Here is a 72089-nt window from a genome sequence, read left to right as displayed (position 1 = left end):
CTATACTACATCACTTTGCAATGGTATCACCAAGAGCAATATCGAAGCTTCTTTGAAGGTAAGAAAGAGAAATTCATACACATGAACAGTGTCCTGATCCACTTGAGCTTCTATAACAAAATGCCACAGCCTAGTGGCTAGCAAACAACAGAAAGTTATTTCTCAATATCCTGGAGGATGGAAATCCAAGACCAGGGTGCTAGCAGAGTGAGAGACCTCGTCTGAGTCTAAGGCTTCTTCTTGTTGTTGTATCCTTAGATGGCAAACGGGGAGGAGGGATCTTTTTGGAACCTCTTATATAAGGGCACCAATTCCATTCAAGAGGGTTCTGCCCTCATGACCTAATCACCCTCAAAGGCTCTGTTTCCTAATACTATCACCATGGGGGGTTAGGATTTCAACTTAGTAATTTGGGAGGGACTAGGAGTGGTGATGGACAGAGAGGCCTGGCATGCTGTGATTCATGGGGTTGCAAAGAGTCAAACATGACTGAGCTTCTGAGCTGAAATTAACTGAGGAGGCACAAACATTCAGACCATAGCAAAGAGGAAATTTACTGAATAGACATGGGAGAAAAGCACAAGGAGCCTTGTGGAAGTGAGTAATGCATTGTGAAGTTGTCAAGGCCTGAAGGACCCACTCTTTCCATGTCTCCAGAGTCACATTATTTCTCATGGCTCCTTTCCTGGTATGTCTCCTACTTCTTACTTCAAACTGGTCTAGCATTTCTCACAAAATTTCACATGGCTTACAACAGCCATTGTAGCTGTAAATCATGTAGCTCTGTTTGCCTTCTTTCAAATTGGTATGGAAAATTCTGACGGATTACTGGTCATTCATTGCCATGTTGTTCTTGGATTCTCATCCTTTCTGGTCACATGTTTCTTACAAAGCTGACTGGGCTCCACTGTACATCAGAGGATGTTGGCATAGGGAGTTCCCAACAAAGGTGAGGATGTAGGGAATAGTCTCCTAAAGTGGTTGACAATTTTTTTTTATTAATCATAACAATGAATAGGCTGTAAAGGTTATTTTAGTTTTGATCTAGCTGAGTGCCAGACTCGGCTATGCTCAAGATTAATAAATGTAACTTTGAACTGGTCACAATTTCTTCCTTCCCTAGTTCCAAAGCCAAGCAGAGAGGCTGAAATCAAGAGGATGGGAGTCACTGATAGGATAAGTCATCCAATTTAAAAGTTCTAATAAGTTTTAACTTGGAGTTATATAAATTCCTATCTCATTATTTTGAATAACTACTTTGTCAAATAACAGTAATTTAAATTTACAAAATTGTTATAAAATGTGATAAATATGATAAATTTATAAAGAAATGAGGTTACTTGAAAGAGCAAAAACAGACATCACCATGGTACCACATTTTTACACACTCACTAATAGTGTTTCTGTGTGGGAAAGAATCATGTTTTGAATAAGAGAAGTAACTCCAGTTGTTGTGTTCAAAGCCACTAAAAGGAAAAACCCAACACAATAGTCACCCACACAAAAATATTTTTCTCTCCTTTCTCTCCTTTGATTCATGTTCATTTAAATAACTGGATATGTGAAGAAGGAAAACACTGTCATAACAAAGGAAAATAACAAGATTCTGCATGCTTTATTGACAACTATTTCTTTTTCACCTCATAGGGAAAAAGTAAGCATGAAAAAAATATAAATGAGAAATTCTTAACGGAGTTAGGTTGCCTTTTAAATAAGATAGAATTTTGCTCCAGGTTGTTCCAGACAAGATGCCAAATACTTTACATCCGTGATCATGGTTCATTTTTGGGAGTTGTTCTTGTATTCATCTCACATTCTACAAATGAGGAAACTGAGGCCCATAGAGATGAATTAGCAAATAATAAATTGTGGAACCTGGAAAAGGGAGTGAAGAAAGAAGAATATTGTCAAGGGGGCTTAGAGGAGACCATTCTGAAGGCAGTGGTTGCACAGAGATAGTAAATCCTTGGCTAGGTGACCGTTTGTAAATAAGTGGAATTCTTAAGTCAAGTGTTGGCACAGTAGAGATTTCCTACACTTAGTCTGGAGTAACAACCTATAGGAAGTGTTAGTAACAAAGTTCACCACTCAGCCTCCTAAATGTTGAAATACACTTCAGTTATGTAGTTGTTTATTGTCACACAAATTGTTGAAGCCTCAAGACAATCCCTTAGAATCTTCTACTTGTATAATTTTGGGCAAATTACTTATACTATCTAGTTATCAGTTTATTTATCTGAAAGCTAGTTTTTTAAGGGAAATACAAACTCTAACATTCTATAATTTTGTGGGGATTTGTTGGTTTGCCTCAATGCCATTTCATCTCATTTATTTTCCTAAGAAGTCTGTTCATAAGTCTGTTTACTCAATCAAGCATTTAGCTTTGTACCAATATTGAAGGAATTCACTTCTATTCATATTTAAATAATTGAGTTGGAGAGTGCAAGTGTTGTGAAACTAAAACTCATGCAACACTATTTACATTTTCTCTACCTTAAAAAGTAAATACATCAATCTAAATTTTTTTCTTTTACCACAGACTCTCATAAGCAGCTGTGGAAACCTAGAAAAACCATTTCATCAGTATAGTATTCTTTCCCAAGAAAATGAAGGTCACTTTGAACAAACAAATGATACTTTCTGGCAGGTGGGAGTGATCTGAGTCTTTACAACAACAGTAAATTTGAGGCAGTTTAAATTTAAAAGGTTGAGGAAACAAATACAACAAGAGCAAAATCCACAGGATTTGAATTACCACAGATCTTCATAAATAGCTCATTAAATAATGATCTAAGAAAATGGGAATGCAGCTTGCTGTTCCTAGTCATATTAAGGTATACTAGAACACTGTCTCACAGGTTGTTGGTTTTGGTTGTGAAATAAATTTGTATATATGTTTTGCATCTCCATTTACCATAAAACCACCATCATTGTGACTTTAGTCATGACAGGCTTTTGTGGAGATGATCTACAAAATGCTTACCAGTAAAACCTTAATTTGTTGTAAAAGTTCAGACTGGAAGTAGAAGATCCTTCTAACGTTGGTTTCCCCTTGTCCTAAAATGTAGCTAATGAATTTAATTTGGTAAGACTGAAGTGACTGAGTTAGCAGATCTAACTAAAGCAGAAATGCTACTATTGTCTCCCTGATATTTTATACTCTTAGTCACAATTAAGCAAAATCCTACAGTCAGTCAAAAATTACTAAGGTATTTTGGGTTATCGAAGATGGCAAAGAAGTAAGTGGACGTGGAGTACATCTCTCTCCATGGATACATCAGGAACACACCTTCAGACATTAAAATGCATGCAGAACACCAGCTGAGAGCAGACAGGAGCATCTGACCAGAGGAAAAGAATATATAAACCCATGTAAAACTTGGTAGGACGAAGGAACTAGGGGGAAAAGCAGGAGTGTGAGTAGGACTGGACCTGCCCCCAGGGGTGGGGGAGCTGAAGCAGGGGTCTGATCCCCACATCGCAGCTATTGTCTGAGTCAGAGGAGAAGCATTTAAGGCTGAGACTGAAACAGGTGATCTATGGCAGCCTAAATGGAACAAGAATCAGACAGTCCTTACCGCAGCCATACATACCCCAGACACAGATGCAGGTCCCCTGGAAGCGGCAGCGGCTGGGAGCTGGAGTTTAGGGATTGTGGGGCAATCCCAGGGCAATCCCATGGCTGCTGTTGACTGTGGAGAAATGGATCCAGGCCATGTGAGGGAGGAGACTGTGGTGGGAAATGCCAGGGGAGGAAAGCCAGGCAGCCATGAAGCAAGGTGATACTGCGGAGTCACGCAAAGGGGCTGGAGCCCTCACCACAGCCTCTCTCTCCCCACATGCCAGCTTCCGCAGCTGAACAAAAGACAGGCTGGCCCATCAAACGCCTGATGCCCTTACCTACAGAGTAGGACTCCACCCAGGGTACCCCTTCAAGTGCCTGACACGCTGAGCTACAGAGTAGGACCCCAGCCAGGGTGGCCCCTCTATGTGCTTGAGCGCCAAACAACAGAGAAGGACCCCAGGCAAGAGAGCACTCTAAGTGCCTGAACAGGCAGAGCTACAGAGAAAGACTGGCCAAAGAGGCCTTCTGATCACCAGCTACAAGAGGCTCGAAAAAAAGACTCTGATAGGGCCATAACTCCTACGGCAGAGGCAGTCCATGTCCCTGCACACTTGGTGCCACCAGGGTCCCCACAAGCCAAGCAGCTGCACCACCTTCACGCTCAACTCTCACTGGGGCAGATCTGCCACAGGCAAAAAAAGTTTGTGTCTATGTGTGCAGGGTTGCTTTGGTCATGTTTGACTTTTTGCGACCCTGTAGACTGTGGCCTCCCAAGCTTCTCTGTCAGGAGGGGGTTCTCCAGGCAAGAATACTGGAGTGCATTGGCCAATACTGGCTTCCATACCCTTCTAGAGCACTGTATTTCCTGCTGCCCTAGCCGCTGAGTATCTGGTGCTGCCAGAACCCCTGCAACCCAAACCTGCACCACCTGCACACCTGGCCCTCACAGGGGCACACCCAAGTCCTCCAGGGCAGCCTCAGGAGCAAAACCCAGTGGAGGACCCACATGCAGAGGTGGAGATAAAACCACAATTGAAACCCAGGGGCAGTGTGGCTAAGGAAGAAGACCCAAAACCTTACCATCACCATAAAGCTGCATATTAAATCCACACTATCAACTAGGCAGCCTCTGTGTCTATGGAATATATAAAAGGTCATTGAGAGTTCCCACAAAAGAAAACACACTAGTTCTGATAGCTGTGGATATTGGAGTCAAGAGTACAGAGGAGTCAGACCAGATTAGAATCTGAGCTGCCCCCACAGCAGGTCCAGAGATCAGCACAGGGTTAGAGGGCCTCCTAGGGAGGTGAGGTGGACGGTGATTCCCAGTGAAGGAAAGGACTCTGACAGCAGTGATCAAGAAAAATATTTATTATTCTTATGTTTTGACTTGTTCTGTTGATTCTTTTGGATTTTTTTCTTTTTCATCCCTCCCCCCCTTGCCCACATTTCCTGGTTGTACTTGCCAATTTTATTGGCACTATGAAATCCAATTAAGCTTTTGAGCCTTTTTTTTTTCCTCAGTCACATTTTTTATTGTTATTATAACCCTTTGCTTCTACATTGGGCTTTTGAAGTTCGGTGGAGTTTTCCTTTTTTTGCTTTTTTATTTTTTTTAACTTTTTAAACCTATTATTATTTTTTCTATATTTATTCCTTTGTTTGCTTTTCCTACTGTTCTTTTCCCCTTGCAGTTAATCTTTTACATATACAAATTTTCTTTATCTACTTCTATCTAACTTTACATATCTATTCTTTCTTTCTTGTCTTTCTCTCCTTCCCTCCCAACATATCTGTTAGTTTTATTTTCATTGCTTTATTCCCCAATTGGCACCTTGCTTTATATTTGTTTTCCAGTTTATGCTTTAGTTAGTTTTTCTCTGGTAGATATAATTTTTGGTCTCCTTTGTTCGCTGAGTCAAACAATTGGACTTTATTTTTGCTTGACTGTTTTAATTTTGCTTATGGGTGTATATGTCTATGTGTCTATTCAGTCACACTTTTTATTGTTGCTGCAAACCTCTATCTCTACATTGGGCTTTTGCAGTTCTGTGGAGATTTCCTTTTTTCCTTCTTCCTCCATTTTTTTCTTTTCTATTTTTTAAAGCTATTATATTTTTTCTATATTTATTACTTTATTTGCCTTTCCTACTGCTATTTTCCCCTTGCAGTTAATCTTTAATGTATATAAATCTTCTTCATTTACCTCTATTTGAATTTGCATACCTGTCTTTTTCTTTTCTTTTCTCTCAACATATTTGTTAGCTTTGTTTTCATTGCTTTATTTCCCACTTGGCATCTTGCTTTAGTTTTGCCTTCCAGTTTGTGCTTTAGCTAGTTTTGTTCTTAACTGGTAAACATAATTTTTTATTTCCTTTGTTCACTGGGTCAATCTGCTGTACTTTATTTTTGTTGAACTGTTTTGACTTTGCTCATGGGTATAGATGTATATGTGTATATTCCAGTATTTTAATTATTATTTGCCTGATTTTGTAACTGCCATTTGTCTGAGTTTCATCTTTGGTTTCTCATTTTTGGATGTTTGTTTTAATCTCACTTAATGCCATAACAAACCACTTGTGGAATCTTCATTCCTGACCAGAGATCAAGCTCTGAGCCTTTGGAGTGGGAGCACTGACTCCAAGACCCTAGACTACCAGAGAAATAATCCTAAGGAGTATCAGATAGTGAGAACTCACACAAAGGATACCACTTGAACAGAAGACCTAGCATCACCCAATCACCAGTAGCACCCTATGCAGGAAGCCTCATCTAAACAACAAACAAAACAAAAATACAAACTCACAGAATTACCACCTCACTCAGCCTTGCCCATCAGAGGAAAAACAAACAAACAAAAACTCAGTACAAATCTCACCTGATAAGATGCTTGCACAAACCACTGGACCAACTTTAGGAGGGCAGAAACCAAAAAGAAGAAAGAATTCAACCTTCTTCAAGGAAAGAATTTAAATTTCCTTTAAGCCTGGGAAAAGGAGACCTCAAACATGATAAGTTAAAAATTAATGAAAAGGCAGAGAAATACCACACAAATGAGGGATAACTAGAAACACATAAGTCCAAATAAATGAAGAGGAAATAGGCAAACTTCCTGGAAAATAATTCAGAGTAATGATAGTAGACATGATCAAAAACCTTGAAAACAAAATGGAGAAAATGCAAGAATCAATTAGCAAAGACCTAGGAGAATTGAAGAATAAACATACAGAGACAAAAAACACAATTACTAAAATAAAAAATACTCTAGAAGGAATCAATAGCAGAACATCTGAAGCAGAAAAAGGAATCAGTGAGCTGGAAGATAAAATGGTGGAAATAACTTCTGAAGAGCACAATAAAGTTAAAAGAATGTAAAGAAGTGAGGAGACTCTCACTTCTTTTGACCTCTGGAACAAAATCAAACACACCAACATTTAAATTATAGGGGACCCAGAAGAAGAAGAAGAGAACAAGAAAAGGTATGAAAACATTTTTGAAGAAATTATAGTTGAAAATTTCCCCTACATGGGGAAGGAAATAGTCAAACAAGTCCAAGAGGCACAAAGAGTCCCATACAGGATAAACCTAAGGAGACACCAAGACCTCAGGAGACACACCAAGACACATACTAATCACTATAAAAGACTAAACACAAAGAAAGACTGTTAAAAGCAGCCAGGTAACATAGAAGGGAAACCCCATACACTTAACAGCTGATCTTTCAGCAGAAACTCTGTAGGCTAGAAGAAATGGCAGGATATATTTAAAGTACTGAAAGGGAAAAATCTACAACCAAGATTACGATACTCAGCAAGGATCTCATTTAAAACGGGTGGAGAAATGAAAAGATTTTCATGGCAAGCAAAAGTTAAGAGAATTCAGTACCACCAAAGCAGATTTACAACAAATTAACATAAGTCCCTATATAAAGGACTTATATAGTCAAGAAATACAAAAGAAGAAAAATGGTCTAAAAAATCAACCCCAAACAATTAAGAAAATGGCAAGAGGAACATACATATCAATAATTACTTTAAATGTAAATGGATTAAATGCTCCAACCAAAAGATGCAGACTGGCTGAATGGATACAAAAACAAGACCCATATATATGCTGTCTTCAAGAAACCCATGTCAGACCTAAAGATACATGTAGACTGAAAGTGAGAGGATAGAGAAATATATTCCATGCAGATGGGAAGCAAAAGAAAGCTGGAGTAGCAATCCTCATATCAGACAAAACAGACCTTAAAATAAGGAAGGTAACAAGAGATAAGGAAGGACACTACATAATAATCAAGGGATCAATCCAAGAGGAAGACATAACATTTGTAAACATCTATGCACCAAACAAAGGAGCACCTCAATACATAAGACAAACACTAACAGACATAAAGGGTGAAATTGACAGTAGCACGAAATGGTAGGAGACGTTAGCACCCCAATCACACCAATGTACAGATCATCAAAATAGAAAATTAATAAGGAAACGCAGTCTTATATGATACTTGAGATGAGATGGATCTCATTGATATCTACATGATATTCCATCCAAATGCAGAATACAGCTTCTTCTCAGGTGCACATGAAATATTCTCCAGGATAGACCACATATTAGGTCACAAATCAAACCTCAGTAAATTTAAGAAAATTGAAATCATATCAATCAATTGTATCTTCTCCAACCACAATGCTACAAAATGAGATATCAGCTACAAGAATAAAACTGTAAGAAACACAAACACATAGAGATTAAACAACATGTTTCTAAATAACCAACATGTTGCTGAGGAAATCAAAAGGAAAATAAAAAAATTTCTAGAAACAAATAACAATGAAAACAGCACAACTCAAAACCTATGGGATGCAGCAAAAGCAGTTCTAAGAGGGAAGTTTATAGCAATACAATCCTACCTCAAGAAACAAGAAAAACATCGAATAGACAGCCTAACTTTACACTTAAACAACTGGAAAAAGAAGTACAAAAAAAAAAAAATACAAAATTAGTAGAAGAAAAAAAATCATAAAGATCTCAGCAGAAATAAATGTAAAAGAAATGAAAGAAACAATAGTAAAGATTAATAAAACTAAAAGCTGGTTCTCCAAGAAAATAAACAAAAGTGACAAACTTTTAGGCAGACTGATCAAGAAAAAAAGAGAAAAGAAGCAAATCAACAAAATTAGAAATGAAAAAGGAGACAATGCAGAGACAAAACACACAATGCAGAAATACAAAAGATTATGAGAGACTATTATGAACAACTATATGGCAATAAAAGGGACAACCTGGAACAAATGGACAGATTCTTAGAAAGTTCCATCTTCCAAGACTGAACCAGGAAGAAATAGAAATTATGAACACCCCAATTACAAGCACTGAAATTGAAGCTGTGCTCAAAAATCTCCCCAAAAACAAAAGCCCAGCACCAGATGGCTTCACAGGAGAATTCTGTCAAACATTTAGAGAAGAGCTAATGCCTATCCTTCTAAAACTCTTTCAAAAAATTGCAGAGGAAGGAATACTTCCAAACTCATTCTATAAGGCCACCATCACTCTGATACCAAAACTGGTCAAAGACAACACACACACACACACATACACACACATTACAGGCCAATATCACTGATGAGCATAGATGCAAAAATCCTCAACAAAATTTTTAGTAGACAAAATTCAGCAACATATCAAAAAGCTCATACACCATGATCAACTTGGGTTTATTCCAGGGATGCAAGGATTCTTCAATATACGCAAGTCAATCAATGTGATACACCATATTAACTAATTGAAAGGTCAAAAACCATATGATAATCTCAACAGATGCAGAAAAAGCCTTTGACAAAAGTCAGCTCCCATTTATGATGAAAACACTTCCAAAAAATGGGCTTAGAAGGAACCTACCTCAATATAGTAAAGGCCATATATGATAAGCCTACAGCAAACATTATTCTCAATGGTGAACAACTGAAAGCATTCCCCCTAAGATCAGGAACAAGACAAGGGTGTCCACTTTCCCCACTGTTATTCAACATAGTTCTGGGAGTCTTAGCTACAGCAATCAGAGGATAAAAAGAAATAAAAGGAATCCAGATCAGAAAGGAAGAATTAAAGCTCTCAATGTTTGCAGATGACATGATACTGTATATAGAAAACTCTAAAGATCCTTCTCCAGGGGATCTTCCTGATCCAAGGATCAAACCCAGGTTTCCTGCATTGCAGGCAGACGCTTTACCTTCTGAGCCACTAGGGAAGCCCAAATCAGAACATTACTAGAGCTAATTAATGAATTTAGCAAAATTCCAGGATATAAAATCAATGCACAGAAATCACTTTCATTTGTATCTACTAACAACAAAAAATCAGAAAGAGAAATTAAGGAATCAATCCCATTCACCATTGCAACAAAAAGAATAAACATCTAGGAATAAACTTACCTAAGGAGACAAAAGAACTGTATACAGAAAATAATAAGACCATGATGAAAGAAATCAAAGATCACATAATCGATGCAGAGCTATTCCATGTTCTTGGGTAGGAAGAATCAATATTGTGAAAATGACTATACCAGTAAATGCAATCTACAGATTCAATATGATCCCTATCAAATTACCAATGCAATTTTTCACAGAACTAGAACAAAAAATTTCACAATTCATGTGGAAACACAAAAGACCCCAAATAGCCAAAGCAGTCTTGAGGAAGAAGAATGGAGCAGGAGGAATCAACCTTCCTGACTTCAGATTATACTACAAAGCTACAGTCATCAAGACAGTATGGTCCTGAGACAAAAACAGAAATATAGAACAATGGAATAAGATAGAAAGCCAAGAAATAAACCCATGCACCTATAGGTACCTTATTTTTCACTAAGGAGGCAAGAATATACAATGGGGTAAAGATAGCCTTTTCACTAAATGGTGCTGGAAAAACTGTGCAGCTACATGTAAAATAATGAAATTAGAACACTTCATAACACCATACACAAAGATAAACTCTAAATGGATTAAAGACCTAAATGTAAGACCAGAAACTATAAAACTTTTAGAGGAAAACACAGGCAGAACACTTCATGACATAAATCAAAACAAAATAGAGTATTACTCAGCCATTAAAAAGAATACATTTGAATCAGTTCTAATGAGGTGGATGAAACTGGAGCCTATTATACAGAGTGAAGTAATCCAGAAGGAAAAACACCAATACAGTATACTAACACATATATATGGAATTTAGAAAGATGGTAACAATAACCCTGTGTACGAGACAGCAAAAGAGACACTGATGTATAGAACAGTCTTATGGACTCTGTGGGAGAGGGAGAGGGTGGGAAGATTTTGGAGAATGGCATTGAAATATGTAAAATATCATGTATGAAATGACTTGCCAGTCCAGGTTCGATGCACTATACTGGATGCTTGGGGCTAGTGCACTGGGACGACCCAGAGGGATGGTATGGGGAGGGAGGAGGGAGGAGGGCTCAGGATGGGGAACACATGTATACCTGTGGTGGATTCATTTTGATATTTGGCAAAACTAATACAATTATGCAAAGTTTAAAAATAAAAATTAAAAAAAAAAAAAGATCCTCTATGACCCACCTCCTAGAGTAATGGAAATAAAAACAAAAGTAAGCAAGTGGGACCTGATTAAACTTAATAGCTTTTGCATAGCTTAAGTATGGTGAAAAGACAACCCTCAGAATGGCAGAAAATAATAGCAAATGAAACAACAGACGAAGGATTAATTTCCAAAATATACAAGCAGTTCATACATCTCAATACCAGAAAAACAAACACCCCAATCAAAAAGACCCACCTGATCTGCCTCTTGAGAAATCTGTATGCAGGTCAGGAAGCAATAGTTAGAACTGGACATGGAACAACAGACTGGTTCCAAATAGGAAAAGGAGTACGTCAAGGCTGTATATTGTCACCCTGCTTATTTAACTTCTATGCAGAGTACATCATGAGAAACGCTGGACTGGAAGAAGCACAAGCTGGAATCAAGATTGCTGGGAGAAATATCAATAACCTCAGATATGCAGATGACACCACCCTTATGGCAGAAAGTGAAGAGGAACTCAAAAGCCTCTTGATGAAAGTGAAAGTGGAGAGTGAAAAAGTTGGCTTAAAGCTCAACATTCAGAAAACGAAGATCATGGCATCTGGTCCCATCACTTCATGGCAAATAGATGGGGAAACAGTGGAAACAGTGTCAGACTTTATTTTTGGGGGCTCCAAAATCACTGCAGATGATGACTGCAGCCATGAAATTAAAATACACTTACTCTTTGGAAGGAAAGTTATGACCAACCTAGATAGCATATTCAAAAGCAGAGACATTACTTTGCCAACAAATGTCTGTCTAGTCAAGGCTATGGTTTTTCCTGTGGTCATGTATGGATGTGAGAGTTGGACTGTGAAGAAGGCTGAGCAGTGACGAACTGATGCTTTTGAACTGCGGTGTTGGAGAAGACTCTTGAGAGTCCCTTGGACTGCAAGGAGATCCAACTAGTCCATTCTGAAGGAGATCAGCCCTGGGTGTTCATTGGAAGGAACGATGCTGAAGCTGAAACTCCAGTACTTTGGCTGCCTCATGGGAAGAGTTGACTCATTGGAAAAGACTCTGATGCTGGGAGGGATTGGGGGCAGGAGGAGAAGGGTACGACAGAGGATGAGATGGCTGGATGGCATCACTGACTTGATGAACCTGAGTCTGGGTGAACTCTGGAAGTTGGTGATGGACAGGGAGGCCTGGCGTGCTGCAATTCATGGGGTTGCAAAGAGTCGGACACGACTGAGCAACTGAACTGAATCAAAAAGTGGGAAAAAGACCTAAACAAACATTTCTCCAAAGAATACATACAGATGGCTAACAAACTCATGGAAAGATTCTCAACATCATTCATTATTTGAGAAATACAAATCAAAACTACAATGAGATATCACTTCACACCAGTCAGAATGGCTATCATCACAAACTCTACAAAGAATAAATGCTGGAGAGGGTGTGGACAAAAGGGAATGCTCTTGCACTGCTAGTGGGAATGTAAATTGATACAGCCAGTATGGAAGACAGTATGGAGATTCCTTAAAATACTAGGCATTAAACCACCATATGACCCAGCAATCCCACTCCTAGGCAATTACCCTGAGAAAACCAAAATTGAAAAAGACACATGTATCCCACTTTTCATTGCAGCACTATTTACAATAGCTAGAATATGGAAGCAAACTAGATGTCCATCAACAGCTGAATGGATAAAGAATTGTGGTACATATACACAATGGAATATTACTCAGCCATAAAAATGAAAGCATTTGAGTCAGTTCTAATGAGGTGGATAAACCTAGAAACTATTATTCAGAGTGAAGTAAGTCAGAAAATGAAATATCAATATCGTATTCTAACACATATATATGGAATCTAGAAAAATGATACTGAAGAATTTACTTACAGGGCAACAGTGGAGAAACAGACATAAAGAATAGACTTATGGACATGGGGAGAGGTGAAGAGAGGGTGAGATGTGTGGAGAGAGTAACATGGAAACTTCCATTACCATATGTAAAATAGATAGCCAATGGGAATTTACTGTATGACTTAGGAAACTCAAACAGAGGCTCTGTATCAACCTGGAGGGGTGGGAGGGGGAGGGAGATGGGAGGCAGGTTCAAAGGGAAGAATTTATGTATCCCCATGGCTGATTCATGTTGAGGTTTGACAGAAAACAACAAAATTCTGTAAAGCAATTATGCTTCAATAAAAAATAAATTTAAAAATTACTAAGATATTTCAAATGATTAATTTGCTTAGTTAAACATGAAATGTTTAACTCTATCCTTTGATTAGATCAGTGTAATTCAAATATGTTTTGGAGGAAAATATTGTGTTAGTCAAAAAGTTTGAACTAACTTTTGGCCTGAACTAACTTTTTGGTCAACCCAATATATTTCCTTCCTGCATTTTTCAGATATTATCAGTGAACATATAAGGTCCAAATGGATTAATTCAATTGTTTGATTTTAGGTAATTTGGTGAAAGTTCATTGCACATTATTTACGGTGTTTGGTATATATTTTTCCTGAAACAAGAAAAGTATTTGGTTTACCCAAAACAAAAACAGACTCATAGGTACAAAGAAATGAGCAGTTGCCACAGGTTGGGGGGGGGGGGGGTGGAGTAAGGGTGAGTGAAATAGGTGAAGGGGATTAATGGGCATAAGATAAATAAACAATGGGGATGTAATATATAGCCCAAGAAAATATGTTCAGTAATATAATAATAACTTTGTATGGGGACAGATGGTTACTAGACTTATGGTGATCATCTCATAATGTATGCAAATGTCAAATCATTATGTAGTACATCTGATACTAACATAATATTGTACATCAACCACATTTCAATAAAAAATAAATAAAAACAATGGAAGTAACAATCACACCAACAAAACTATTTGGTTTATAGTAATTACAGTATTTTCTAAAGCTCCTATTTTCAAGAGAAAAGTTTGTCGCATTCTATAGAACTCAGTTTTTAGGATCATACTTTGGCAGGTGCTGAACAAGAGTTACAAGATTATAAGATCTTTAATACACTACACGAGGTCCACCATTGACATATCTCCATCTCTTTCCATGCTCTTAGAATGCTCTACATTAGTAGCAACATAGGAGATGTGCCTTTCTATATTAATAGATATGAAGAGCTGATCTGGGGTCATTCTTTATTTCTCTCTTCATGCCTATATTATTTTGCTAGAGTGGCCATAACAAAATACCACAGACTGGACCACTTAAATACAAGTAATTTATTTTTCACAGTTCTGGCAATTAGACATCCACAATCAGTGTGTAGGCACGTTGGTTTCTTTTCAGGACTTTCTTGGTTTGCAGATAGCCACCTTCTCACCATGTCCTTGCCTGGTCTTTCCTCTGTGTCTTCACATCCCTGATGTCTATTTGTGTGTCCAAGTTTCCTCCTCTTGTAGAGACACCAACCAAATTGCATTAGGGCCCATCAGTTTGACCCCATTTAACTTTAATTACTCCCTTAAATGCCCTAACTTCTTATACAATCACATTTTAAGGCTCTGGGGGTTAGAACTATAAAATGAATTTGAAGAGGACATATTCAGGCCATAGCAATGTGTAATATGTCCCTTGCCCCACTCCACACTCTGACTGCTTTTATATTTTCTCCTTGTCACTAGTTTTCAGAATTTTGCATGATGGACTTTAGTGTGGTTTTCTTGGTGTTTATCCTACTTGAGCTTTATTGTGTTTCTTGCACCTATGGCTTGATAATTTCTATTAAATTCAGAAAAAAAATTTTTCTTTAAATATATTTTAGGTCCTCTCTTTACTTCTGGATATTTATTTATACATATTCTTTTGTACAGAATTTCTGTGAATGATCTCTTTGAGTCTTATGCTCCCTTTTCCAATGTTTCTACTTAGCCTTTTTAGCATCAATTCTTAAAAGCTTATTTGCTAACATTATTAGTTATTTTTCCATGATATATATTGTGCTTATTTCCTCCCAGTTTATCTTTTGTCTTCAGAATGTATTTGGTGTAGCTTTCGTTGGGAGTTTGGAGGGGCCTGCAGAAGTGTATTTTAAAGGTAACTGAATTTACCCCACTTTCTTTTTTCTGATTCTGAGGTTGGATAATAGTTAGAAAGACAATTCCCTATGTCCAGAATATAAAGTAATTTGCATGTTGTTTTCTAGTTCTTCTGTAGTTTTTCTTAATGTTTAATTTTTTTTGAACTATGACTTCAAGTTTAATTTTTTTCCCACTATTGTTTGTTCCAACATCTTTTATTAAAATTCTACATTTTTGTGGGACTTCCCTGGTGGTCCAGTGGCCAGATTCTGTGTTCCCACTACAGGAGCAATGGTTTGGGGAACTAAGATCCCACATACCTTGCAGGGCAACCAGAAAAATAAAATTCTACCTTTTTGCGATTGCCTAAACATTCCACATTTATCATGTACTAAATTTCCATGTGGATGTGAGGCTACTTCTGACACACGATAAGTACAGAAGCTTTGGAGAATATTTTAATAACTATTAAACCAGCCACTTGCAATTAATCTTCTGCTTCAAGATTTTTAAAAGCAAATATTGTATCTTTATTATTCAATACAAACTTTAGAGTCAAGTTGTCTAATCCAGAAAAAAATAACTTAGTGGTATTTTAAATACAAGTACATTAAATTCATATATTATCTAAAAAGATAAAATTATGCATGACAACTTTATAATGTTAAAACAGATGTCTTCATTTAATGAACCCTACTTTTGTGGTTTTCATGAGTGTTTTAAAGTTTTCCTCTTGTGGGTTTTGCATATTTCTTAGGTTTATTCAAAAGTAATGTATCTCATATTATGGTGGCATGGCACTAGTGGAAAAGACCCTGCCTGCCAATGCAGGAGATATAAGAGATGCAGGTTCAATCCCTAGTTTGGGAAGATCCCTTAGAGAAGGAAAAGGCACCCCATTCCAGTATTCTGACCTGGCGAATCCCATGGACAGAGGAGCCTGGCGGTACAGTCCATAGTGTCGCAAAGAGTCAGACATGACTGAAGCGACTTAGCACGCGTGCATGCACAGCCATTGTAGGTGTGGTTTTCTTTTCCATTATATCATCTCACTATTGTTTGTGTAATTATAGATTACTGATTTTCTATGTTAACTTCATTTCCATTATCGACAGTTACTATGCCTCTCTCTTCCAAAGTGTCAAATATTCTCTGGCTACAATGAGGGACATTTCTGGAAGTAGTCATATTGTCTTGCCTTGTCAGGGTCATTACCTTTCTAAAGATCCAGAGTTCTCTAGTATTCACCAAATTCTAATGAGAACTCATGTGTACTCACTCCAGTCTTCAGGGAATGAGGACACCTTGGATAGAGCCTTTATCTAGAAATGCATATAACTCTAAGGAAGATGCAGGTAAATATTAATATACGCAACATGATCAAGTAAGCAATGAATCAAAAATTGGTAGCCAAAAGATAAGAAATGCTTCCAGGACAATGCTTCGCGGCAACCACACTTCAGTTCAGTTCAGAGTGGGTAGTGGGGAAGGGTAGGGGTGGACAAGGAAGGAATATCTTTTCTTATTCTTTTTTTGAAACATCTAAGTGCAATGGAGAAGGCTTATCTCAGTGCAAGGCAATTGTGCTGTTCCAGGTGCCTCTCCACCCTCTGACTGCTGGGTCACTAAACTGCAGCTGAGAGAATATGATCCCTTGGTGGTGGTTATCTTCAGAGCATGCACAGAACTGGGCAAGCAGTCAACTCCACCTGCCAGTGAGTGATGATTCATTCTGGCTGGTAAACAGTATTTGTTTCCACTTTTCTATTGTTTCATTGGTTAGCAGGTAGAATAACAGCAAATCTCATGTGACATATTTCCTACTGATATAGGTTCAGTGATGACTACTGGCAGGAGACTAACTCTTGGAAAAGTAAACAAGATGGCAGCCAACATCAAGATGACATAGTTCCTCTGTCTTATTTTCCATTCTCAGTTTTGAATGCTTTCCCCTGCCAAATAATACAAATGGAAAGGGGCAAAGGTAGGAAAAATGAGAAGGAAAGAGTGAAACAAGACCAAGTCAGTGGCAAAATCTTGGAACTGACATCCCTGACTATCTACCCCACTATTGAGTACTCAATTTCATTCTTAAATAACACTGCTGCTGCTAAGTCACTTCAGTCGTGTCCGACTCTGTGTGACCCCATAGATGGCAGCCCACCAGGCTCCACCATCCCTGGGAGTCTCCAGGCAAGAACACTGGAGTGGGTTGCCATTTCCTTCTCCAATGCATGAAAGTGAAAAGTGAAAAGTGAAAGTGAAGTCGCTCAGTCGTGTCCGACCCTCAGCGACCCCATGGACTGCAGCCCACCAGGCTCCTCCATCCATGGGATTTTCCAGGCAAGAGTACTGGAGTGGGTGCCATTGCCTTCTTCATAAATAACACTAGTGAATAAATTAAATACATGAACAAATGGATAAGGAGTTCAATGTGCAGGTTACAGATACAAAGTTAAAATGATGTGTTGTATTCAAGGAAATAAGATATTAATGGAATATTTCTCAACTTTGTAGTCTTCTCAACACATTCTTATTTATCCCAGAAACAGAAGATCCCATAGTGTAAGTTTCTTTGAACCAATATTTAATACTCAAGATGATGATGTTTAAAGTATAGTATTTATTATAAAAGTATAATTCAAACTTAACATTCCTTATTTTCTGCATACATCTTTTTGAAAATGAGTAACAGCCCAGGAATTTCAGAAACATGATTCTGAGTCAGGGAGTTCCTCTAAATCTGTGCAGCTTTAATATATATTCATAAATATTTATACATATAGCTTAAGTCAGATATTTCCTGATTACATTGCTCTTGCCTTAAATAGGTTGGTTTTGTGCTGGTTATACAAGCACATTTTAAAATAAATACTTCTAAAACTCCAAAATGCAATTCTAATTAATGATTGGCTACATGTGGTTTGGTACAAATTTCAGTCTATTTTCTGCCTAAGTTCTTCTAATAAATATCAATTTAAGAGTGAAATCATTTCCTGACACATCCTACTACAAAACAATTTCTTCCAGTGATAAATAGCATGTAACCCCAGGAAAACGTTTTGTACAATGCTGTGGAAAGAACTTCCCCTAAGGTCATTCAGAAACAAGGCTAGCCATGATGATTCCCAGTACAAGCCTTCTCTTAAGGCAGTGTAAATTCTCCTTAGATTGCACTCAGTACTTGGTAAAATGTCAGAAGCGGATGTAAGGAGAAGGTAAATACTCAGTAATCAAGATAAAAAATATTCAGTGCAATATTTTTAAACATTCAAATTATTTTTTAAAACACGATGATCAAAACAAGAAGACGAGATCTGACCACACTTACAGGACCCTATCTCACTCACCACACTCTACTCCAAGCTCTGGTCCCAATAAAACTTTATTTACAAAAGTATGTGGATTGCACACAAGTATAGCATGTCGATTTTTAACTTTTAAAAAATAATATTTATCTTAATAACTGTGTTTTTGTTCTCCCTTAAATAATGCACCTGAGATGAGTCACACACTCAGCTCACTCTGGTTTCCACCCTGGTGTACACACATATCAAGCCATGTTAAACTGTATACTTTAAAAATCTTCAATTGACTTTACATGAATTGTATCTCAATGAAGTTGGTAAAAATTAAAATGAAAAAAACCTTCAGGTATAAAGCTATAGATACCCTTATTTACTTTTATTCTCACAACTCACTATTCACAGGGCATAAATTTTACTGGTTGATATTTGTTGTTCTTTAGTCACTCAGTCATGTCTGACTCTTTTGTGACCCCATGGACTCCTTTGCAGCCCTATGGAGCCCCCCAGACTCCTCTGTCCATGGGATTTCCCAGGCAAGAATACTGGAGAGGGTTGCCATTTACTACTCCAGGGGATCTTTCTGACCCAGGGATTGAACTTGCATCTCCTGCGTTGCACGTGGATTCTTTACCACTGAGCCAGCTGAGCTACCCACAGTTTGCACTTGAGGACAGATTCTCTCTTTTATGTCCATGTTCTCGACTGTAAAAATGTAGATTGTGGTAGGGTACAAGGAGAAGAGATTGATGTTTATTTCCCGATAGTGTACCTGTGTGCTAGTTGGAATTAGGTTTATCTGTGAGTGAAAGAAAAATAGCACCAGTTTAAGCAAAGTAAAGTTTATTTCCCTTTGTCTTCTCTTTCTGGGCTACAATCTTCATTCTTTTTGCCTAAATGGGTGACCTCCAAGTTCCTACTTCAAAAAGGAAAAAATTAAGAAGAGGGCAAAGGTAAAAGAAACATTCCAGCTGTCCCTTGGGGAAGATTTCTAGAAGCTACCAAAATACAGTTCTGTTTTCATTCCATTCACAGATTTTAGTTGAAGGATACATAGCTTAGATACATGGAGCTTAGCTTCAAGGAGACTGAGACATTATTCTGGGTAGACATATGCATATGTAAACTCTTTATCATCATGGAATTAGGACTTAGTTTCCTCATTTCTCAAAGAGGGGATTTACTTCATGACCTTGATGTTTTCATGGCATTTAATATTCTGCATTTTTAATCAAAACCAATAGTGGACCTAATCTGGAGGGCCACGGGGAGTAAAATGCAGTGATAGTAACAAACTTCAATTCAGTTCAGTTCAGTGGCTCAGTCATGTCCGACTCTTTGCAACCCCATGGACTGCAGCATGCCAGGCCTCCCTGTCCATTACCAATGACCAGAGTTTACCAAAAATCATGTCCGTTGAGTCGGTGATGCCATCCAACCATCTCATCCTCTGTCATCCCCTTCTACTCCTGCCCTCAATCTTTCCCAGTATCAGGGTCTTTTCAAATGAGTTAGGTCTTCGCATCAGGTGACCAAAGTATTGGAGTTTCAGCTTCAACATCAGTCCTTCCAAAGAACAGTCAGGACTGATTTCCTTTAGAATGGACTGGTTGGATCTCCTTGCAGTCCAAGGGACTTTCAAAAGTCTGCTCCAACACCACAGTTCAAAAGCACCAATTCTTCAGTGCTCAGCTTTCTTTATAGTCCAACTCTCACGTCCATACATGACTACTGGAAAAAAAAAAAAAAAAAACCTTGACTAGAAAGACCTTTGTTGGCAAATTAATGTCTCTACTTTTTAATATGCTGTCTAGGTTGGTCATAACTTTCCTTCCAAGGAGTAAGTGTATTTTAATTTCATGGCTGCAGTCACCATCTGGACTGATTTTGGAGCCCCCAAAAATAAAGTCTGACACTTTTCCCCCATCTATGTGCCATGAGTGATGGGACAGGATGCCATGATCTTAGTTTTCTGAATGCTGAGCTTTAAGCCAACTTTTTCACTCTCCTCTTTCACTTTCATCAAGAGGCTCTTTAGTTCTTCTTCACTTTCTGCCATAAGAGTGATGTTATCTGCATATCTGAGGTTATTGATATTTCTCCTGGCACTCTTGATTCCAGCTTATGCTTCATCCAGCCCAGCGTTTCTCATGATGCACTCTGCATATAAGTTAGATAAGCAGGGTGACAATATACAGCCTTGACATACTCCTTTTGCTATTTGGAACCAGTCTGTTGTTCCATGTCCAGTTCAAACTGTTGCTTCTAAATGTAACTTCCTGCATACAAGTTTCTCAAGAGGCAGGTCAAGTGGCCTGGTATTCCCATCTCTTTCAGAATTTTCCACAGTTGATTGTGATCCACACAGTCAAAGGCTTTGGCATAGTCAATAAAGCAGAAATAGATGCTCTTCTGGAACTCTCTTGCCTTTTCCATGATCCAGTGGATGTTGGCAATTTGATCTCTGGTTCCTCTGCCTTCTCTAAAAAAAAGCTTGAATATCTGGAAGTTAACGGTTCACATATTGTTGAAGCCTGGCTTGGAAAATTTTGAGCATTACTTTGCTAGCATGTGAGATGAGTGCAATAATGTGGTAGTTTGAGCATTCTTTGGCATTGCTTTTCTTTGGGATTGGAATGAAAATTGACCTATTCCAGTCCTGTGGCCACTGGTGAGTTTTCCAAATTTGCTGGCATATTGAGTGCAGCCCTTTCACAGCATCATCTTTTAGGATTTGAAATAGTTCAACTGGAATTCTGTCACCTCCACTAGCTTTGTTCACAGTGATGCTTCGTAAGGCCCACTTGACTTTGCATTCCAGGATGTCTGGCTCTAGGTGAGTGATCACACAGTCATTGTTATCAGGGTCATGAAAATCTTTTTTGTACAGTTCTTCTGTGTATTCTTGCCACCTCTTCTTATTATCTTCTGCTTCTGTCAGGTCCATATCATTTCTCTCCTTTATTGAGCCCATCTTTGCATGAAATGTTCTCTTGGTATCTCTAGTTTTCTTGAAGAGATCTCTAGTCTTTCCCATTCTATTGTATTCCTCCATTTCTTTGCACTGATAACAAAATTATATGTGGCTAAAAATGAACCCTTTGCTTTGAATGCAATAATGCACAAGAACATTTATTTCAGAGAAATAGTTACACTGGATGGGTAAAATATTTGCTTTAAGTTCCAGTTGCAAACTGTATGTAAAATCTGAAGGAGCTATTTTAATAATACTTGTCATTTACATTTGAAAACCTGTTTATTTCTCCCATGAATAAAGTCATATTTTTCTGTTCTTTCTCTCCTGATTACAAACTCTTTCAAGCTGACAAAAATTTGCACATTCAATCTGACTTTTTTGTCTTCTGGGAAAGTTTTTGTGACAATGACTAATCTGTTCAAATGTCATATTGTAAGACAACAATCATTATTTAAGAAGATAATTAGGGAGATCAAAATGGTGGAGTAGGAGGGAGGTCCACTCACCTCCCCCCAGGAACACATCAGAAATGCATCTACGACCTAATCAAAAAATGGGCCAAAGAACTAAACAGACATTTCTCCAAAGAAGACATACAGATGGCTAACAAACACATGAAAAGATGCTCAACATCACTCATTATCAGAGAAATGCAAATCAAAACCACAATGAGGTACCATTTCACGCCAGTCAGAATGGCTGCTATTCAAAAGTCTTCAAGCAATAAACACTGGAGAGGGCGTGGAGAAAAGGGAAGCCTCTTACACTGTTGGTGGGAATGCAAACTAGTACAGCCACTATGGAGAACAGTGTGGAGATTCCTTAAAAAACTGGAAATAGAACTGCCTTATGATCCAGCAATCCCACTGCTGGGCATAGACAGCAAGGAAACCAGAATTGAAAGAGACACGTGTATCCCAATGTTCATCGCAGCACTGTTTATAATAGCCAGGACATGAAAGCAACCTAGATGTCCATCAGCAGATGAATGGATAAGAAAGCTGTGGTACATATACACAATGGAGTATTACTCAGCCATTAAAAAGAATACATTTGAATCAGTTCTAATGAGATGGATGAAACTGGAGCCTATTATACAGAGTGAAGTAAGCCAGAAAGAAAAACACCAACACAGTATACTAACACATATATATGGAATTTAGAAAGATGGTAATGATAACCCTGTATGCAAGATAGCAAAAGAGACACAGATGTATAGAACAGTCTTTTGGACTCTGTTGAGGGGGATGAAATGGGAGAATGGCATTAAAACATGTATAATATTATATAAGAAACGAGTTGCCAGTCCAGGTTCGATGCAGGATGCAGGAAGCTTGGGGCTGGTGCACTGGGATGACCCAGAGAGGTGGTATGGGGAGGGAGGTGGAGGGGGGTTCAGGATGGGGAACACATGTACACCCGTGGCAGATTCATGTTGATGTATGGCAAAACCAATACAATATTGTAAAGTAAAAAAAATAAAAATTAAATTAAAAAAATGCATCTACAGGTGGAGCAGTTCTCTTTGAAAACAAACTGGAGACTGGAAGGAAGACTATTACACAACGAAGACTGTAAGAAAGACCCACATGGATTTGGCCAGGAAGGAAAGAGAAACAATCGGGTCAGGACCTGTAACAGAGACTTAGAATCCTCCCTGGGGAATGAGTGGCTCAAGCCACATATTGGGCACCTCAGCCCTCAGTTTGGACACTGGGAGGGTAAGTGCCCTTGGCTGGTTTGAAAATTAGTGGGACTGGCAGTGGGGCTATGAGAAATGTGAACTCCACTTATGAAAAGTGCACACACAGGCTTGCTTGTTCTCAAAACAAAGGAGAGGAAGAAGACTGAGACTGCCTAAGATTCCGGATGGTTTCCTGCAACTGCTCCTACATCTGCCCCAACCCAGGCCACGTACTCTGGTACCACTTATCTGCAGCACAACCGCCGACTTGGATGAAAGCTGCCACTGATGAGGAGAGCGTGCAGTTGTGGGGAACAGAACTGGCCAGATGCAGCACTACATCTGAATGGGTCTCGCTAGCTACTGCTGGTACTCTTGGAAGTAGCACACTGGCAGTGGTCCGGACTCTGGTGTGCCTAGAGGACACAACGGTATTCTGGGTTCATGGATTGGAAGAACGTTACAGTGTCCATACTACCCAGAGCAATGTACAGATTTAATGCAGTCCTTATCAAAATACCCATGACATTTTCCAAAAAACTAGAAGAACCAATTCTAAAATTTATTTGGAATTGCAAAAGACTCCAAAGAGCCAGAGCAGTCTTGGGAAAAAGGACACAGCTGGAGACATCACAACTCCCTGACTTCAGACTATTCTACAAAGTTTCTGTAATCAAAACAGTATTTTACTGGAACAAAACCAGACACATAAATTAATGAAAGAGAAAAATAGAGAATGCAGAAATGAATCCATGCACTTATGGTCAATTAACTTACAATACAGAAAGCAAGAATATAGAATGAAGATTGTGTCTTCAGTAAGTAGGGCTGGGAAAATTGGACAGCTACATGTAAAATAATGAAATTAGAACATTTTCTCACATCATATACAAAAAAAATTCAAAATTAATTGAATACTTAAATGTAAGATCAGAAAACATAAAATTCCTAGAAGAAAAGAGGCTCAAACAGCCTTTGACCTACACTGTAGCATTATTTTTATTTTTTTGGATCTGTCTCCTGTGGAAAGGGAAACAGAACCAAAAATAAACAAATGGGAACTAATTAAACTAAAAACTTGTGGACAGCAAAGGTAATCAACAAAATGAAAAGACAGTCTATGAATGGGAGAAAATATTTTCAAATGATATTACCATTATGTAGTAAACACCCAAAATATATAAACAGCTCATACAACTCAATATTTAAAAACTCAAATCAATTAAAAAATAGTCAAAAAACCTGAACAGACATTTTTCCAAAGAAGAAATACAGACAGACAACAGGCAATTGAAAAAACGCTCAATATCACTAATCATCAGAGAAATGCAAATCAAAACCACAATGAGACATTACCTCAGTTCAGTTCAGTTCAGTCTCTCAGTCGTGTCCAACTCTTCATGACCCCATGGACCACAGCATGCCAGGCCTCCCTGTCCATTACCTCACACCTGTCAAATTGATGCAGCTATAATGGAAAACACTATGGGAAAAACTAAAGACAGGACTGCCATATGTTCCAGCAATACCACTTCTGGGTATATATCTGGAGAAAACAAAACTAATTTTGTTTGAAAAGATATGTGCACCCCAATATTTATTGCAGTATTATTTATAGTAGTCAAGATATGAAAGACACAAACTATGCATCCATTAACAGCTTAATGGGTGTGGTATTTATATAGAATGGAATATCCCTCAGCTATAAAATATAACGAAATTCTGCTATTGACAACAACACGCACCTGGAAGGTATTTTGCTTACTGAAATACCAAAGACTATATTTTATCCCTTATATGTTGAATCTAAAAAGAAACAACTAATGAATACAACAAAATAGAAAAATACTCATAGATATAGAGTACAAACTCGTGGTTACCAGAGGGAATCAGTTCAGTTCAGTTCAGTCGCTCCGTCGTGTCCAACTCTTTGCGACCCCATGAACCGCAGCACACCAGACCTCCCTGTCCATCACCAACTCCAGGAGTTTACTCAAACCCATGTCCATCGAGTCGGTGATGCCATCCAGCCATCTCATCCTCTGTCGTCCCCTTCTCCTCCTGCCCCCTAATCCCTCCCAGCATCAGGGTCTTTCCCAATGAGTCAACTCTTCGCATGAGGTGGCCAAAGTATTAGAGTTTCAGCTTCAGCATCAGTCCCTCCAATGAACACCCGGGACTGATCTCCTTTAGGATGGACTGGTTGGATCTCCTTGCAGTCCAAGGGACTCTCAAGAGTCTTCTCCAACACCACAGTTCAAAAGCATCAATTCTTCGGCGCTCGGCTTTCTTTATAGTCCAACTCTCACATCCATGAGAGTTGGACTATATGACCACTGGTTTTTCCAATATGACCACTGGAAAAACCACAGCCTTGACTAGATGGACCTTTGTTGACAAAGTAATGTCTATGCTTTTTAATATGCTCTCTAGGTTGGTCATAACTTTCCTTCCAAGGAGTAAGGGAATAGGTGAGGGGAAAGAGAGGGGTAGGGGATAAAGAGTTATAAGCTACTATCTATAACATATAAGATATACAAGTTACAAAGATATATTGTACAGCACATGGAATACAGTCAATATTTTATCATAACGTTAAGTGGAGCATAAGCTATAATAATACTGAATCACAATGTTTTACACTGAAATTAATATAATATTGTAAATCCTCTATACTTCAGATTTTTTAAAAGGCTATAAATATAAGATTCTGTAATTATTTAATCTGAAGTAACTGAATACAAAGCATGGAAATGAAGATATATGTATACATACATACATTTTATTATATGAAAAGATATGTGACCAAAGGGATTTTATCAATAGCAGGAAAGTTCAGTGCTTCTGAGGAGACACTTGGAAATTGGACACATTTGGGTAAGAGTCTACGCTCTAAATTTTTAAAACTTCAGATTTTCCTGATGCTTCAACATCCTCATAAACAGGTCCCCCTCCCAGGTAGCCAGGTGCACCAGTGCAGTGAAGCTGGTCTCTTCCACAGGTTCCCCTCATTGCCCTCCTCTGACTGACCTAGTGACATTAAAACACACCAATGAAATTCCCTCACCTCGTTGGCTGTAATCTCAGCCTGACTCCCAGTAAAGGCACTTGCCCACAGATCCTCCCTCTCTCCCTCTCTCTCTCTCTCTCTCTCTCTCTCTCTCCTCCCCACCTGCTTTGCTGAGCTCACTCCCATGGCCCTCCTCCAATGTGGCCCTCTGTGCATGGCACGGCATGGCATAAAACAGTGTGCCTTTCTCTTCTGGGACTCATGGACATCATAAATCACTTTCACCTTGATATGCCTCTCCATGTTATGCCATGTCTACACCAGACTGCTGCTAAGTCGCTTCAGTCGTGTCCGACTCTGTGTGACCCCATAGACAGCAGCCCACCAGGCTCCCCCGTCCCTGGGATTCTCCAGGCAAGAACACTGGAGTGGGTTGCCTTTTCTTTCCCCAGTGCATGAAAGTGGAAAGTGAAAGTGTAGTCGCTCAGTCGTGTCCAACTCTTCGCGACTCCATGGACTGCAGCCCAGCAGGCTCCTCCGTCCATGGGATTTTCCAGGCAAGAGTACTGGAGTGGCTACACCAGACTGACCATCAGAAATTCCATTTTGAGTGACATAATTATTCCTTACAATACAGAGTCCTTCCTCTGTCTCTTACTATCTGTGAGACCTGGAGGAAGTGATTTAGTCACTGTTTCTTTATTTAAAACAGAGATTTGATCATCAGACCTGTATTTTAAGGTTAAGACACTGCTTTAGTATCATTATGCATATAAAGTGCTTAACTTGGAGTTTAATGCTTGGGGATTGTTGAATAAAAATCAATTGTTACTATTGCTAAAATATTAGAAAGAAAGCAAGAAAGGCAAACAGGCTTGTGATGAGGAAATCTGGAAATTTTTTATATTCAGGAACAACAGCATCTGTGAGTGAGAATAACATACTGGAGAAGCTGTGGTTTCAAGGTGCTGGCATAATGGTAAGGAACAAATGCAGGGAGACAGCACTTTTGAGTAAGGCTCTTGAACAGCCTTTGTTCAATGTGCCTCAATCCCAAGAAGGCCTGGAACACACCAAAACTTTCCTGATGTGTGGGTTCTAGCTAGGGAGAACTTTGGTTATTTTGCTATGGAAATCATAATATAGATATGTTTCCAAAATCAAACTTTCTCGCACATGCCTAGTCCTTGCATGGACAGCATGGCACAGTGACTATGAGATGTGTGATTTTGTTTGTATAGGTGATGATCAGAACACCAGCATGCAGTAAAACTTATATTGCCTGGCTTCATAGAAAGAAAATACAGAATCCTTATCCAGTGTGAAACATGGTGTGAGAATACATTCAAGAGAACAAGGAAGAAGGGAAATGTGGCCATTGGCTATTTTGCAGAGCAATATACAGAAAACCTCAATTACTTCGTAATTTTTTTAAAATTGAAATATGCAGTATAATGCAATGAGGAGACAGAATGGACTAATGAAGGGCACAAATTCTGGAATTGATTGAATTAATAAATTTATTATTAAATGCTCAACAAAGTGCAGGAGAAAAATAGGTGCTCATAAGTTAACCCTTAGTTTAGAATACCCAGAACGATCAATATAAAGTCTAAGCTCTAGAGGTTTGGTTTCTGATGCCATAGGAAAACCAAAATACCATCAACCGCATGCATAATGCTAAGTCTATTATGCTTGCTAATGCATATTTACTTAATCATAAAAATTCATTTTTCAACCTTAAAATGAATGGAATTCAGAAAAGGAAAAAGAAGAAAGAGAACATTAATTAGTTGGGTCTCAGTGAGCATCATAGTAAGACAGTGTCATGCTGGTCTTACTTACTACCTAGCAGAAATTCAGCCAGTCATGTTCACAGTATTTAATTCATGGCTGTAGATGATACTCTTTCTCACTGAGGATGAATCAGTCCAACTGGCCAGTAATAGCAAGTCTACAGTGATTCCTAATCATCATACAAATACCACAATTTTGTTACATGAACTGTTTAGAATCTTCAAAACTCCCAATAAAAGCTTCCTGTGCACACAATCACAGTTGAATTAAGGTGAGTGAATCACATCTATTTATAGTTAACAAATATTTAAGGAAATTACAATTATTGTTAACAATTCCTAAAACATTTTGTCATGGTTAACTGATAGTTCTTTTCTGACTGATCACTTCTAGGTGCAAAGTGGTAGAAACATACTGATAGAGACTGATAGTACTCTCACACAATTTGCTACATAAAAATGAGAATGCAGGAACTGTGTGATGTTACCCCAAAGTCCAGGCTGATAAATAATGAGAAATACAAAGACTCCAAAGTCTGATCTTTTGGTTATATGTTACTTGTTGCCTGCATATGTTATTATATGTTATTTTATAAATGATTTCTATATTTAGTAAAATTTCAAAACTATATTTAAAGAATTATCTTTTAATGTAGCTTTCATATGAAATGCTCAGAGATTTTATGTAAGTCTGCCAATGCCAACTCCTTATAGGCTGGGTTTTGTTCACATCTTTCGCTACTTTCCATCATCAGCTAAAGCATTATGGAGTCAGCATGTTTAGAGCAAGCCCTCCCAGTCTCACACAAGCATAATGCCTCTGAAATCGAAATGAAACCTTTTTTAAAATGGCAGCGTGGTTTATTTGCTGACTCTAATAAAAGCAAGTAGATTTATGCTTTGAACTAAAGAGAATAATTTATAGCTGGAAGATCGAGTAATTTAGAAATCAGTGTCATTGAAATGACGATTGATGACCAAGGCAAATCATCTCACAGATTTTCTGTTTCTACTGTTACTTCTCCTACCATTGTGTATGCTTACATAAAAGAAATGATTAAGAAATAGAAAATAAATGTCAGGAGCAGTTACAAAGTGGAGTGAGTGAAGGAATGAGAATGTATGATTCATGAGCCCAGAGGAAACCATCTCCTTCTTCATGGGCTGTTCACATGGGTCCCATCCTTTAAGCCTGGACCTTATCTACTGTTTTATCTGTACCTTACCAATCTGTTTCCAAGGAAACAAATCACATCATTCTAAATATACCAAGGAAAACTGCTAGAATAATTTGTACTTTCACTTTTATTCTTCTTTTAAAGGCAACAAAGGCAATTTAAATTAGGACCATAAAATAAATATTTCAAACTAGAGATTGGCTAAATATTGATGCTGAATTCCTGGATATTTGTAGATGTTGGGGGAGAATTTTTATATTAAGTTATACTTCTCAGGAAGGTATACATGAGGTAGATTCATCATGTATAAATAAATTTACTATAACTTAAATTCACAAAATATATGGAAATCAAATATATGCTGTGACTTGAAGCCCTGTGTGTTCATCTGACAAATATCTACTGTATGCACAGAAGTTATTAGATGTATCTGAGAAAAACATGACAAATTAGACATGGTCTCTGCTTAATAAAATAGGAAAAAATATAAAGATAACATATACAAAAATTTCTAAACAGTTTGCTTTTGTGTCTACTCATTGACACAAATAATTATGAGGAGATAGGAAGAAAGGTTGGGTTCATAAAATTTCAAGTGTTTTTGTAAAAGGTGGTAAGTGAATGGTAAGAAATATACTAATTACTAAGATATGCCAAAGTTGGACTTCCTTGGTGACTTAGAGGTAAAGAATCTGCCTGAAATGAGGAGACATGAGTTGAATCTCTGGGTCAGACATATCCCCTGGAGAAGGAAATGGCAACCTACTCCAGTACTCTTGCCTGGGAAATCCCATGGACCGAGGAGCTTGGCAGGCTACAGTCCATGGGGTCACAACAGTCAAAAAGGATGTAGTGATTAAACCACCACCACCATGCCAAAGTTAGTCATTTCCACTAAAAATATTTTAAAATGAGAGAAAGGGAAAAAGAAACATTTCCTGAATGCTAATTATTGCATCATCTCATTTAATTATTTTATAGATGAGAAAACTAAATCAAAGAAAGGCTAAGTGAAAAGATAATAGACAATGAAGCAGGGATTAAAATTTGTATACTGGAATGTCAAAATGGAAACAGAATATGATTCTCCAAAGCTCAGTCTGATCAAACTCTCCTGGGCTCCTCACATACTAATACCCTGTGTCCTCTTCCATACTGTCTTTGCACACAAAGACAGCCCATCACATAGCACGTATTGGGGTGATCAGTAGACTGGAGAAGAGCCTTAGATAACCTTGACAACTTTCCCAGCACTGGCAAGGCATGAAAAACAGCTGCCAACCGAACTGATTACAGGTTTTTACTACGGAATTGGACACGTGAGGCACAGGACAAGTGGGGAAAAGAAATGGGTGCTTTTAACATCAAGGGAATTCAACATTCAACTGGATCATTAACTTTGACTTTAAATTGACCTGGAATATATTTAAATGAAGAAAATAAATACTCTTCCTGACTAGAAAGAGTGACCCCTTTTACCCTCATCTGTAAAATCGTTCAATAGTTTTCAGTTACATCTGATATTGGCCATCTATTCGTTTTCGCTGAGCATACAACAAAATGAACCAGGATGAATAAATTAGTTTTTGTAGTAAGTGGAATAATGTCTCCCCAAAGACGTTCAGGGCTACTCAGGTGGCTCAGCGGTAAAGAATCTGTCTGTCAGTGCAGGAGGTGCAAGAGACTTGGCTTCGATCCCTGGGTCTGGAAGATCCCCTGGAGAAGGAAATGGCAACCCACTCCATCATCCCTGCCTGGGAAATCCCATGGACAGAAGAACCTGGTGGGCTTATAGCATAAGGGGTCGCAAAGAGTCATCATGATTGAGCATACACACAGCAGAGATGTTCAAAACTTGTGAATATGTTACCATATATGGCAAAGGAGACTTTGGAAATATGATTAAAGGTAAATACTTTGAGGTGGGAGATTGTTGTTTTTGTTCTTCAGTCACTAAGTCGTGTCTGACTCTTTGTGACTCCATGAACTGCAGCACACCAGGCTTCCCTGTCCTTCACTATCTCCTTGAGTTTGCTCAAATTCATGAGCACTGAGTCAATGATGCCATCCAACCATTTCATCCTCTGTCACCCTCTTCTCCTCTTGCCCTCAGTCTTTCCCAGCATCAAGGTCTTTTTCAATGAGTCAGCTCTTTGCATCAGGTAGCCAAAATATTGGAGCTTCAGCATCAGTCCTTGCAATGAATATTCAGGACTGATTTCCTTTAGGATTGACTAGTTTGATCTCTTGCTGTTCAGGGACTCTCAAGTCTTCTCCAGCTCCACAGTTTGAAAGCATCAATTCTTTGGTGCTCAGGCTTCTTAATGGTCCAGATCTCACACCCATACATGACTAAAGGAAAAACCATAGCTTTCAGTATATGGACCTTTGTCAGCAAAGTGATGTCTTTGCTTTTAAATAATGTCTAGGTTTGTTATAGCAACTCTTCCAAGCAAGTGTGGGAAATTATTTTGAATTAACTGGCTGAACCCAATGTAATAACATGAGTTCTACTAACTCAGAGACATAACACACATCAGAAGGGCTTGATCCACTGCTGCTGACTTTGAGATGGCAGGAAGAGGCCAGGAGCAAGAGAATGCAGGTGGCCCTAGGAGCTAGAAAAGTCAAAGAAACTGACCTTCCCTATAGTTTTCAGAAAGAAATTAGCCTTGTTGACACCTTTAATTCAGCCTAGTAAGATCCATGTTGTACTTTAAACGACATAACTGTAAATAATATATTTATGTTGCTTTAAGCTATTGTTGGTGATAACTTGTTGAATTAGCAATAGATACATAAATAAGAGTAAATATAAGCAATACATAATGTATATTATATATATGGTACATGCAAGCGTGCATGCTAAGTCGCTTCAGTCTTGTCCGACTCTTTGTGACTCTATGGACTGTGGCCTGCCTGACTCCTCTGTCCATGTGATTCTCCAGGCAAGAGTGTTGAAGTGTGTTCCCATTTCCTCCTCCAAATCTTCCCCACCCATGGATTGAACCCACATCTCTTACGTCTCCTGCATAGGTAGGCGGGTTCTTTACTACTAGTGCCACCTGGGAAGCACCATATTATACATATGGTAAATAAAAGCAATAGAAATAGTAACAATATTGACTGTATATCTTGCACAATGCAGTGACAAATCTATAGTAAATATAAAATATAACCATTAATCCATAGTTTATCTTGCTAAAAGGAGCAAGCCTTCCAAACACGAAACAATTAAAAGATAATACAAATTATTGTGTATACAATGCTAACTGGTTTGATTCTGAGAAAAAATTAAAAAAAAAAAAAAGATTTGTTTGAACATCAAAGTGAGCCCTTAGATCTGGATGAAGCTTCTCTTTGATTAGGAAATAAGAGTGTTACAAGGAAGATGTGAGAAAGATTTCCTTGATAACATAGATCATGAAAAATTCCTGACATTAAAAGAAACCTTTGAATTCTTATTTATTTATATTCTTTCAGATCAGAGTAGTTTTTTCCAAAACAGTACTTTTGTGTTTTGTTTTTTTTTTTCTCCTCTTAAAACAGACAACTTGGTTTGACTGATAACGAGGCCCTGAAGGACATTTGAAATACATTCTGAGACCATGTTTGAACTGAGTGGGAATGGTGCCATGATGAATTAGAGATGTGTATCAGGGCTTTCCCAGTGGATCAGAGGTAAAGAGTCCATCTGCAATACAAGAGACCCAGGTTTGATCCCTGGATCAGGAAGGTCCCTTGGAGAAGGGAATGGCTACCCACTCCGGTATTCTTGCCTGGAAAATCTCATGGTGGGCTGTGGTCCATGGGGTCACAAAGAATTGGAAACAACTGAGAGACTAAGAAAAAAAAAATAAGTTCACAGGAAACAGGGAGTCTTTCCATGTTTGGATTCCTTAGTCCACCATGATCCTCTGTCCATGGAATTCTCCAGGCAAGAAAACTGGAATGGGTAGCCATTCTCTTCTCCAGGGGATCTTCCCAACCCAGAGATTGAGTCCAGGTCTCCAGCATCGCAGATGGATTCTTTACTGTCTGAGCTATCAAGGATATACTGACCTACATCAATTTTCAGGATGATCAAAAATGGCTCCCTAATTCCCTGCATATTCCACAGTTGCCTTGGTTACTTGGCTTCTACACCAGAGCCCTGCACCTTCCCTTTCTATCAACTAAAAAACTAATATATGGTCCAATTGTCATGCTGGTTGTTACCTATTGAATGATGGTAGGATGATATACTAGATATTTTCAGGTCTGTTTGAATCCTATCTTTGTGCAATGCCTAAAACAATTTACATACTTGGCTAAAAGAAAATACTGACTTATGTTTCTAGATATCATTTGTTTGGAATCAAATAGAAAAGTACTGTATTAAACTTACTTCTCAGGAAAAGCCTATTAATCACCAGTATGATTAAAAAGCATGAAAAAGCTCTTGGAATAAGCACTTTATAAAATGCTTAGCAGTGACCTCACAATAGTTGCTGGAGCTGGCAGATACGTGCCATTGAGCTTTCTCAGGCCAAACAGTACAGTTTCTTGGCATACTTAGAAAAATTCTAAAAATGGCATTTTCCATGTTCAAAGCAATGAGAATGGAATGTCTTTTTTGTTACTACCATATATGGAAGGAATCCAGAGTTTCTTACAAACATATGAATTTGTCGTGGTTGCTAGACACAATAGCAACATGTGGTGAATAGAGAAGCAGACATTTAGAATTATCTTTCATAACGTAGTTTTGAAAATCCACTTCCATTAGAAGTCATGCTGGGAGAATGTGTGAATATATTTCAGTCGTGACCATAGAAAAACAATTAAATAAGGGAACTGCACCATATCCAGGTACAGCTGCTGTTCTCATCTGTGCTTTTATCTATGAGGTCATTGTTGACTTGCTGAACTAGACAAAACCTGACACTTTCTGTAAAAAGTGAACAGGATGCCAGAGTCTACTTCACTTTATAATATTCCTTCTATGTTTCTCAAACCTGTGCAAAATTTACCTATTCCATATGTCTACTGGGTCATCATTCAGATTTTCTATCTTACCTGATACCTTTGAATATTCTGGGCAATAAACCAGTGGAATATGTCTAGGACCTATTATATAGGCCATGCTCAGTTTTGAGGAAACATTCATCAAAATAACAAAAATTAGAATGACCCAGAATTTTATTACTCAATTACATTTTGCCATTAATGATATGTGACTTGCACTGTTACTAAATCTAGACCTGGAATTTCCCTTATACTTCTTACAGAAATGCTTTTGGGCTTGGAAATATGTTAAACTTACATATGAATCATAAATGAATATATAAAGCCCATACATATAATTGTGAATTTCAATACTAGCATCAATCATACTTTGACTTGTATTATAATCAGTTGTGTATATGAATATTTTGCATATAACACTGGGCTTCTTATGGTGTATCAACTTTTATTTACCAAGAATATAGAGTTATTCTTGGAAAAAGATAGTAACCATTCAAGACACTTTCTTTTTTTCAGTTGAGTTGAACTAAATTTCACTCTCAAAGCTTTATTTTACAGATATTCTAGGGACAATATTCTGCTTGGATGATGCCTTGTATTGCCTAAGCAGGGTAGAATAGTCGAGTATAAGAGTTTAAAATTGATTTTTTAATAAATTCTAGGCAAATCAAAATGCATTTTCAGAGATATTGTCATTGCTTTTCATATTTTGTTACCACAAGGTTATTCATAATCTTAAATAAGAAAAATATTTATACCTAAGCATATATATTACTGTGCCAACAAATGTCTGTATAGTCAAAGCTATGGTTTTTCCAATTGTCATGTACAGATGTGAACATTGGACCATAAAGAAGGGTGAGCACTGAAGAATTGATGCTTTTGAACTGTGGTGTTGGAAAAGACTATTAAGAGTCCCTTGGACTACAAGGAGATCAAACCAATCAATCCTGAAGGAAATCAACCCTGAATATTCATTGGAAGGACTGATGCTGAAGCTGAAGCTCCAATACTTTGGTTACCTGATGTGAAGAGCTGACACATTGGAAAAGACCATGATGCTGGGAAAGATTTAAGACAGGAGGATAAGGAGACGACAGAGGACAAGTCGGTTGGATGGCATCACTGACTTAATGGACATGAGTTTAAGCAAGCTCTGGGAGATGGTGAAGGACACGGAAACCTGGAGTGCTGAAGTCCATGGGATCACAAAGAGTGGAACATGACTGAGCGACTGAACAACAACAATGTCACTTTCTTTTCAGATCTCAAAAGTGTTCCCCCAAACACAGATAGTATTAAGTCACCAGGATTTCAGCCTAGTATTTGTTGCTAATTAGTATTTGACATTAAGCTAACTTCTTTAGGCTTAAAATCACACTGAATTTTTAAGATGGGAAAATTGGTCTAGATAATGTCTAGTGTCTCTCAAAGTCTAAAGTTCTTTTCTTTTCTAACGTCATTTTTTTTTTTACTTTACAATATTGCGTTGGTTTTGCCATACATTGACATGAATCCGCCATGGGTGTACATGTGTTCCCCATCCTGAACATCTACCTCCCTCCCCATCCCATCCCTCTGGGTCATCCCAGTGCACCAGCCCCGAGCACCCTGTATCATGCATCAAACCTGGACTGGCGATTTGTTTTGCATATGATATTTTACATGTTTCAGTGCCATTCTCCCAAATCATCCCACTCTTGTCCTCTCCCACAGAGTCCAAAAGACTGTTCTATACATCTGTATCTCTTTTGCTGTCTCGCATAGAGGATTATCATTACCTTCTTTCTAAATTCCATATATATGCATTAGAATACGGTATTGTTGTTTTTCTTTCTGGTTTACTTCACTCTGTATAATAGGCTCCAGTTTCATCCACCTCATTAGAACTGATTCAAATGTATTCTTTTTAATGGCTGAGTAATACTCCATTGTGTATATGTACCACAGCTTTCTTATCCATTCATCTGCTGATGGACATCTAGGTTGCTTCCATATCCTGACTATTATAAACAGTGCTGCGATGAACACTGGGGTATATATGTCTCTTTCAATCCTGGTTTCCTCAGTGTGTATGCCCAGAAGTGGGATTGCTGGGTCTCATGGCAGCTCTATTTCCAGCTTTTTAAGGAATCTCCACACTGTTCTCCATAGTGGCTGTACTAGTTTGCATTCCCACCAACAGTGTAAGAGGGTTCCCTTTTCTCCACACCCTCTCCAGCATTTATTGCTTGTAGACTTTTGGATCGCAGCCATTCTGACTGGCGTGAAATGATACCTCATTGTGGTTTTGATTTGCATTTCTCTGATAATGAGTGATGTTGAGCATCTTTTCATGTATTTGTTAGCCATCTGTATGTCTTCTTTAGAGAAATGTCTGTTTAGTTCTTTGTCCCACTTTTTGATTGGGTCATTTATTTTTCTGGAATTGAGCTGCAGGAGTTGCTTGTATATTTTTGAGATTAATTCTTTGTCAGTTGCTTCGTTTGCTATTATTTTCTCCAGTACTCTTGCCTGGAAAATCCTATGGATGGAGGAGCCTGGAAGGCTGCAGTCTATGCGGTCGCTGAGGGTCGGACACAACTGAGCGGCTTCACTTTCCCTTTTCACTTTCATGCATTGGAGAAGGAAATGGCAACCCACTTCAGTGTTCTTGCCTGGAGAATCCCTGGGACAGGGGAGCCTGGTGGGCTGCCGTCTATGGGGTCGCACAGATTCGGACACGACTGAAGTGACTTAGCAGCAGTAGCAGTCTCCTATTCTGAAGGCTGTCTTTTCACCTTGCTTATAGTTTCCTTTGTTGTGCAAAAGCTTTTAATTTTGATTAGGTCCCATTTGTTTATTTTTGCTTTATTTCCAATATTCTTGGAGGTGGGTCACAGAGGATCCTGCTGTGATTTATGTAGAAGAGTGTTTTGCCTATGTTCTCCTCTAGGAGTTTAATAGTTTCTGGTCTTATGTTTAGATCTTTAATCCATTTTGAGTTTATTTTTGTGTATGGTGTTAGAAAGTGTTCTAGTTTCATTCTTTTACAAGTGGTTGACCAGTTTTCCCAGCACCACTCATTAAAGAGATTGTCTTTTCTCCATTAGTTTGCTGCTGCTACTGCTAAGTCGCTTCAGTCGTGTCCGACTCTGTGCGACCCCACAGACGGCAGCCCACCAGGCTCCCCCGTCCCTGGGATTCTCCAGGCAAGAACACTGGAGTGGGTTGCCATTTCCTTCTCCAATGCATGAAAGTGAAGAGTGAAAGTGAAGTCACTCAGTCGTGTCCTACTCTTAGCGACCCCATGGACTGCAGCCTACCAGGCTCCACCGTCCATGGGATTTTCCAGGCAAGAGTACTGGAGTGGGGTGCCATTGCCTTCTCCATTAGTTTAGGTATTGTTATTTATGATTTTACTTTTACAGGCATTAGGTGCAGGCATATGATGCTAAGATCCCTCTTCTTCAAGGAGACAAGTGGAAACACATATTTAAACAAGCTCATTTAATCAATGGTAAATCTGGGATTAGATCAGGTTTGCTGAGCCCAAGTCCTTAATTTGAGAGGTGACTTATTTTCACAAATACCAGCATTGTCTTTTCTCATTACTCTATTTGATAGATTGCTTCAACTCCATATGATATATTTTACTATTTTTTTCATAATGTTTTCCTTCCTATGTTCTTTAGCTCCCTTTTCCTCCCTTTAGACTCCTTCATATTTTTCAAAAATTTCCATTTCTTTCTTCCCATGAGAGAAACCTAGAAGCAACTAATCTTTTTCTCTTTTTAACAATAATTGTAGCAGTAAAAGCTAAAACAAATACACATTTGATGACATATTTAACAGCATGCATAACGTTTTACATTTTAATAGGCCTTAAACTAAACATAAATACATAAATCTTTTCCCCTTCTTTTCCCTCTATCAACTGTAAAATTCTACTTTGAGTCATTCAATCAGGCCTGATGTGAGATTTTTTAAAAGAAATTGAATGCTAATTATGGATCTGCTCTGCAGTTAAACACAATCTCTTAAGGTAAGAATTCAAGCTGAGTGCTTAAATTAGTTGTACTCAACTTTTAGCAGTGGCCACGTGTAATGGAATAAGAAATATATATTATTGAAATAGAGAATAATGAAGATATAAAAGGGAAGAAAGAAACAGGATTCAGGAGGTTAAGACACAGTTTGACATTACACTAATATGACTTTGTTCTTTTGAGTACTTGCTGACTATTCTCTTTAGGGTCCCTGTTTTTTAAGCGAGGGACTTCCCAAGTGGCTCAGTGGTAAAGAAGTTACCTGTCAATGCACAAGACACAGGTTCAATCCCTGGATCTAGAAGATCCCCTGGAGAAGGAAATGGCAACCTATTCCAGTATTCTTGCCTGGAAAATTCCATGGACAGAAAAGCCTGGTGGGCTTCTGTCCCTGGGTCACAAAGAGTCAACATGACTTAGTGACTGAAAACAGCAACGACAGTTTCAGAGAGTTCTCAAATTTTAGAGAAGCAGAATCCCTGGAGGATTTGTTAAAGTACGTATTACTAGGCCTCACCTACAGGGTTTCTGATTCAATAGATCTGGAGTGAGGCCTCTGAATTTGCATTTCTATAATTGGTTCCCAAGGGCATGCTGATGTTGTCAGTACAGGTTGTACAGTGGCTTCTATCTTAAGAGAAAATATCTTTAAAACCAGCTCTTGTTCTACTTTTGAAACTATACAATATCTCTTTTCTGGACTTAGATTATATGCTTTCTCTTCTTAGACACATTTCACTAACACTAACTGTTTTTAGTGAGACATTAAAGCAACAGTCAAAATCTTCTTTCAACTCTGTTAGGATAAAGTAAAAAAAGCAGGCTGGTGGAAACTGTATGCAAATAGAATCTGCAATTACTATAACATGAAATAAGAATCTGAGAAATGTTAGCATAAAGTGAAAATCATTCAATTGTGTCTGACTCTTTGCAACTCCATGGACTACATAGTCCCTGGAATTCTCCAGGCCAGAATACTAGAGCGGATAGCCTTTCCCTTCTCCGGGGGATCTTCCCAACCCAGGGATGGAACCCAGGTCTCCCGCATTGCGGGCGGATTCTTTACCAGCTGAGCCACAAGAGAAGCCCAAGAACACTAGAGTGGGTAGCCTATCCCTCCTCCAGTGATGTTCCTGGGGTCTTCTGCATTGCAGGCAGATTCTTTACCAACTGAGCTATCAGGGAAGACCAACTCAGAGAAATGTTATGCTGCTTTCACAAACTTGAAATCATTTCAGACGCCTGAAAATAAAGCAGAGCATCATAAATATTGTAACACAGGCACATATACATAAACATTGTAACATTTAACCATGATTTTGAAGATTCACAGAGTATATAATATGAAAATCATAATTATATAGAGATGATATACAGATTGTTGAAAGGTTGAACCATGCATTCATTTAGTCAATGTATATGGAATAATTTGCTGCGCTAATAAAAAATTTGCTTATTTGTTTTGTTATAATTGTTTTATGACTCTATGTACATCATCAGATCCCTTGAGGTATTAATTTGGATTTTTAAAAAATATCTGGGGCTCTTATTTTATTGGGAATAGATAGGCTTGCTGCTGCTGCTGCTAAGTCACTTCAGTTGTGTCCAACTCTGTGTGAACCCATAGACGGCAGCCCACCAGGCTTCCCCGTCCCTGGGATTCTCCAGGCAAGAATACTGGAGCGGGTTGCCATTTCCTTCTCCAATGCATGAAAGTGAAAAGTGAAAGTGAAAAGTGAAAGTGAAGTCGCTCAGTCATGTCTGACTCTTAGTGACCCCATGGACTGCAGCCTACCAGGCTCCTCCATCCATGGGATTTTCCAGGCAAGAGTACTGGAATAGGGTGCCATTGCCTTCTCCGATAGATAGGCTTAGTGTATTCAAAATTGATTAATGATTATAGTTCTTATACTACTTGATATAATGCCTTGTAAATTAGGCACACAAAAATACAAAAACAAAATTCAACAATAAGAAACAAACACCTCAATTAAAAGCATTGCTAATCAAATCAAAATGCAAATGAAAACTACAAGGAGATAACACACCACATCTGTTGGAATGGCTACCTTCCAAAAGACAACAAATAATAAATGCTGGCAAGTATGTGGAGAAAAGGAAACCCTGTACATTGCTGGTAGAAATGTAAATTGATACAGTCACTGTGGAATACAGTGTGGAGATTTAAATTTAAAAATTTAAGTTTAAAAATAAAACTGTCATATGATCCAGTAATTCTACTCATGGGTATATATTTGAAGAAAATAAAAAACACTAATTTAAAAAGATATACAAACTCTATATTCATAGCAGCATTCTTTACAATAGTCAAAATGTGGAAGTAACCTAGATGTCCATCAACAGATGGATAATGAAGTTGCAGCATATATACACAATGGAATATTACAGATACAGAAAACAAACTAGTGGTTACCACTGGAGAGTGGGGTGGGAAAGGTGAAAGTTGAGAGAAGGGGATTAAGAAGTATGAACTACTAGGTATAAAATAAATAAGATACAGGATGTAACATAGAGCACAGGTAGTATAGCCAATGTTTTATAGTAACTTTAAATGGAATATAATCTATAAAAATACTGAATGTTGTATGTGCTTAGTCACTCAGTCGTGTCCGACTCTTTGCGACCCCACAGACTGTAGTTCGCCAGGCTCCTCCATCCATGGGATTCTCTAGGCAAGAATACTGGAGTGGGTAGCCATGCCCTTCTCCACCTGAAACCATATAACATGGTAAATCAACTATACTTCAATTTAAAAAATACATTAAAAAATAGGCAAAAGATCTGAACAGAGACCATATCAAAGAAACTATATAGATAGAAATAAGCATGTGGGAAAGTACTAAATAATTTATCAATAGGGAAATGCACATTACAGTAATAATGAGATCTATCATATACCATTCATTACAAACCTATTTAAAGAGCTAAAAAATTGATACCAACTGCTGACTAGGTCCCAGAGCAATAGGAACCCTCATCCACTCTTGGTAGAAATACAATACAAACCATACAAATAGTACAGCCACTTTAGAAGACAGTTCGTTTACAAAGCTGAATACACTATTACCACATGATCAGAAATCATACTGCCAAGTATCCAACTGATTTAAAAACTTATATCTACATAAAAGTTGTACACAAATGTTTCCAACAATCTTATTCCTAACTGCCCAAAACTGTAAGCAAACAAGATGTCCTGCAATAGGTTAATGGATAAACAAACTATGATATATACACACAGTGGAATCCTTTTATGCAATAAAAAGGAATGCGTTGTCAAGTCACAAAAAGACATGTATGAACTTCAAATGCATACTGTTAAGTGCTATTGCTATCTACTTTATGATTTCATTTATATGACTTTCTGAAAAAGACAGAACTATAGATCAAAACAGCAAACAGATCAGTGGTTGCCTGAGGTTAAGGTGCTGAATAGGTAGAACATGGGATTTTTAAGGGCGGGCTGTAGGAGACACACTGCATTTATTAAAACTCTTAGTGTTTTACAGCAGAATGTGTAAAACAAAGTATGCAGATTTTTTAAAAATTATGTATATGTCAGAGGATTCCAGCATCACATGATGTGACCAAAAAAATTATCTAACTGTATTACAAATATATGAATCAGCCTCACTGAAGGAGCGGAAAAAAAAGTTGCTGACCAAAGTAACTCTGAAAATGACTGGCATATATAAGACTAAAAGGAAAAGGAACTTGACGTAAATATAAAATTCTAGTTGGTAAAGTTATTCCCTACAGGGGTATAGGTTAACAAATCTGACACCACTGAACATGTGTACTGGAACTGAGTAAGTAGACGGATGGCAGATGGTAGGAGCCAGGTTTCTCACCACTCAAATGGGAGATTTTAGACAAACAAGGGGAGAAGGCTTGAATAATTCATGTGGTAACTGATTATAGTCAAAGACTATACGAACTCATGTTTTAGCTTAATGTAGATACAGAATATATACATGGCTTCCCTGGTGGCTTAGACGGTAAAGCCTCTGCCTGCAATGCAGGAGACCTGGGTTTGATTCTTGGGTCAGGAAGATCCCCTGGAGAAGGAAATGGCAACCCACTCCAGTACTCTTGACTGGAAAATCCCATGGACAGAGGAGCCTGGTAGGTTAGTCCATGGGGTCGCAAAGCGTCAGACATGACTGAGCGACTTCACTTTCACTTTCATATATACATATATACACATATATATATACACACACATATACATGTATATATAGGCAGAAAGTATCTAGAAGCAATAACAACTAGTAGCAACAAATCATACTAGCCCCAGATTTTGGTTTCTAGTACCATTTTCTAATAAAAGGAACCAAAGTTTCTTGGATAAATGGTTTATTGTGTAAACCTGGGGCAGGAAATATGTAAGATGAACTTCAAACATCTTGTAGTGCCAGAAAGTACTTAAACACACACACACAATGATGGGGGTATATCAAAAAGATATAGCAGCCAACTGAAAGAACTTCTAATGACCAAAGCCAGAACAATTTGAACAATAAATAATATTATATCAAAACATTAAATTATAAAATAAATGTTCCTGAGTCCATATTGGTATAAAGAATTGATGAAATACGAAATTGAGTTAGATGAGAAAAATCTCCCATGCAATATAATTGCAAACAATTATTGTAGAAAGTCTACCCTCAAGAAGATGGAACACTTTCTCAGGTCATCAAAGTCAACATCAACAATGAAGTATCTTGTTGATAATATGTACCCTTGATACGATGTGATGAAAATGGCCCTTTACCTCTTGGTCTTCCTACCAAAACCTAGAATGTACCTGAATCATAAGAGGAACATCAGACAAACCCCAACAGAGAAAAATAGATGTAACCAATCGTCCACAAAACCATCAATGTCATCAAAAATAGAAGTCTGGGAATCTGTCACAGCCTAGAAAACCCTAAGGAGGTTTGATGTCTAAATGTAATATGATATCCTAGATGGGACACTGAAATATTAATAGACCATTGGGTAAGAATAAAGGGCATATAACTACAGTTAGAACTTTAGTTAATAATTATGTATCAATTGGTTCATTAACTGTGACAAATATACCATACTAATGTACAATGCTACACTATTCTTTAACTATAAATATACTCTGAAATAAAAGTTCATTAAAATTCTTAAAATTTTAGATAAAACAACAAGAATTTAAAATGTATAGATCTGTAAGAAATCTTACGTATCAATTACTTCAAATTTCTCATTTTACAACACAGAAAAATGACCTGCAGAGGAAACGATTAAACCAAGATTGCACAAGTCTAGAACCCTTGTCTATACTACTGAGCTTTAGAATTACCTGTTAATATTGAGAAATTTTTCAAGTTTCTTCAAAATTCAAAGTGCAAAAACATTAACATCAATATGCAAGATGTTTATAAAATGTTTTATAACTCCCTTTAGCATAACATCAATTTGAATTCTTCATTAAGTATGTTTCACCAAACACATTCAGTTTAGTTCAGTTCAGTCGCTCAGTCGTGTCCGACTCTCTCAACTTCATGAACTGCAACACACCAGGCTTCCCTGTCAGTCACCAACTCCCAGAGCTTGCTCAGACTCATGTCCATCGAGTAGGTGATGCCATCCAGCAATCCCATCCTCTGTTGCTCCCTTCTCCTCCTGCCTTCAATCTTTCCTAGCATCATGGTCTTTTCAAATGAGTCAGCTTTTCACATCATGTGGCCAAAATATTGGAGTTTCAGCTTCAGCATCAGTCCTTCCAATGAACATTCAACTGATTTCCTTTAGGATTGACTGGTTTGATTTCCTTGCTGTCCAAGAGACTCTCAAGAGTCTTCTCCAACACCACAGTTCAAAAGCATCAATTCTTCGGTGCTCAGCCTTTTTGCTGTCCAACTCTCACATTCATACACAACTACTAAAAACCATAGCTTTGACTAGATGGACATTTGTCTGCAAAGTAATGTCCCTGCTTTTTAATATGCTTCTGGGTTGGCCATATCTTTTCTTCCAAGGAGCAAGCATCTTTTAATTTCATGCTGCAGTCACCATCTGCAGTGATTTTGGAGCCTAAAAAAATAAAGTCTGTCATGGTTTCCATTGTTTCCCCATCTATTTGCCGTGAAGTGATGGAACAAATGCCATGATCTTAGTTTTTTGAATGTTGAGTTGTAAGCCAACTTTTTCACTCTCCTCTTTCACTTTCATCATGAGGCTGTTTAGATCTTCTTCACTTTTTGTCTTAAGGGTGGTGTCATCTGCATGTCTGAGGTTATTGATATTTCTCCCGGCAATCTTGATTCCAGCTTGAATTTTATCCAGCCCGGCATTTTGCATCATATACTCTGCATGTAAGTTAAATAAGCATGATGACAATATACAGCCTTGACATACTCCTTTCCCGATTTGGAACCAGTCTGTTGTTCCATGTTGAGTTCTAACTGTTGCTTCTTGACCTGCATACAGATTTCTCAGGAGGCAGGTAATGTGGTCTGGTATCCCCACCTCTTGAATAATTTTCCACAGATTGCTGTGATCCTCAGAGTTAAAGGCTTTAGTGTAGTTAATAAAACAGAAGTAGATGTTTTTCTTGAACACTCTTGCTTTTCTGATGATCCAATGGATGTAGGCAATTTGATCTCTGGTTCCTCGGCCTTTTCTAAATCCAGCTTCAACATCTGGAAGTTCTCAGTTCATGTACTGTTGAACCCTCACTTGGAGAATTTTGAGCATTCCTTTGCTAGTGTGTGAGACGAGTGCAGTTGTGCAGTAGTTTGAATATACTTTGGCATTGCCTTTCTTTGGGATTGGAATGAAAGCTGACTGCTTCCAGTCCTGTGGCCACTGCTGAGTTTTCCAAATTTGCTGGCATATTGAGTGCAGCACTTTCACAGCATCATCTTATAGGATTTGAAAAAGCTCAACTGGAATTCCATCACCTCCACTAGCTTTGTTTGTAGTGATGCTTCCTAAGGCCCACTTGACTTCACATTCCAGGATATCTGGCTCTAGGTGAGTGATCAGACCATCGTGGTTATCTGGGTCATTAAGATCTTTTTTGTATAGTTCTTCTGTGTATTTTTGCCACCTCTTCTTTATCTCTTTTGCTTCTGTTAAGTCCAAAGCATGTCTGTCCTTTATTGTGCTCATCTTTGCTTGAAATGTTCCCTTGGTATCTCTAGTTTTCCTGAAGAGATCTCTAGTCTTTCCCATTCTATTGTTTTCCTCTATTTCTTTGCATTGATCACTGAGGAAGGCTTTCTTATCTCTCCTCGCTATTCTTTGGAACTCTGCATTCAGATGGGTATATCTTTCCCTTTCTCCTTTGTCTTTAGCTTCTCTTCTGTTCTAAGCTATTTGTAAGGCCTCCTCAGACAACCATTTTGCCTTTTTGTATTTCTTTTTCTTGGGTATAGTCTTGATCAGTGCCTCCTATACAATGTCACAATCTCCCATCCATAGTTCTTCAGACACTCTGTCAATCACATCTAATTCCTTGAGTCTATTCTAGTCACTTCCACTGTATAATTGTAAGAGATTTGACTTAGGTCATTCCTAAGTCAAATGTGAAAAAAGTGGTTTTTTCCTACTTTCTTCAATTCAAGTCTGAATTCTGCAATAAGGAGTTCATGATCGGAGCCACAGTCAGCTCCAGGTCTTGTTTTTGCTGACTGAATAGAGCTTCTCCATCTTTGGCTGCAAAGAATATATTCAATCTGATTTCAAGGAAAGCCATAAGTGCTTGAAAATTGTGACCTTAGTATTATAGATAAGACAGAACTATTTATTCAGAGTAATAGTACTGTAAATCATGCTGCCTTCTCAGTCAGTCGCTTTGGGTGTAACTTTGCAAGATAAGTCTGCCTTTCAGAAAAGACTTCTGACTAAAGAAAAGATATGAGTACTTTAAAAATACTGCGTTTTTGTAATTATCCTAGGAAATTGTGATGTAGAGGAGTTATGTGAATTCCCTGTTGTTGCTCAATTGCTTAGTCATGTTTAACTCTTCGTGACCCTGTGGACTCTAGCCCTCCAGGCTTCTCTGTCCTTGGGGCTTTCCCAGTAGGAATACTGGAGTGGGTTGCCCTTTCCTCCTTCAGGGGATCTTCCCGACCCAGGATTGAAACTGGGTCTCTTGCATTGTAGGCAGATTCTTTACCACTGAGTCACTGGGGAAGCCCAACACCAAATTACTGAAACATAATTTGATAGCATTAAATAAAATTTGATATAATCAAACCCAAGAATCAACAGATCTTCACTGAGGGCCTCACAGTAGAGCAGTGAACATGCCTTATATTTCTTCAATACATTTTTCCCCAATGTCTACTCTAATTTCTTCCTTTAAAAATTCGAAAAGTTTAATTTGCAGAAAAAAAAGTAATGAAACAACATGATGCCCTTTAAGCCCTAGAGAAATATTAAGTCTATTTTGCTAGGTTAGCCAATAGCTAAAGCATTCAATATTGCTCAAGTATTTGCATCCATCTGTTCAATATGGTAAAGTGACCTTCCTTGTTATCCCTTCCATGGGGGAAAAAAAAAATGTAGAGAAAAATTCAGCAGGTCTCACAAAGATAAACAATAAAGGAAGTAGATTATCATTAAACTTCATGAACAGTCCTTAAAAAATGTTTCTATATTTTGAATCTAAACACAGATAGAGTACTGTGAGGCAAACAACAATTATAAAATTAAAACAAAACTGTTACTTTTAAAACCTTCAAAGAGAAGCATAAGTTGGATGGCTCCTTCAGCTTCTGCTTTTCTTACCATTGTTTCATGATACAGATTTTCAAGAGCTTAGATCTGGTAAAAAGATCTTTAAGAAAAACACTTAGGTTCATTATATCCCCTTCTTTGGTGATAAAGTTATATTTCTAGATGACTCAGATAAACAGTAATTCTAATACTGAAAAAAAAAAACCACAAAAGTTAGGAAATTAAACCTCAGAGTTCTAAACCTTCAGTATTTTTTCTGATCTGTATGAACACTGTGGAATATTGCATTTGTCTTTCTTTTTCCCACAAGGGTTCTTTCTGTTCATTGTTCATTGATTTGTTTGCTTTCTTTCACTGTCTCCTAGGAGTCTTGATTATTATGTTACCTTTTAAGTTATTTTATTAACACCAAACCAATTCAATTACTTTCCCTCTCTTCATAGTTTAATCTACCAATCCCTTCTGTGTAGACTTTATTCTTTTTACATACCAGGACCTTTTCCCCTCACTTCTTTAATTCTGCAAATCACCCTTTAACTTCATGGAGTTCATATTACACATTCAGTTTGGCATCTGGTCCCATCACTTCATGGGAAATAGATGGGGAAACAGTGGAAACAATGTCAGACTTTACTTTTTGGGGCTCCAAAATCACTGCAGATGGTGATTGCAGCCATGAAATTAAAAGATGCTTACTCCTTGGAAAGAAAGTTATGACCAACATAGATAGCATATTTAAAAGCAAAGACATTACTTTGCCAACAAAGGTCCATCTAGTCAAGGCTATGGTTTTTCAGCAGTCATGTATGGATGTGAAAGTTGGTCTGTGAAGAAAGCTGAGTGCCAAAGAATTGATGCTTTTGAACTGTGGTGTTGGAGAAGACTCTTGAGAGTCCCTTGGATGGCAAGGAGATCCAACCAGTCCATCCTAAAGGAGATCAGTCCTGGGTGTTCATTGGAAGGACTGATGCTAAAGCTGAAACTCCAATACTTTGGCCACCTCATGCGAAGAGTTGACTCATTGGAAAAGACCCTGATGCTGGGAGGGATTGGGGGCAGGAGGAGAAGGGGACGACAGAGGATGAGATGACTGGATGGCATCACTGACTCAATGCACATGAGTTTGAGTGAACTCCGGGAGTTGGTGATGGACAGGGAGGCCTGGTGTGCTGCGATTCATGGGGTCGCAAAGAGTCAGACACGACTGAGTGACTGAGCTGAACTTAAGGACTTAAAATATCATTCATAATACTAAATTTTGTTTTCACCTTGCTCAACTTAATTTTTTAAGTTCCATGGACCAATTCTAGTAAAGAGTATGAAAATCTGGTTCATTACAATTTCATGAGTGAATAAATATCTTTAATAAACTGAGACCAAACTAGAAAGGAGATGTCCTAAAGATGACATGCATGCTTATTTCATATCATACTGATGGGCTGATTGACAATGCTGAACACTCTTGCTAGGTAATACAATTAAATTAATGCAGCATATGGTGAGGCTGGTCAAAAAAGATTGATGGAGATAAAAAGGTGAAGTTTGTCTTTGCTTCTAAAAGCCAAAGTAAATTAACTACTAAAATGAAAAGTAGCCTTTTATTTTTCCTATTACTGTCTAAAGTTTCCAAAAACTAGAACATGACTTCCTAGCTTGTTGTTATTTACAGCCAAAATCATTCAAATGTTTTACAATGGTATGTCTGTGTGCACACAAATAGAATGATATGCGATAACTGATTTAGGCAAAATAAAACCTCACTAAAATCTTCTCTCTGTGATGCAATGCCAAAATAATACTAATAAAATAATTCAAATATAAAACTAATCATTTATTTATTATAAACGTGTATTGACTATTTTACATTTTACACAGTATTACTCATTTTTCTAGGGATGCATTAATGAAAAATTGTTTGAATTTAACAAACTTAAAGTGTAGTCTAGTACAAGAGTTGTCTTGGTCTTACTATTTTGCCAACAAAGGTCCATCTAGTCAAGGCTATGGTTTTTCCAGTGATCATGTATGGATGTGAGAGCTGGACTATAAAGAAATCTGAGCACAGAAGAATTGATGCTTTTGAACTGTGGCACTGAAGAAGAGACTGCAAGGAGATCCAACCGGTCCATCCTAAAGGAAATCAGTCCTGAAAATTCACTGGAAGGACTAATGTTGAAGCTGAAACTCCAGTACTTTGGCCACCTGATGCAAAGAACTGACTCACTGGAAAAGACCCTGATGCTGGGAAAGAATGAAGGTGGGAGGAGAAGGGGATGACAGAGGATGAGATGGTTGGATGGCATCACCAACTAAAGGGACATGAGTTTGAGTAGACTCTGGGAGTTGGTGATGGACAGGGAGGCCTGGCGTGCTGCAGTCCATGGGGTCACAAAGAGTAATTCTATTAGCATTTATGTGTCAATTATTCTTTTTAAAACAAAAATGAGGTGCTAGGTTAAAAAAAAGAAAAAGAAGAAGAAGACATAACCAGGCAATTTTGTCAGCAGTTCCCAGACTCTTTCATAGAACAATACAGAGAGCAGATGAAATATGAGAGACTATGGAATCAAAAGTTCCAAACACAGTAAAAGTAAATCTTGCAGGTGAAAAAAAAAAAAGAGTTGACTTGGTCTTAAATAGGTGTAATATGAGATACGGAATAAGTACCGTAGAGAAGTATAAGGAAAGGATTTTGACAATTTGGATAAAAAGTTTCCCTCTGTGTGTGTGTGTGTGTATTGGCAATTTGTGGAAAATTTTTAATTTAACTCTGAAAATTCACTATAATTCAAACATGCTAAGATAGTACCATAAAGAGACTTCTATATTTAATAAGGCATGGAGGAATGCATGTAAAAATAACATATGAAAATATTAAGGAATTCAAACTTGCAAAGAGTGCAGAAATTAAAGAGAGTGGTAGAATGTAGAGTTGGGAAGTCAAATTTGGGTCAGATCATTTCAGATTTTGAACTTTTAAGTGATGAGGCTAAGCACTATTCTGTGAGCAATGGGAAGTCTGTAATGCTTTAGGGTAAAGAGATGACCTGACCAGTAACAGTCGGCATCACAATGATGCCTTCGACAGTAGATGGTAAGAATGGTAGGGGAGACAAGATACTGAGGATGCCATACTCTTTTTGTTTTTGTTTTTTTCCAGTTTGGCAGAAAAAGAAAAATAATAAAGACAGAGGTTTGGCTAGAGGATCATGGGAAGATTTTGTCAATTCTCAATTGAACTGAAAGACATGAAGTTGTTCCTCCCCCCAAATGTGTGCAGGTTGAAAAGTATTACCATCAGATATAAGATGAGAAGATTTAGGAGAAGATGCCAACCAGCAGAGTTAGTAAAAGTCTTCTCATAAGTGAATCACGTATGCATGCGAGATTCTCCAAGACGAGTGAAGGAAAAAGAGTTGAAGGAGATTTGGAGGATATTTCACTCTTGGTGGGGGTGCCTGTGAATTCTCCCACTGCTCCTGTTTGTGTTTCTGGAATGCAGGTAAAAGGTGGGAATCACTTCAGTTCAATTCAGTCGCTCAGTCGTGTCTAACTCTTTGCAACCCCATGAATCACAGCATGCCAGGCTTCCTTGTCCATCACCAACTCCCGGAGTTCACCCAAACTCATGTCCATCAAGTCAGTGATGCCATCCAGCCATCTCACCCTCTGTCGTCCCCTCCTCTTCCTGCCCCCAATCCCTCCCAGCATCAGAGTCTTTTCCAATGAGTCAACTCTTCACATGAGGTGGCCAAAGTATTGGAGTTTCAGCTTTAGCATCAATCCTTCCAAACAAAACCCAGGACTGATCTCAACCACCTTAATTCTCAGCTAAATTTCGATCAAATAGCCATTTCTTATTCAGAATTCTGAGAGCTAGTAGTCTAACAAGAAATTCCTCATGAAACAGTCACAATAAATTAGGAATAGCAAAGCATGGTGTCTAAGTCCTGAGGCTTAAGTGTTACTGGAGAGCAGCTGAACCCTCTCTACCTGAGAGGCTGGCAGTAAGCTAAGGTGACACCATAATGGATAATGGAGAGAGCATTTGAAGAGCATGACTGGGTCATAGATATCAGAGCAGGATAAACGGGATAAATGCCGTGACTAGACTTCATGCTTTCTGTTTGCCTCCTTCTGCTCCTCACCTCTCTCTGTGCATCTGGTATTTAAATTTTTAAAGGAAAAGACATAATTTACTTAAATGGTATGTCAATGTAAAGATTCCATATTGAAATGTGAAATCTGAGAAAGAAGAAACCTATGAAAGTTTTTTTTTTTTTAATCTACAGTACTATATGTAATCCACAAGGCAGTGAAATAAGTGCTGTAAACAGCTAATAGGCCAGTTAAATGTAGACAGAGCTCCATTTAATGGTGGGCCACGAGACAAGGGAGCAAGTGATACCTGCTGAGGAAGTTACTAAAGGTTGTATTAAACTGTCAGTGTGAGGTAATTTCTCTGATATTTTGTCACGGTCCTACAGAGCACTCAGATGAGGCTTAGTGGAAATGAGAATTTTGATATCTTCTTACAGAGGTTACAGTTCACTGCTCTAAAAACAAAGGATAAAGTCTGAGCAAATCTCAAAACCAGTGCTTGGTGACAACCTGGAAGGGTAGGGAGGTGGGAGGGGGGTTCAGGATGGGGGGGACACAGGGATACCTATGGCCGATTCATACTGATACATGGCAAAAACCATCACAATATTGTAAAGTAATAATCCTCCAATTAAATAAATAATTTTTTTTAAATACTTTAAAAAAAAATTATTTTTTAAAAAAAATTCTGAGAAAAACCTTACCAGGAGTAAGTTTGAAGTGTAATGATATTCAGTGAATTTGGCTTCTGTAGTCTCACTTTTTTAAGGAAGTAATACTTCCAAGCATAGATTGGAAGTAATGGTATTCAACATGTCCCGGATGAGGTCCTGCCCTGAAATGAGAAGCCCAAATTAAGTTGTTTGTTTTTTGTTTTTTTTTTTAAATCAAATCTATTATGGGCTTCCCCAGTGGCTTGGCAGTTAAAAGAATTCTCCTGCAATGCAAGAGAGGCAAATATTTGACCTGGAGCAGGACCAGGACTCAGGTCAAACCCCGAGTCAGGAAGATCCCCTGGAGGAGGGCGTGACAATTCACTCCAGTATTCTTGCCTAGAGAATCCCAAGGACAGAGGATCCCTGCAGGCTACAGACCATAGTGTCTCAAAGAGTCAGACACAATTGAAGCAGCTGAGTATGCACGCAAATTCAGTATACTTTAAAAACATCAAGAAACATCAGCGTAGTATTACCATATGCATAAGTAGTAAAGATTGCTTTTTGCATCACCTAGCTTCTCCAGTTTCTCAATTTTGCATTCAGTTTTTTCTTAGTTCAGTTCAGTCAGTTCAGATGCTCAGTCGTGTCCGACTCTTTGCGACCCCATGGACTGAAGCCCGCTGGCCTCCCTGTTCATCACCAACTCCTGGAGTTTACTCAAACTCATGTCCATTGAGTCGGCGATGGCATCCAGCCATCTCATCCTCTGTCGTCCCCTTCTCCTCCTGCCTTCAATCTTTCCCAGCATCAGGGTCTTTTCCAATGAGTCAGCTCTTCGCATCAGGTAACCAAAGTATTGGAGTTTCAGCTTTAGCATCGGTCCTTCCAGTGAATATTCAGGACTTATTTCCTTTAGGACAGACTGGCTGGATCTCCTTGCAGTCCAAGGGACTCTCAAGAGTCTTCTCCAACATCACAGTTCAAAAGCATCAATTCTTCAGTGCTCAGCTTTCTTTATAGTCCAGCTCTCACATCCATACATGACTACTGGAAAAACCATAGCCTTGACTAGATGGACCTTTGTTGGCAAAGTAATGTCTCTGCTTTTGAATATGCTATCTAGGTTGGTCATAACGTACCTTCCAAGGAGTAAGCGTCTTTTAATTTCATGGCTGCAATCACCATCTGTAGTGATTTTGGAGCCCCCAAAAATAAAGTCTGACCCTGTTTCCACTGTTTCTCCATCTATTTGCCATGAAGTGATGGGATTGGAGGCAATGATCTTTGTTTTCTGAATGTTGAGCTTTAAGCCAACTTTTTCACTCTCCTCTTTCACTTTCATCAAAAGGCTCTTTAGTTCTTCTTCACTTTCTGCCGTATGGGTGGTGTCATCTGTGTATCTGAGGTTATTGATATTTCTCCCCACAATCTTGATTCCAGCTTGTGCTTCTTCCAGTCCAGCGTTTCTCATGATGTACTCTGCATATAAATTAAATAAGCAGGGTGACAATATACAGCCTTGATGTACTCCTTCTTCTATCAACCATGGTCATTTCATATATTGCTCAGAGATATAAAATAATGTCCAGGTATCACAAAAGGTAACCTGTTTATCCATCTGGTCTCAGTCCTTCAGATGATCATAAAATAATAAAAGCCGTTGTCTTTACACCACTTCCTGGTCTGTCTTATAAATTAAATCCTACTTTCCCATCACTACCCTTCCCCCAAAACTTCTGTCCTAACTGAAATGTTGTGTTTAACATAGAATATAAGATCTATGAAGCAGGCACTGTTTTGTTTTTTTTTTTTTTTTTTTCTGTTTTGCTCACTGTTGAGGGTATAGAAACAAGCCCAGTAGGTAGTAACTGCTCAATAATCAATGTGTGTTTTTCCCAACGGGTCGTAAGATCCATATGGCATAAATGGATGAATATTGGACACATTACTCTCCATAGCAGAAAATCAATTTTGAGGGTTTGTACAGTGATATGTCCAGCTCCTCACTTTTTGGGTTCCACATATATTTCTTCTCATTAATTACTAGATAATACAGTTTGTTAGTAATGCCCCAACTACCTGATACATACAATGCTTCTCTTCTACTGAATTCTTTTCCCACTAATCTGCCTAAAACCTTATCAATCCTTTAAGATCTTGCTCAAATCAGAGTCTAGGAATACACTTAAAGGTTTTTTTTTTTAATTAATTATTTATTTTACTTTACACTATTGTATTGGTTTTGCCATACATTGACATGAATCTGCAATGGTTGTACATGTGTTCCCCATCCTGAACATCCACCTCCCTCCCCATCCCATCCCTCTGGGTCATCCCAGCGTACCAGACCCCAGCACCTTGTATCCTGCATTGAACCTGGACTGGTGATTCATTTCACATATGATATTTTACATGTTTCAGTGCCATTCTCCCAAATCATCCCACCCTCTCCTTCACCCACAGAGTCCAAAAGACTGTTCTATACATCTGTGTCTCTTTTGCTGTCTCGCATACAGGGTTATCATTACCTTCTTTCTAAATTCCATATATATGCGTTAGTATACTGTATTGGTGTTTTTCTTTCTGGCTTACTTCACTCTATATAATAGGCTTCAGTTTCATCAACCTCATTAGAACTGATTCAAATGTATTCTTTTTAATGGCTGAGTAATACTCCATTGTGTATATGTACCACAGCTTTCTTATCCATTCATCTGCTGATGGACATCTAGGTTGCTTCCATGTTCTGGCTATTATAAACAGTGCTGTGATGAAGATTGGGGTACACGTGTCTCTTTCAATTCTGGTTTCCTCATTGTGTATACCCAGAAGTGGGATTGCTGGGTCTTATGGCAGTTCTCTCCACTTTCACCTTCATCAAGAGGCTTTTTAGTTCCTCTTCACTTTCTGCCATAAGGGTGGTGTCATCTGCATATCTGAGGTTATTGATATTTCTCCCGGCAATCTTGATTCCAGCTTGTGTTTCTTCCAGTCCAGCGTTTCTCATGATGTACTCTGCATATAAGTTAAATAAACAGGGTGACAATATACAGTCTTGACATAATCCTTTTCCTATTTGGAACCAGTCTGTTGTTCCATGTCCAGTTCTAACTGTTGCTTCCTGACCTGCATACAAATTTCTCAAGAGGCAGATCAGGTGGTCTGGTATTCACATCTCTTTCAGAAGCGGAGAGTGAAAAAGTTGGCTTAAAGCTCAACATTCAGAAAACGAAGATCATGACATCCAGTCCCATCACTTCATGGGAAATAGATGGGGAAACAGTGGAAACAGTGTCAGACTTTATTTTGGGGGGCTCCAAAATCACTTCAGATGGTGACTGCAGCCATGAAATTAAAAGGCGCTTGCTCCTTGGAAGGAAAGTTATGACCAACCTAGATAGCATATTCAAAAGCAGAGACATTACTTTGCCAACAAAGGTTCATCTAGTCAAGGCTATGGTTTTTCCTGTGGTCATGAATGGATGTGAGAGTTGGACTGTGAAGAAGGCTGAGCGCCAAAGAATTGATGCTTTTGAAGTGTGGTGTTGGAGAAGACTCTTGAGAGTCCCTTGGACTGCAAGGAGATCCAACCAGTCCATTCTGAAGAAGATCAGCCCTGGGATTTCTTTGGAACGAATGATGCTAAAGCTGAAACTCCAGTATTTTGGCCACCTCATGCGAAGAGTTGACTCATTGGAAAAGACTCTGATTCTGGGAGGAATTGGGGGCAAGAGGAAAAGGGGACAACAGAGGATGAGATGGCTGGATGACATCACTGACTCGATGGACGTGAGTCTCAGTGAACTCCGGGAGTTGGTGATGGACAGGGAGGCCTGGTGTGCTGTGATTCATGGGGTCGCAAAGAGTCGGACACGACTGAGCGACTGATCTGATCTGATCTGATGGCAGTTCTATTTCCAGCTTTTTAAGGAATCTCCACAGACGTTAAAGCATCTGTCTACAATGCGGGAGACCCGGGTTCGATCCCTGGGTCGGGAAGATCCGCTGGAGAAGGAAATGGCAATCCACTCCCTTACTATTGCCTGGAAAATCCCATGGACAGAGGAGCCTGGTAGGCTACAGTCCATGGGGTCGCAAAGAGTCGGACACGACTGAGCGACTTCACTCCACACTGTTCTCCATAGTGGCTGTACTAGTTTGCATTCCCACCAACAGTGTAAGAGGGTTCCCTTTTCTCCACACCCTCTCCAGCATTTATTACTTGTAGACTTTTGGATACCAGCCATTCTGACTTGTGTGAAATGGTACCTCATTGTGGTTTTGATTTGCATTTCTCTGATAATGAGTGATGTTGAGCATCTTTTCATGTATTTGTTAGCCATTTGTATGTCTTCTTTGGAGAAATGTCTATTTAATTCTTTGGCCCACTTTTTGATTGGGTCACTTATTTTTCTGGAATTGAGCTGCAGGAGTTGCTTGTATATTTTTGAGATTTATTCTTTGTCCATTGCTTCATTTGCTATTATTTTCTCCCATTCTGAAGGCTGTCTTTTCATCTTGCTTATACTTTCCTTTGTTGTACAGAAGCTTTTATTTTTTTATAAGTTCCCATTTGTTTATTTTTGCTTTTATTTCTAATATTTTGGGAGGTGGGTCATAGAGGATCCTGCTGTGGTTTATGTTGGAGAGTGTTTTTCCTATGTTTTCCTCTAGGAGTTTAATAGTTTCTGGTCTTACATTTAGATTGTTAATCCATTTTGAGTTTATTTTTGTGTATGGTGTTAGAAAGTGTTCTAGTTTCATTCTTTTACAAGTGGTTGACCAGTTTTCCCAGCACCACTTGTTAAACAGATTGTCTTTTCTCCATTGTATATTCTTGCCTCCTTTGTCAAAATAAGGTGTCCATAGGTGTATGGATTTATCTCTGGGCTATTTTGTTAAATTGATCTATATTTCTCTCTTTGTGCCAGTACCATACTGTCTTGATGACTGAGGCTTTGTACTAGAGCCTGAAATCAGGCAGATTGATTCCTCCAGTTCCATTCTTCTTTCTCAAGATAGCTTTGGCTATTTGAGGTTTTTGTAGTTTTTTAATTAAATGCAACTCATCTAATGTTTAACTCACCTAACAAAGTATTTGAAAAATTCATTTTGGTAAAATATATGACATTTTCTATGTCAAAAATGTTTACCTTTGAGAATTTTTCCCTATGTATTTTTACTTCACATGCTTCTGCATCTTTCAAAATTTCTTACTCAATTTGCGTAAAGTAACACAGCCTGATTCTACATTAACAGCTATAATATTCAGTTTAATATGTTACTTAACAATTATGCATGTATATTAATATTACTCATGCAAATATATTTTCTGGATATGTTGAAACATTTTCATAAATTTGTAATCAAAATTCAAATTAACATTATTTATTCATAAGTATTAATAAAATTATTACTTCCTACCAGACTCATCTAATTATCCCTTATGTACACCAATGGGAAACCTAAGTGACTTTTGTACAATAACAATTTCCATTTATATTTATGAATAACTGTAATACCACTTTGAATGACAGAAAAGTTGCAGTTGATAATTCAGAGTACTTTAGAAATAATTTGTTACATTGAGAAATTCCTTCTATTTGACTGTATAAAGATATAAATACAGATACATAATTTGTACAAATTTGTGACTGCATATATCATAAATACTGGAATATTTATGTATTTCAGCATGCTATATGATTGATAACCTATATTATATATTTTAAAAATTTAAAATATAAAAGAAAGTAAAATGAATAATAAGAAATATAGACACACCAATCATAAAGAATCACTCATTACTTCTGATTATTTTCTTCCAGTTATTTGTCTATACACAGGGTATTTTTTTGTCAATATAATTTAAATCAGTCTATGCACATAACACAGCTGTATATCATAATTTTTATATTATACTTATGCTACTTGATTTGCATATTTTTTCTTAAACATAAATTTTAGAGGCAATGTCATAATTTAATCCCTATAAACATTCATAATGAATTGGTGAATCAAGATTTGTATCAATCAATCAATCAATCAATCAATAATAAGTGAGAATAAAGGCTGGCAAACTTTTCATCTTTTACAAGCTAGTTCTTTATTTTAATTAGATTTTCTGACTTTTGACTTTTTAAGATATTTAGCCTCCTGGTTACCTAAGTAAAATTCTAATTTACATAACTTTAATTTTGAATTTTTTTGTAAAATAATCTATCCATTTATCAGATTAGAAATCATTTTAGCAGAAATGAAGTTTTATTTTTAATGCACTTGGTGCACTGAGATGTTGTTGTAGTGAAGATAAAGCCGTGTATCAGATCAGATCAGTCACTTAGTCATGTCCGACTCTTTGTGACCCCATGAATCACAGCACGCCAGGCCTCCCTGTCCATCACCAACTCCCGGCGTTCACTCAGACTCAAGTACATCAAGTCAGTGATGCCATCCAGCCATCTCATCCTCTGTCGTCCCCTTCTCCTCCTGCCCCCAATCCCTCCCAGCATCACAGTCTTTTCCAATGAGTCAACTCTTCACATGAGGTGGCCAAAGTACTGGAGTTTCAGCTTTAGCATCATTCCTTCCAAAGAAATCCCAGGGCTGATCTCCTTCAGAATGGACTGGTTGGATCTCCTTGCAGTCCAAGGGACTCTCAAGAGTCTTCTCCAACACCACACTTCAAAAGCATCAATTCTTTGGCGCTCAGCCTTCTTCACAGTCCAACTCTCACATCCATTCATGACCACAGGAAAAACCATAGCCTTGACTAGACGGACCTTTGTTGGCAAAGTAATGTCTCTGCTTTTGAATATGCTATCTAGGTTGGTCATAACTTTCCTTCCAAGGAGCAAGCGCCTTTTAATTTCATGGCTGCAGTCACCATCTGAAGTGATTTTGGAGCCCCCAAAAATAAAGTCTGACACTGTTTCCACTGTTTCCCCATCTATTTCCCATGAAGTGATGGGACTGGATGTCATGATCTTCGTTTTCTGAATGTTGAGCTTTAAGCCAACTTTTTCACTGTCCACTTTCACTTTCATCAAGAGGCTTTTGAGTTCCTCTTCTGCCATAAGGGTGGTGTCATCTGCATATCTGAGGTTATTGATATTTCTCCCGGCAATCTTGATTCCAGCTTGTGTTTCTTCCAGTCCAGCATTTCTCATGATGTACTCTGCATATAAGTTAAATAAACAGGGTGACAATATACAGCCTTGATGTACTCCTTTTCCTATTTGGAACCAGTCTGTTGTTCCATGTCCAGTTCTAACTGTTGCTTCCTGACCTGCATACGAATTTCTCAAGAGGCAGGTCAGGGGGTCTGGTATTCCCATCTCTTTCAGAATTTTCCACAGTTGATTGTGATCCACACAGTCAAAGGCTTTGGCATAGTCAATAAAGCAGAAATAGATGTTTTTCTGGAACTCTCTTGCTTTTTCCATGATCCAGCAGATGTTGGCAATTTGATCTCTGGTTCCTCTTCCTTTTCTAAAACCAGCTGAACATCAGGAAGTTCACGGTTCACGTATTGCTGAAGCCTGGCTTGGAGAATTTTGAGCATTACTTTACTAGCGTGTGAGATGAGTGCAATTGTGCAGTAGTTTGAGCATTCTTTGGCATTGCCTTTCTTTGGGATTGGAATGAAAACTGACCTTTTCCAGTCCTGTGGCCATATGGATCATATATTCAGCATGAAATGACTAGAAGACTCACAGGTAACACGTGTGCCATTTGCGATTATGTGTAGCACAATTCGAGACATTTCTGACATTAGCCATTTTAAGTAAAAGTGATAATTATACAGTCAAATAACATTGTAATCATCAAACACTTTCCAAAAGCAATTTCAACTGCACAACCAAGTAAACAATGAGAGGTGGTAGTGAAGGGAGTGAGTTAATTCAGAAAACTCTTGAGATTCACCTTGAACTACAGTGAAATGAGGGGAATGGCATGCAGAAAGCCAGAAAAGATACAGTAGTTTTGATAAATAGACTTGTTTAGACAAAGTCCAGTTTGTGGGCCATTAGAGTCAAATTTTCTTTATGGACCCATATTTTGAATCATGCTTAGTGTTGCCCAAGAAAATTTTCCTATCTTATTTAGAGATAGGGAAAATATTGATTAGCACCCTTAAGGTACCAAACCTCAGAGGACCCAGGATGATGCCAACCACAGCACATTCTTCTACCAGCTCACACTTGAATCTAGCATTTAGTTCCAATGTTTGTTTATAACTTATTTATATTAGATACTTGGTGTTTTTTTCTTACAGTTTTCAAAAAGGTTAAGAAGGCAAACAACACACAATTTTTAAATGAAAAATCTTTGCCAAACTATGTTACTTAATAAACTATAACCTTAAAATTCTCCCAGACTAGAGGTGGTTCAAAAGGTAAAGAATCTGCCTGCAAAGCAGGAGATCTGTGTTTGATCCCTGGGTCAAGAATATCCCCTGGAGAAGGGAATGGCAATGCACTCCAGTATTCTTGCCTGGAGATTTCCACGGACAGAGGAGCCTGGCAGGCTACAGTCCATGGGGTCGCAAAGAGTCAGACACCAGTGAGTGACTAAGCACAGCACAGAGGTTCAAATTAATGTATATTTAAGCTGGGAGGTCCTTTTTAGTCAATAGTTAAGCTGCACCAATGTTTTTGAAAATCAATTAAATCTTCACAACCTACTTTTGGGTTCCACTGCCACACCCAAGGATACATTTATGTTAGAAGATAGAAAACGATAATATAATGAGCTTCTTAAGGAGCCAAGATCCACTGGATTATAGAAAGAGCAAGATAATTCCAGAAAAAAAATCTACTTCTGCTTCATTGACTATGTGAATGCCTTGGCTGCATGGAACACAACAAACTGGAAAATTCTTCAAGAGATGGGAATACCAGACCACCTTACTTGCCTCCTGAGAAATCTGTACGCAGGTCAGGAAGCAACAGTTAGAACCAGACATTGAACAACAAACTGGTCCAAATTGGGAAAGGAGTACAAAAGGCCGTATAGCATCACCTTGCTATTTAACTTATATTCCAAGTTCAGTTCAGTCACTCAGTCATGTCCAATTCTTTGTGACCCCATGGACTGCAGCATGCCAGGCTTCCACGTCCATCACCAACTCCCGGAGCTTACTCAAACTCATGTCCATCAAGTCAGTGATGTCATCCAGCCATCTCATCCTCTGTCACCTCCTTCTCCTCCCACCTTCAATCTTTTCCAGCATCAGGGTATTTTCGAATGAGTCAGTTATTAGCATAAGGTGGCCATATTATTGGAGTTTCAGCTTCAGCATCAGTCCTTCCAATGAATACTCAGGACTGATTTCCTTTAGAGGTGACTGGTTGGATCTCCTTGCAGTTCAAGAGACTCTCAAGTGTCTTCCTGGCATATGCAGAGTACATCATGTGGAACACCAGACTGGATGAAGTGCAAGCTGGAATCAAGATTGCCAGGAAAAATATCAATAACCTCAGATATGCAGATGACACCACCCTATAGCAGAAAGTTAAGAGGAATTAAAGAGTCTCTCAATGAAAGTGAGAGGAAAGTAAAAAAGCTGGCTTAAAGCTCAACATTCAAAAAACTAAGATCATGGAATCCAGTCCCATCACTTCATGGCAAATAGATGGGGAAACAATGGAAACAGTGAGAGACTTTATTCTTGGGCTCCAAAATCACTGCAGATGGTGACTACAGCCATGAAATTAAAAGACACTTGCTCCTTGGAAGAAAAGCTACAACAAACCTAAACAGCACAGTGAGAAGCAGAGACATTACTTGACCAACAAATGTCCATCTAGTCAAAGCTATGGTTCTTCCAGTAGTCATTTATGGATGTGAGAGTTGTACCAAAAAGAAAGGTGACCCTTGAAGAACTGATGCTTTTGAACTGTGGTGTTGGAGAAGACTCTTGAGAATCCACTGGACAGCAAGGAGATCAAACCAGTCGATCCTGAAGGAAATCAGTCCTGAATATTCATTGGAAGGACTGATGCTGAAGCTGAAACTTAATACTTTGGTCACCCGATGAAGACCTGACTTATTGGAAAATATGCTGATGCTGGGAAAGATAGAAGGTGAGAGAAGAAGGGTTCAGTAGAGAATGAGATAGTTGGATGGCATCAGTGACTCAATGGACACGAGTCTGTGCAAGCTCTGGGAGCTGGTGATGGACAGGGAAGCCTGGTGTGCTGCAGTTCATGAAGTTGTAAAGAGTTGGACATGACTGAGCAACTGAACTGAACTAAACTGAAAGAAAGGTCTTAAATGCCTCCTACTTATGAAGGATGAGGCATTTATCAACAGTGCTAACTGAGGAATGTATATATTTTTGTTTTGGCTTCAGTTTTTGCAGGTGTTAGTGGAGCATGTTTTCATAGGAAGAATTTTTCTCCTGAGTTTTCAACATTTGTTGAAGAGTCTGCAAGAGGACATAGAAACAAAGATAGCATGGCAGGAGAATAATAGTCCACGTGAGTTTTCTCCTCTTAATTAAGAAAATGTTGAAAACACTAGTATTCTTACAAGTTAAATCCTGGACTAGATAGTCAAGAAGGCAGAGTTAAAAGAGAGACATAGATATGCCCAGATGAAGACCAGGAATGAAGTACAGGCATACCTTGGAGATCCTACAAAGCAAGTTACACAAATTTTTTTGGTGTCTCAGTTATGTACTATAGTATATGTGCAATAGCATTATGTCTGAAAAAACAATGTACACATTTTAATTAAAAATGCTAGCCATCATCTGAGTCTTGAAAGAGTTGTAATCTTTTTGCTGGTCAAGGGTTTAATATTACCATAATTACTAACATGTGACACAGACATAGGAAATGAACAAACGTTACTGAAAAAATAGTCCCAATAGACTTGCTTGATATAGGGTTGCCACAGACCTTCAGTTTGTAGGAAACACAATATATCTGCAGTACAATAGAGTGAAGCCAAGTATGGCTGTGTAGCCTTTAACAGATCAAAGTCTTTCTAGACCAAGAAAAGAGCTCAGAAAAAGCCCAGAAGATATATGGATATCACATATGACAAAAGATACACTGCAGGGAAATGAGAGACTATTCAATAAATTATGCAGAGAGGAGTAGTTTGCAAGAAGGACGAAGAAGTTAAACATCAACTTCACAGCAATATAAAAATCAGTTTCAGATAGATTAAAGGCTTAAATATAAAAGGCAAAAGTTTAAACTTTCTAGAAGAAAATATAAGAAAAAAATTCCTTTGTCATTTTCTCCACATAAAAACCTTTTTCTAAGGGAACACAAAACATGTGTATACCTATGGTGGATTCATGTTGATGTATGGCAAAACCAATACAATATTGTAAAGTAATTAACCTCCAATTAAAATAAATAAATTTATATTTAAAAAAATACTGTCCATTAACATTTTAATAAATGTGCTTATATTAAAATTAAATTCTCTTCAATAAAAGATATCTCTCTCCCCCTACCCACACACACACAAAAAAAGAAATTATAAACTACTAACTGGAGTCAGGTATTTTATATATATATATATATATATATATATATATATATATATATAGCCAATGATTTATAAACCAGAACACATAAAGAAAATGTTCCAGTAGGTTTTAAATAAATACAAATATCTGATAAAAGAAGGAGTAAGAGAATGGCTATTCCACAGAAGAAAAAATAAATAATAGAGATATAAAAATATATTCACTCTCAGTAATCATAGAAACATAAGTGAACTCAGTCATGTCGGACTCTTTGTGACCCCATGGACTACAGTCCACCAGACTCCTCTGTCCAGGAGATTCTCCAGCCAAGAATACTGGAGTGGGTTACCATGCCTTCCTCCAGGGGATCTTCTTGACCGAGGGATCTAACATGAGTCTCCTGCATTGCAGGCAGATTTTTTACCATCTGAGCCACCAGGTACCAAAATGATTTATGTGTGCTAGACTATGGGAAAAAAAAAATACTTTGACAACACTGAAGTTGGGAGAGTTTGTAGATGAACAAGAACTCTAATGCACTGAGGTGGAATATAAAATGATGCAGCAACTTTGGAAGACAATTTAACACTATTTTCTAATGAATATTCACACACATCAATTCAGCTCCTCAATACACACCAGAGAAATTCCTGGAAGTGTGTATCAAAAGACAAAAACACACATAAAAATCTTAGTACCACTTATTATCACTCATTCATAACTACTCATTACAGAAAAATATTGAAAGCAGCATTGGCATCTAAAATAGGAGAAAAAATGATCAATTGTGATGCTGGGTTGGCCCAAAAATTCATTCTTTTTTTTTTTTTCAGTAAGATAGTACAGAAAAACTCAAGCAAACTTTTTTGCCAAGCCATGTTCACACAGTTGAATGTTACACAGCAATGAAAAAGAACCATATGTAATGAAATGGATCCTAGAAACACATTTTTGAATAGAAAAAGTCATTAAAATTACATATATTATATGATAGTATTTTTACAAAGCTCAAACACAAGCCAAACTAAACAATGTATTGTTAAGAGGTACATGAATGCATGATGAAACGAGTTTAACAAGCAGAAAGAATGCGATAAACATAAACATCAAGAAACTGGTTATCTTCCATTGAGGATGAGGGGATATAGGAGGAAGAGGCAGTGGAGGAATCACTTACATGGATGTAACATGCAGTCTTTCATTTATCCAAATTATGTAATAATATGAAATTGGGCCAAAAAATCATGGCCTAATCAGAAATGACAATCTAGGCACTTATATAAAGGAGTCCTTATTTGAAGTGATAAAGGTTCGTAGAACTTCTGAGGCATAATTTTCCTCAGAGCACTTAACTTTCTCAATATTATTAAATTTAAATTTATGATTAATGAATTTGTTTAGAAACTGGTATTTTTAATTTAAATGTATATAGCTAGCTCTACTTACAATACCAATTATTTTCCAATTAATTGAAGCACAATAATAAAAAATTGCTATTTTATTTTCTGATTTAAAATCACAGGTCAAATTAATTATTAGTAGAACATCAAATCAATTAAACTTACCAGATTAAATAATTAGGGCAAGTCAGTATCACCTATTTTTGCTTATTTTTTATTTGGGAATTCATGAGCATAGGCACATAATATAACATTTTTAGCACAATTTTTGTATCTTTCCCAAGGATAATCAAGGATTTATAAGAATTTTATTTTTGGAATCCTCTGGATCCTGCTAAAAACCCATGAATACAGCTTTCTAGTTCTTATTTTTCTTTCTTAGTCAGGCTGGGTTTACATGTTCCCAAACATCTCAGTGCTACCATTCTCAATGATGTATTCTTTTCTTGCATATTGTCTGTACCTTCACTAGAAAAGACTAGGTCAGGTATTCCAGGGTGCAGGAGTGTGCCTTGCATGTACCCAAGAGCTACAGTGAATAGAGAAGCTTAACATGCTTGTACACTTCATGGCAAGAGAGAGGCACAGGCCCTAAACTAATAGCAATGTCATGAAAGGTCTTTCAACATAACTGAATGCTGAGTTCAGCTCCTTTAGAGCAAGGGTTCACTGGAAGACCTGAGATGAATTCCCTCCTTGAAGGGAGAACAAGGGAGAGAGCCCTGGGCTTGGGGCCTGCTTTGGACCTTTTGTGAGAAGATGAATAAGCAGAGAAAAGTCTTGCAGAGCATGGAAGAATGAGAGCATGAGATTTAAGAGCACAAGAAAAACGTGGGAAGTCTTAATCTTTCTAAAAACCCTTAATCACATATATTAGTAACTTTTTTTGAAAATAGTAATGTTTTGAAAAGAGAAATTTTTATTAGATGTGATTTTTTTGGTAATGATTTTAGTAAAAAACTGTTATAAGATATGATGCCATCCTAGTTAAGATCCAACAGAGGTATAAATTTTAAAAATATTTTCCCTCTATTCACTTGCATCATACCAACCATTGTAGAGAACATGCAACGCTGTTCATTCACCTTTTAACCACATCTCCAACTACAGATGTATTCCCTTTTCCTGAAATCATTTTAACACACTTTGTTTACCTAAGTCTGTGTGTGATGAGGCATCCTGACACATGAAATGGTCATGTTTTACACATCCATGTTCTCATTCCTAAACTCTGGGGCTAATGCACATCTTGCTGCAAACTCCTAAGCAGTCAGCTCTGTGATTTTTGTAGTGGGTGTACCAACTACTTTAAGTCAAGAAGGCCTGTGTCCAAGAACGATTGGATCCAGAAATTTTATCATTATTGTCCAAAAATGCTTACTTTTCCTTCTGTCCAATCCTCATCTTTTTTATTTTATTCTTAATTTTTTCAATATGATGGCCAAAGTGATTTCAACAAACCCTGACTTCTACCCTGTCTTTTAAATGGGTATATAACATTCATGTGGCACTAGTGGTAAAGAACCCGCCTGCCAATGCAGGAGATGTAAGAGACGTGGGTATGATCCCTGGGTTGGGAAGATCCCCTGGAGGAGGAAATGGCAAGCCACTCCAGTAGACTTGCCTGGAGAATCGCATGGGCAGAGGAGCCTGGCGGGCTACAGTCCATAGAGTCACAAAAGAGTTGGGCATGACCGAAGCAACTTAGCATACGTATAGCATTCACACCTACATTTTAACCATTGTTAACCTCTGTCATTTTAATGCAATATTTCATGTGTTTATCATCATATTGCAATAAAGAAAATCCCTTTAAAGTACTCAGTATTGAAGTAAAAGAGTATTAAAATAGATTTGTAATAGAATCTAAGCTATCAGAAAATACCCTACATACACAGTAGCTTTCATGTTACAGCAGAATGATATTTTGAGCAGAAGTACAGTAAATAACAGAGAAGGCAATGGCACCCCACTCCAGTACTCTTGCCCGGAAAATCCCATGGATGGAGGAGCCTGGTAGGCTGCAGTCCAGGGGGTCCCTAAGAGTCGGACACGACTGAGCGACTTCACTTTCGCTTTTCACTTTCATGCATTGGAGAAGGAAATGGCAACCCACTCCAGTGTTCTTGCCTGGAGAATCCCAGGGACGGGGGAGCCTGGTGGGCTGCCGTCTATGGGGTCTCACAGTCAGACACGACTGAAGTGACTTAGCAGCAGCACAGTAAGTAAAACCAGTTTCACCACGTGAAAATTATGCTACAGTGAAGAACAATTTATTCACTTTCTTTCCTGATCAATATGCACTTTTTGTGCTTAGAAATAATTATGTGAGGTTTGTTTCAAGTGAAATGCTCCTCTGTGCTGCATCTTTTTGGAAACATGGATTCCTGAGGTAATTAGAAAGGAAAGTAGTAATATCAGGAACCATGAGAAGAAACTCTTTTTTGTTTTTTATGTTCAGATGAAATTTCTACAGCAAATAACTTAGGTTATTAATTCTGCAACTTAGCCGTTTATGTAAAGCTTATTGTTCAAGAGTTGGTGTCTTGTGTTTTTCAGCTGCTGCTTCCCTTTGGAGAAATGTCTTAGGGATGAAGTATGGAAAGTATAGAGCCAGATGGCAAATGCTGCATTTATATTGACACTAAAGCACAGAAAGCATCTCTGGCATTTGCCATCCTGATAAGTGCACAGATAGCAGACCTGAGCCCAGAGAGTAACGCACATCTTCCAGCTAACACAGGCTTACATATGCATCTGGCATATTCTATATGCCACACTGTCCAGCGCTGTCTTTATTCTTCCCAATGAATGAGTCAGAATGGAAGTGGCATGACAGGAGAGTAAGTGACATCTCAAAATGATGAAGGCAATAAGGGCAGCCAGACCAGGGTTAAAGGCAGCCCAAGTCTAAGTGGAAAGTATGTGAGGAAAGCTGCCCTGATATCATTTCTGGCCAAATATCTCAGCAGCTCTGGAGATCAGATACATGCCTGAAAGGCGGGTATTTGTACAAGCTGTCTTTGCTTTGATAAGTGGTGCACATATCAAATCTCTATTTCAAATTATGCTGCACCATCCCAGGAGGGCATCATCATTTTCCCTCCTCTCCCATTCTATTCTGCTAACACCTAGAATCCTGACATTCATCAGCCCAGATGACTCCGTGTCGCCATATGGGGCCCTGAATTCAGACAACTGTCTCCTGACTTTGGAACAATTGGCAGCATTTATGCCATTTCCATGGCTCTGTGATTCTTCAGAGGCTGCATTCTCTTGGGCAGGAGGAGAAAATTTATATTTTCACTTAATATTTTGAGCCATCTTTTATAAATCATAAAACTAACAGCATGGTACTCTCATGAGAATATTCATTGTGTCATGAATTACAAATACTTACATGTTGTATAACAGGTTGAATGCTATATTAGTTTTCAATGCTGCCCAACAAAATTGAATGAATTTAGCACCTAAAAAATCCCCACGTTGATGACCTTATAGTCTGTAGGTCAGAAGGCTCAAGAGATCTCCTCAAGGTGTGGCAGGGTCACATTTCTATCTTGAATCTCTAGAGAGAATCCATTTCCTTGCTCATTCAGGTTGTTGGCAGAATTCTATTTCATTTAGGGACTGAGTTTTTCAAAGAGAATGCACTGCTCATAACAAACACCCTCTTCCAACAACACAAAGATGACTCTACACATGGACATCCCCAGATGATCAATATCAAACTCAGATTGATTATATTCTCTGCAGCTGAAGAGGGAGAAGCTCTATAGAGTCAGCAACAACAAGACCAGGAGCTGACTGTGGCTCAGATATAAAATCTTCATTGCAAAATTCAGATTTACATTGGAGAAAGTAGGGAAAACCACTAGGCCATTCAGGTATGACCTAAATCATATACCTTATGATATACCATAATTAGAAAAATCCAGCTTCAACATCTGGAAGTTCTAGGTTCACATATTGTTGAGCCCTTGCTTAGAGAATTTTGAGCATTACTTTGCTAGCATATGAGATGAGTGCAATTGTGCAGTAGTTTGAACAATCTTTGGCATTGCCTTTCTTTGGGGTTGGAATGAAAACTGACCATTTCCAGTCCTGTGGCCACTGTTGAGTTTTCAAAATTTGCTGGCATATTGAGTGCAGCACATTCATAGCATTATATTTTAGGATTTGAAATAGCTCAACTGGAATTCCATCACCTCCACTAGCTTTATTTCTAGTGATGCTTCCTAAGGCCCACTTGACTTCGCATTCCAGGATGTCTGGCTCTAGGTGAGGGATCACACCATCGTTGTTATCTTGGTCTTTAAGATCTTTTTTGCATAGTTCTGTGTTTTCTTGCCACCTCTCTTTAATATCTTCTGCTTCTGTTAGGTCCATACCATTTCTGTCCTTTATTGAGCCCATCTTTGCATGAAAATTTCCCTCGGTGTCTCTAATCTTCTTGAAGAGAACTCTAGTCTTTCCCATTCTGTTGTTTTCTTCTATTTCTTTGCATTGGTCACATAGGAAGGCTTTCTTTTCTCTCCTTGTTTTTCTTTGGAATTCTGCATTCAGATGGATATATCTTGCGTTTTCTCCTTTGCCTTTAGCTTGTCATCTTTTCTCAGCTATTTGTAAGGCCTCTTCAGACAACCATTTTGCCTTTTTGCATTTCTTCTTCTTGGAGATGTTTTTCATCACCGCAACCTGTACAGTGTTATGAACCTGCATCCATAGTTCTTCAGGCACTCTGCCTATCATATCCAATCCCTTGAATCTATTTGTGACTTTCACTGTATAATTGTAAGGGATTCGATTTAGGTCATACCTGAATGGTCTACTGGTTGGTTTTCCTTACTTTCTTCATTTTAAGTCTGTATTTTGCAATACAGAGTTCAGGATCTGAGCCACAGTCTGCTCCCAGTCATGTTTTTGCTGACTGTGTACAAATTCTCCATCTTCAGCTTCAATGAAAATAATCTATCTTATTTCAGTAGTGACCATCTGGTGATGTCCATGTATAGAGCTGTCTCTTGTGTTGTTGTAAATGGGTGTTTGTTATGACCATTCTCTTGGCAAAACTCTGTTACTCTTTGCCCTTCTTCATTTTGTACTCTAAGGCCAAACTTGCCTGTTACACTAGGTATCTCTTGATTTTCTGCTTTTGTATTACAGTCCTCTATAGTGAAAAGGACATCTTTTTTAGTGCTAGTTCCAGAAGGTCTTGTATGTCATCATAGAACCATTCAAATTCACTTTCTTTGCCATTAGTGGTTGGGGCATGGACTTGAATTACTGTGATATTGAATGGTTTGCCTTGAAAATGATCAGGCATCATTCTGTCTTTTTTGAGATAGCATTCAAGTACTACTTTCAGATTTTTTTGTTGACTATGAGGGCTACTTTTACTGTGCGTATCACAACAAACTGTGGAAAATTCTTTAGGAGATGGGACTAGCAGACCATCTTACCAGCCTCCTGAGAAATCTGTATGAAGATCAAGAAGCAACAGTTAGAACCAGACATGGAAAAATGGACTCGTCTCTAATTGGGAAAGGAGTACATCAAGGTTGTATATTGTCACCATGCTTATTTAATGTATATGCAGAGTACATCATGCAAAATACCAGGCTGGATGAAGCATAAGCTGTAATCAAGATTGCCAAGAGAAATATCAATAACCTCAGTAATGCAGATGACACCACACTTACGCCAGAAAGTGAAGAGCAACTAAAGTCTCTTGATGAAAGTGAAAGAGGAGAATGAAAAAGCTGGCTTGAAACTCAACATTCAAGATCTAAGATCATGGCATCACTGCATGCCAAATAGATGAGGAAACAACAGAGACAGTGACAGATTTTATATTCCTGGGCTTCAAAATCACTGCAGACAGTGACTAGAGCCATGAAATTAAAAGATGCTTGCTCCTTTGAAGAAAATCTATGACAAATCTAAATCTATGAGAAAACTAGACAGTGTATTAAAAATAAGAGAGATTACTTTGCTAACAAAGGTCCATATAGTAGGCATATGGCTTTTCCAGTAGTCATATTTCAATGTGAAAGTTGGACCATAAAGAAGGCCAGCACTGAAGAACTGATGCTTTTGAACTATGGTACTGGAGAAGACTCTTTTGCATTCCTTGCATAGCAAGAAGATCAAACCAGTCAATCCTAAAGGAAATCAATCCTGAATATTCTTTGGAAGGACCGACGCTGAAGCTGAAACTCCAATACTTTGGCCACCTGATGCGAAGAGCTGACTCACTGGCGAAGACCCTGATGCTGGGAAAGACTGAAAGCAGGAGAAGGGGCCAACAGAGGATGTGATGGTTCAGTGGCATCACCAACTCAATGGAAATGAATTTGAGCAAGCTCCAGGAGATGGTGAAGGACAGGGAAGCCTGGTGTGCTGCAAAGAGTTAGATATGACTGAGCAACTGAGCAACAACAACATCCCCATTTCATTGGTGGCTGTTTAGAGCCACTTGAATTTCTGGACTCATGGCCTCCTTCTTCCATCTTCAAAGCCAGCAACTGTGAGCCAAAGTCTTCTCATACTGATTATTTTCCTGCTTCTCCTTTCCTGGCTATAGTTTGCACTGAGTCCTCTCTCTTCCTCTTTCCTGTGCGTGCTAAGTCACTTCAGTCATGTCCAGCTCTTTGTGACCCTTTGATTACACTGGAACCAACCAGGCAATCCAGATAGCCCCTCCTTTGTAAGGTCAGTTAATTAGTAACCTTAGTTCTCTCTGCAAAATCTCATTTGTTATGTAAGGTACTATCCTCAAAGGTTCTGGGGACTAGGGTATAGACATTATTAAGTGTTAAGTTAGGGCTTCCTTGATAGCTCAGCTGGTAAAGAATCCGCCTGCAATGCAGGAGACTCCTGTTCGATTCCTGGGTCAGGAAGATCCTCTGGAGAAGGGATAGGCTACCCACTCCAGTATCCTTCTTCTATCCTCAAAGGTTCTGGGGACTAGGATATAGGCATCATTAAGTGTTAAGTGTTAGTAGCTGAGTCGTGTCTGACTCTTTGCGACCCCATGGACTGTATCCCACCAGATTCCTCTGTCCATGGCATTCTCCAAGCAAGAATACTGGAGTGAGTTGCCATTTACTTCTCCAGGGGATCTTCCCGACCAAGGGATGGAACCTGGGTCTTCTGCATTGCAGGCAGATTCCTTACTGATACCTCATTAAGGATCATTATTTGTTCTTTCAAAAATCTATTTTAAAATATTTAGTTACATAAAGACTCATTTTTATGAATTACTGCTTAAAATAACCCTAATCAGTGATAGGTACATAATGCTAAACTCTTTCTTTTGACTTCTTTTCCTATAAAATACTGGTTATTAGTTTTTTCCTATCTAGTAAGGAGTTAAATTTCTGTAACCTTTGTTTCAGTCCCTGAAATTTCTCAGAGGATAAACAAAAAAATAATTGTTTGACATTTGTAGCTTATTAATTTACTGTATTCATTTAAAGCATTCAAAAAACCCTTCCAACAATCTTGAAAGGTTCTTCTAGAAGTCATCA

This window comes from Bubalus kerabau, chromosome 7 (assembly GCF_029407905.1).
Source record: "Bubalus kerabau isolate K-KA32 ecotype Philippines breed swamp buffalo chromosome 7, PCC_UOA_SB_1v2, whole genome shotgun sequence".
NCBI lineage: Eukaryota > Metazoa > Chordata > Mammalia > Artiodactyla > Bovidae > Bubalus > Bubalus kerabau.
The sequence above is the reverse complement of the archived record's forward strand: the minus strand, read 5'-3'. Positions refer to the sequence as shown.